Here is a 70,850-nt window from a genome sequence, read left to right as displayed (position 1 = left end):
ACCAACCTATGTTTGGCAGTTTGTCATTTTCAGGGAACCCTCGCAGGCATCATAGAAGCCTGCAGGTTAGAGAGTTACGGCTCAAAGAGGGGAAGGAACATGCCTACATTCACACAGCCAGGGTGGAAATGGTAGAGCTGGGGTTGATCCTGGATCTGCCTGACTCCTCAGCTCCACTTTTCTTGGGTTTAATTGAAAGGGGTAGTTGGAACTCTGGAAGCCTAGGAATGCTGGCGCTAGGGGGAGACGATTTCTGAAGGGTTTAGGGAGGGCAGTTTACCCGCAGGTGCTGGCTGGACAGGCATTCGTGGTCCTGCACTGCCCCCTGGTGGATTCCCCGTGCCTGGGCTCCCCCTGGTTTGGAGACTGGGAGTTGAAGGCTGCTGGCTATGGGCGGGTTGGAGACCTTCCTGGTGCAAGCAGCCCCTGCTTTGGGACAGCTGAATGTTTAAGCCTACGAGATCAGATGTTCATGTGTTTGCTTATTTGTGGGAAAAGTGTTCCTTAATTAATCCACTTCCCTGCATTCTGCAGGCCGAAATGCTGATGACTCCGCACTGCCCTGGTCCCCAGCCTCATGGGAGGATCAGATCCACAGAGAGACGCCCACTATGCAGGGAGATTGGACCACCCTAAGCTAAGCGCAGGGCGTCCTGGGGAAGGACCCAACTCGGGCAGGAGTGGGGAGCGGTGGGCGGGGCCCGGGAAAGGCTGCCCCGGGAAAGTAAGGGAGCGGAGCTGGGACCAGATGGGGGAGGGGAGGCAAATCTGCTTTAAGGCCAATGGCCCGAAGCTTCAGGGGACCCTCGTTTTCTAGGACTCTGGATTTCATTGTCCCATTTATCCTTTTGTACTATTTTTCTTCAGGGGATATACCCCAACTCATGTAAGCTTCAGGGCTCCACCAAGCCTGGCTCTGCCGCTGGACAGATGGGGATGCATGCGGAGGATGTGGAGCAGGCAGAGCCGCCAGGAGGACGGTGTGGCCGGAGCCCTGGGCGAGTGCCCCACGGAACCTGCAGGGAGCGGCAGAGGATCAAACGACAGAGGCAGAGGGACGGGCTGGCGCGGAGGAGACCGGTGAGGGCAGTGGGTCCCACTGGAAGGTTTTGAGCAGGGGAGTGGCCAGGCCCTGTGAGTGAGATAGGTCTCTATAGAACAGGAGCTCGCCTACAGGGGCCCCGGCCTTCCTCCGCCAAACAGTCGTCAGGTCTGATTCCAGGGTCTGCAGGGACCTTGCCTGGCTTCAGTCTGTAGAGTAGGGACCATGCTGGCGGTGTAGTGCCCGAGGATGGCTGATTTTGGGGGCTGTGCGAAAGGAGTGGAGGGGCCTAATGGAGGGCATAGGCAGTGTTGTCAGCTGGGGGCCTCCCCTTGTCCACCCTCGTCTTTTCCACCATTACTTAGGAGAACCTGAGCTGTGCACCTGTGCAGCTCACCCAGGTCCAGGCCAGGCTGAGCCTCCTGGGCCAGATGTGCTGGGGAGGCCCGGGAGCTGAGAGTGGGTGGGTCCTGTGGGCAGGTGGTGGGATCTAGAGGCTGGAAGTGAACATAGGAATGTAGGGGTGCTCTGAGAGGAGGACTGGCCAGTGAGGGGGACCCAGCCCCAGGGTGACAGTGCCTGGTGCAGAGGCAGTGCCTGGGGCAGGAGAGGGCAAGGAGAGGGCCAGGACCCAGATGCCAGGGCCTAGGAGCCCACGGCTCATAATGTCATAATTGTTGGCCCTTGGTAGCCCTGGAGTGAGCCAGGTGGCTTATGAGTCTAGGGCGGGGGTAGAAATCCAATGGGAGGGGCAGTTCTCAGAGCTGCGAAGCTTTATGGTCGGGTGGAGGACTGGTCTATCTCTGACAGTCTGGTCTCTGGGACACAGGCCAGACCTCTTGTTCTCTCAAGAATAGGATTCCTACCCTGTCTGCAGCCCCCAGGAGGCAGCAGGAGGCCCCCAAAAGGCGGAGAGGAAGCGCTTCTCTGGCCCAGCCTGGTAATTAGGTCCCTCAATTGCAATTACTTTTGCAATTAGCTCAGCTGGTAATTGGAGCTGGAGGTGGTAATTTCTGTCCTTCATGGAAGCTTCCTCTGAATTGGGCTCTGCTCATGTGTCCAGGATGCAGAGTTGTGATCCTGGAGCACTGTCTCAGTGGGAGCTCTGAGTGCACGGCCCTGGGCTTGGCAGGTGATGCATTTGGATTCTGCTACAGCCCCTGAGGTGGCACATTTTATGTATGGCAAGGAGGTGCTTTGTGGGCTTCACAGTGAAGAGCAGGGTTGCTCTTAAGATTTTTGGAGCTTGGGAGGACTGTATCTCACATATCTAAATACTTACAAGTCAAAAATCAAGCAAGCTGTGGCAGGCAGCCCCTAAGATGGTCCTAGTGATTTCCGCCTCCTGATGTTCCTGCCCTTGTATGACCACCTCCCCTTGAGGGTGGGCTGGCTGGAGACTTGCTTCTAACCAGTAGAATATGACAAAAGTGATGAGGTGTCACTTCCATGAGTAGGTTATACAAAATGGTAACTTCTGTTACAATCTTATGATGCCTCTTGGCATACATGCCTTGATGAAGCAAGATTCTTTCTGGCAAGGAGCTGAGGCCAGCCTGGCTGACAGGCAGCCACTGACTGAGCTCAGCCGCCAACCCTGCCCTAGTTGGGCCTTCAGATAAGACTGTAGACCCTGGGCTGAGAATTGATTGCAGCCTCCCAAGACACTGTGAAGCAGAAAACCCAGCTAAGAAGTTTCCGGATTCCTGATCACGCAAATTGTGAGGTAATGCATGTGTGTCATTTTAAGCTACTAAGTTTTAGGGTCATTTGTTACACAGCAATAGGTAACTGGTACATAGATGCATTATTAAATTAAATAGCTTCTATTTTTGATCTTGAGAAAGTATACTTTTCAAACTACCTAGAAGGTCAGGTTCAAATCTGGAATCTTCAGACTCCTTGGAGTTCCACACCAGAACGTGGTATGGGGAGGAGAGCTGGACCTTGGCAGAAGGCCACCCTGCTCTGTCTCTTCCCACCTGGGTTCCATCCCATACACCCCACATCTTACACACGCCCAAGGGTCAAAACTCCATTCATATCCCCCCATAAGTAGCCGCCCTTGGGCCTAGTCATGTTCATGGTCCACTCCTGAGAGGTTGGACATGGGGACAGGCCTGCACAGGCCCAAGAATTGGGTTTTAGCACCATTTGGCCAAGAAAATCTAGGGCCCCAATTCCTGCAAGTGTGATGTAGAACGGGGCTGGGGTGCGCTCCAGGTGGCCACATCCTTTCCGCCCCATTGACCCTTGACCCTGTGGGGGCCACTGGAGTGACAGGGCCAGGTCTTCCAAAGCAGGGTCCCTCTTGCCTGAGTCTGAGGGTGGTCCTGGGAGGGCCCCCTGTTCTAATCTTCTCAGGCAGGGATGAGGTGTCTCCAGGGATATACCAGAAAAGAGGGGGATCCAACTCTCAGCCCAGGGGCAGGGCTGGGGCCCACATCTGCTCCCTCTTCCCTGTCTTCCATCTTCACTGGGGCCTGACCTGTGCTCAGCACTTGCTGGCAAAGCGTCTGATGGACAGAGCCTCCAGCTTCCCAGTTAGTAAGGAAGATATACCTTAGAGCAGAGCCAGTCCTTCTCCCCAAGCAGATTCATTTAATTAGAATTCATTGAACATATATTACAGGCCAGGAACTGGGTATTAAGCAGGGAGAAATTTATTAGTATAGAGGTTATTAGAAAGCTCATGGATTGACAGCAGAGCTGGCCTGGCGGGGAGCTGGGGCTGCCCTTGGAAGCCTGTGCACCAGGGCGAGCCAGTTACAGCCAGAGCCCACCACATTCTGTCCTGCACGGAGGAGCTTCTTCCTCCCTCCCTTTTTAAAATTGATTTATAATAGTTGTACACATTTATGGGGTACATGTGATATTTTGATACATGTGTACAATGTGTGATGATCAAATCAGGGTAACTGAGATATCTACCACCTCAAATATTTATCTTTTTTTATGTTGGGAATATTCAAATTCTTCTCTTTTAGCGATTTTGAAATATGCAATACATTATTGTTAACTCTAGCCACCTTACTAAGTTATCAGACACTAGATCTTCTTCCTCCTATCAGACTGTATTTTTGCACCCATTAATCAACTTATCTTCATCCTCTCTTCTCCTCCCCTTCCCAGCCTCCAGTAACCATCGTTCTACTCTCTGTCTCCATGAGATCCACTTTTTAAGCTCCCATGTATGAGTGAGAACATGTGATTTTTTGTCTTTCTGTGCCTGACTTGTTTCACTTGACATGATGACCTCTAGTTCCATTCATATTACAGCAATTTCACTCTTTTTTGTGGCTGAATAATATTCCATCATGTATTGATATGAGTTGGCTCTGTCCCCACCCAAATCTCATGTTGAACTGTAGCTCCCATAATCCCCACGTGTCATGGGAGGGATCCGGTGGGAGGTGATTGAACCATGGGGGCAGGTTTTTCCCATGCTGTTCTCGTGATAGTGAATAAGTCTAATGAGATCTGATGGTTTTACAAAGGGCAGTTCCCCCGCACACGCTCTCTTGCCTGCGACTGTGTAAGACATGACTTCACTCCTCCTTTGCCTTCTGCCATGATTGTGAGGCCTCCCCAGCCATGTGGAACTGTGAGTCCACTAAACCTCTTTTTCTTTATAAATTACCCAGTCTTCTGTATGTCTTCATAGCAGTATGAAAATTGACTTATATATATATATATAAAATATATATAATGTGTATATATATATATAACATTTTGTTTATCCATTATCTGTTGGTAGACTCAAACAAAAACTCAATAGCAAAAAGCCCAAATTATTTGTCTAAAATTGGGCAAAATATTTCTCAAAAGAATACATACAAATAACCAGCAGGTATATGAAAAAATGCTCAATGTCTATCATGAGGGAAATCCATGTCGGAACTGAGGAAAGTGGAAATCACCTGGTGAGCATTGGACAGTCCCAGAGGCAAAAACTCCTTATCTGAGGAGTTCAGAAAGAGCAAAGACCACCTGGTGACCATTAGACAGGTCCTCCGGAGGCAAAGCTCCCTAGATCTGGAGAAAATCAGAAGCAATTAGACTTCCCTGGTATCTAAAGTCGGCATCTGGTTCCAGGCATCTTTCAGTGTTTATAAGTAACTAAAATTTCTATACATCTCTGGAAGGCCATGCCAAAACTCATTTTACAACCCTCAGCTCCTGCCCTGAAGTCCATAGATACCCCTAAGGGAAAATTCACTGCAGCGAGCTGTCTTCTTGCTGAGGTGTCCCACTGCAGGCTTTTGCAGCATTCTTCCTTTCTAATAAACTTTTCCTTTTTCAAACTTATACTATTGTTGGTACTTTTTTTTTTTTTTTTTTTTTTAATGAACCCACGAGTCGACCACTTCCCGGTACTGGGACTCTGACCTTGCCTGGCAGAAACCACAATGAGATATCGTCTCATCCCAGTCTCAACAAAAAGACAAAAAATAACGGGTGCTGGCGAGGATGCAGAGAAAAGGGAATGCTTGCACGTTGTTGGTGAGACTGTAGATTAGTACAGCCACGGTGGAAAACAGTATGGAGGTTCCTCAAAGAACTAAAAATAGGACTATCATATGATCCTGCAATTCTACTGCTTGGAGGAGCTTATTTCTAAATCAGAGTTGCTCGAGCCTTTGATTGGGATATTCTGTCAGATGTCTGCACCCTAGGGGTAAAGAAGGCTGAGCAATGCAGAGGTTTGCAGTCTACACTGGGCAGGAGGGCTTTTCAGGATAGAGGAAAGGGTTTAAATGTGAGAGGGTGCTTCCCTATTGGGGCAGCCCTGATTGACAGCTGCTTGCCATGGCAATAAATACAGGGAATAACAAGGTAGCAGGAATCACCCAGCAGCAATGTACAAAAATGAAACATTTCCATTTTCTTCTAATAACATGTCACTTTCGTTTCCTGAGACCACTGGTTTGGAAGAATAATGATGGATCTGATCTTGCCAAATAAAGGATTTTTAATCCCTTCCATTTTTAAAAGTCACATTCTATTTCAATTTGAGGTAAATATTTAAACAATCCCCAGAGAGACCTCCACAGCCCTTGCTGCTGTTTATAATCTCCAGCCCAGGACTTCCTCCCCCTTCTCACTGGTTTGTCACCTTCCAGTCCTCTAGCTTGCTTTTTACAAAAAAAAAAAAAAAAAAAAAAAAAAGCTGATTCCAGAATATGAAAAGAGGACTGCAGGATCAAAGCCAATCAGTGTTTCTATGTAACCATATTCTGCACCATATTCTGCAGGCAGTAATGTTATGTCAGCTTCTGAATTGCAATTGAATTTAACACTTGGGAGAGTCATTTCAGGTGGTGTCTGGAAACATTTTAGTGTGTTGCTAAGATGTGGAATAACCCCCCCAGATTAGGGTGTCTCTATAAAAAGGACCTTCATCAAACATTAAACCACAGGAATTTTTTTTTTTTGACCTGGAAACCTTTACCATTTTGGTGACACGTAGGATAAATTAATTTTTATTTACTTCAAAATTATGGGACCTTGAAAACATATATTTACTAAATACTAAATAGGTGCTAGATGAGTTATATGCAATCCTGACTTGATCCTTGATCCCTTTTTACAGATGGGTAAACCAAGGTACAGATAAAGAAGTAACAGACCCCCTAAGGTTCCCTTAGAACTTGAACTGGAGCCAGAGCTCATATCTCAGGGTTTTGAGGCCCAGTGAGGAGTGCGGTTTCCCCTCAGCAAAGGGCCTGAGGCCTGCAGTTTGCATATCTGTGTTCTCCTCTTATCTGGGGTCAAAATAAAATTTGGTTTTGTAAACACTAATATGCTGGACCTGATTATGGTTTCAGACCTGGGAGGACAGGGGTCTTAATCCCCACCCCACGGCTCTAAGAGCAATTTTGGCGCGGTTGAAAGTTTCTTGTGCTCGAGATGTTCTCCATGGCTGGCCAAAATTGATACTTCTACATTATCAGAATCAGTATTAGGATCTTTCAAGAAATAGTTTGTGACCTGTGGATGTGGAGATATGAAAGCCTCAGTGAAACCTCTTCCTGGCCCCTTGGAGTGACCCATGATACCAGCTGGTCAAGGAACTGCTCGAGAGGCAGCTCAAAACCAGAACACAGGAGAGCAATTCTTTAAACCTAGAGTATTTTGTGTGTGTGTGTGTGTGTGTGTGTGTGCTCTACGTTCTTACAACCTGCAGCAAGGATTCAACAAAGCCAAGCTGATTGGCTGGCCGTTGTCTCCAGGATAGCAGAAGGGGATATCTATGAGCACACATCCTCGTGAAGATTGGTGGGTTGTGTAGAGAGGAAGCAGGTCTCTTGCTCTAGGTCTAATTGAGGCAAGGTGGCCTTGGCAGGTGGAGTGGGGTGTCTATAGTCCTAGATCAATCTCATCTTGGAAATAGGGCAGATGGAGCTGGTTTTACATTAAGTAAAAATGATGCACAGAACATGCCTTCTGCCTTTGTCCTGAAGAACTCCCATCAAACATTGTAACCACTCAGAATATCCCATGTTAAAGATAATTTTTATGTAATTATGAATTGAACTGAGCTATGGCTGACAAGCTATACTTTGTAGACATCTAAAATATTGCATTTTAGGCCCGGAGTGGTGGCTCAAGCCTGTAATCCTAGCACTCTGGGAGGCTGAGGCGGGCGGATCACTTGAGGTCAGGAGTTCGAGACCAGCCTGGCCAACATGGTGAAAGCCCATCTCTACTAAAAACACAAAAAAATTGGCCAGGCATGGTGGTGGGTACCTGTAATCCCAGCTACTCAGGAGACTGAGGCAGGAGAATTGCTTGAGCCAGGGAGGCGGAGGTTGCGGTGAGCCGAGATTGTGCCACTGCACTCCAGCCTGGGCTACAAAGCAAGACTCCGTCTCAAAATAAATAAATAAATAAATAAAAATAAAATATTGCATTTTGTAGATTTTAATCAAACGTAGACTCATTTTAAATTTGCATTTTTCTTTTCATACTTTAAAGGCTGTTTTCTTTCTTTTTTTCCTTTTTTTTTTTTTCCAAGTCCCAAGTATCTTTGGTAGCTTCTGAAAATCTTGTGCTTATAACGTGTAATGAATAAAATGGCCCTGCCAGCAGGGGGCGTCCCTGCCCACTGGCTGTGGTTAGAACCCAAGATTTCATCTAAGTGTAATGTTGAAAAGGTTAAACACACGACTCGTGCAAATAGATAGTCAACAGAAAACACAGAATAATTTAACTCATTAATGAGAGAACAAGGAGGATGGTAGGTGGAGCTAGTTCAAATAAGAATCTGAGAAACAGCCACAGACCATCACTGAAAGAATGTCTTGGGATAGGATTGCTGAATTAGACACAAACAGGGTAATGTCCTACAGGACAATAAACTATAACCTTTGGTGTAATCTCTGCCACTGTACAGAAATCATTTGCATTTCTAATGGGCCAAAAGGAAGCTATTTACAACTTAATCTTCTACAAGTTAACATGTAACTTTGCAGAGTCTGGGCCCTAATCAATAGTAAACAGTAAGTCAAACACAGGGACATTCCCCTGGAGAATCAGATAGTCCTGGGCGGGCCTGCTAGATAGGTCCCCCCGTGTGACACTCAAAGGACATGCTGTCACCTTTTAGCTTTATTCCTAAGTTTTGGGTAAAAGTCCTTAACAATGGAAAGGGGGAGAAAAGGGTTTTTCTAGGGCAAGTCTTTGCTAGGGTCAAGGTTCCCAGGGAGGTAAATGGTTTGGCATTTCTTCAGAGTGATGTCTTTCAATCTTTGTTCAATATTAAACTAGCTGGGTCAGGGAAAAACTGATTTTTCTGTTAACAAAAACTATATACAGAAACAAAGTCACTTACCTGTTTATTTCCATGGTCACAATGGAGTCAGTACTCAGAAAATACTCAGCAAAACATTTCCCAATTTTGTTTCGGTTTTTGTTCCTTCCTTAGTTTCGTTTGGGGAGTATCCAAAAATAAGTTACTGGAAGCACAGGAAAGAGTTTTAACTCTAGACAAGGCATTATTTTTTACTGGTAAGCAGCCCGAAGGCATGAACTACTGGGTTCCTGCATTTCAGCAGAGGACACTGTGGACCCCACGCTCGCTCTGATAGCCCGTGTGTGGCACAATGTCCAGAGTGGGCAAATTCACAGAGACAGAAAGTAGATTCTTGGTTGTTGGGGGCTGGAGAGTCATTGCTAATGGGTGTGGGGTTTCTTTTAGGGAAAAGAAAAAATTTTGCAAAGTTGCAAAATTTAGCAGTGATGGTTGCACAATTTTGTGAATATACTAAATACATTAAGTTGTACATTTTTAAAGGCAAATTTTATGGTATGTGAATTATATCTCAATCAAAAAACACTCCAGAAAAGGGTCAACACAACAAGGGATTTTGGAAAATTCCCTAAAGGGCCAAGTGTGGGGATCAATGCACATTTCTCCAGCTATGAGAGAAGAATGATCTTGGAAACTGGAGTTAGCATGTTTGTGGTTTATGTCCATGATGTTTCAGGGCTCCCTGCCATCTGGCTGGCTCACACTCTAACTCAGCTTGGGCCCGTCCTGTCTTTAGTGACATGTTTCAAAGGAGACAGTTTCCAAGAACTAAGAGGGTCCTCTCCCCTCTACCTCTTGTACCCAATACAAGTCTAAAAGATTTAAAATCATTTGAACACCTGCTTAGATCCACCCAGTGCTTTAGCATTTTATGCTGCCTGGGACCTAAATCTTCAAACTGGACATTTCTTTTTTTTTTTTTTTTTTTTTTTTTGAGACGGAGTCTGGCTCTGTCGCCCGGGCTGGAGTGCAGTGGCCGGATCTCAGCTCACTGCAAGCTCCACCCCCCGGGTTTACGCCATTCTCCTGCCTCAGCCTCCCGAGTAGCTGGGACTACAGGCGCCCGCCGCCTCGCCCGGCTAGTTTTTTGTATTTTTTAGTAGAGACGGGGTTTCACCGTGTTCGCCAGGATGGTCTCGATCTCCTGACCTCGTGATCCGCCCGTCTCGGCCTCCCAAAGTGCTGGGATTACAGGCTTGAGCCACCGCGCCCGGCCCAAACTGGACATTTCTATAGTATTGTTTCTGGCATTGGAAGGAGTCACAACCACAAGGAAAATCCACCTTAAATAATGTTGTCATTATGTATCAAATGCTTTTATTCATCATCTCTTAATCCTCACCACAACCTGTAAGGTAGATTTTATTAAACTTGTGTAAACAAAATGGTATCTGTGGCCTCCTGATGCCTTGAGATCTGGACAAGGCTGGTTTGATCTCACTCATTCACTACCCTCTAGGAAGACCACAGCCTTCCCGAGATTCCAGTGACTTCCCAAAGGATCCAGAGTCTCCTGTTTTTTTCTGGCTCTGGAAACCTGCCTCCTCCAGGGTCCCTTCTGTTGTGGTCTGTGTGGGCCCAGATGCCAAACTCCACTCCCTCCCCAGATTCCACACCCACTACCAAAGCCAAAATACTCATGAGTGCAATGGTCTTTCCTGGAGATCTTTGTGCAGGAGGAGAGGTGGAGAAGGATTTACAGCATATCAGTGTGTACAACTATAAAACGAACATGAGGCATTCACTTTTCTTCCAAGTGTCATTTTGGGAATGTACATGGTTAACTTCATTCTGTCCCCATCTTAACGACTTTTTATCTCTTTTCTCTTTTCTCATCCCTCCTCCTCACCACCTGCCACCCCAGACTGTACCTCACGAACTCCAAATTATTCTCCCACTATTATGCAGATAAATGAATTTTCAGATTCATCCAGGTGCTCAGCAGAACAAAGGGGACCTAGTTAACATTAAGGGGTCTTCTTTGGAAAAGGCAGTTTGGGTTATAAATAGTATAAAGAAAATGTCCCCAGGACCACCATGTCATGGATGAGAGAATGAGACTCAGGGGCCTGTGTCAGTCACTTAGATTTCCCTCTCTGGCTCAGACTGTAGACCAGATGAATGCTGGGTCCCTGGGAGAAGATCCTGGAGTCAACTCAGAATGAGCTCTGTCCCTAAGTCTCTAAGAGAGGTTCAATTTCAATGCCCAGAGCAGCCCTGCCTTGGCACTCAAATCCTGGACTAAGCTCCCAGGTTGGTGGAGGACCTCCATTGCTTTTGGAAGGGGGCAGCCTGCAAAGTCTTGACATTTGGAAGGCTCAGAATTGACAAGTCAAGAATGTACCATTTAGAGTCAGGTGTGTACATCTCATGGCTGGCGACTGCATCCATGTGGGAGCAGGGAAGGCTACATGGGCTAGATCAGGCAGGGCTGTGAATGTCAAGCCCAGGAGCCAGCTCTGCATTCAAAGGTAATGAAAGCTACAAAGATGTTTAAGCAGAAGAGCACTCAATGACTTGCGCTTTGGCAGTCGCAGTAGCTGATGCTTATTGAGCGCATGACATTGTCTAAGCTCTTTGGTTGCATTGTGCCAAGCACTTTGCAGGCATGACATCCTTTGAAACCTTCCAACAACTCTGTAAGATACCACCAATTTTCCCCATTGGTGGATGAGGGAACTGGAGTGTGACTTGTTCCCTCAGCTGGAATTCAAAGCCAGTCAGATACCATGACCTGCTGGCTCTGAGATGCCCTTGGGGACACAGGGAGGTGTCCGTAGACATTGAACGAGGAGGGAATGAGGACTGGAAGCTAGTGGTGAGTCCAAGAAAGGTAAGGCGAGGCCTGACATAGGGCAATGGTGATGAAGATGGGAGGAGCAGGCTCACTAAAGAGCCTTTCTGAGGTCAGGAGGCTCTTGGGACCTCTCTTGAGCACTGTAGAGAAACCCTGGTCAAGACAGAGGCAATTCCCAATCTCTCTGTATTTCTTTTCCTCTGAGGTCTGCCTGCTCTCTCCAGTTCCCCTGGAGGGGCTGAGGGAAGTGTGTGTGTGGTGTTGTCAGGGCAGAGGGAAATGGAGGAGGCATCCTCAATGGTGTCTGCTCTGGGCAGGGGCCACACCCCACCCCTACTTTCTCCTCTAGGGGCTCCCCCAGAGTAACAGGGCAGTTCTGTTCCTGAGTCCACAAACTGGCAGCCTTCTGATCAAATGTGGCCTATAAAAAGGCTTGGTTGTTTCAGTATAGCATTTTTTAAAATTACCAACTTTTCAAAGAGAGATTTATCTAATTTATCCTCCTCCTCTCCCTTCTTTCCTCTCTCCCTCCCTTCCTTCCATCTATCCACTTACTTTAACAAGTATACAGCATTTACGATGCCCCCAGCATCCTTCTTAGAGCTTTACAAATATTAACCCATCTAATATTCCTAATAAATATCCAAATGTATGTCTTCTCCTGAAAAATAGACTCGGCCCACAGTCCCGGGTGGCAGCATCATCGTCCAGCAGAGTTGCTCTGGTCCGTTTTGGCCAAGGTCATATAAACATGTGTGCAATTAGCATGGCTGGGGTGGAGATCAACAGCAGGGACATTGGTTGTAAATTGCTAGGCACCCTCTTCTGTTTGTCTTAAGCCAGTGAGCTTTAGTGGCCCCTGAAGGCATCTGAGTCAGACCCTCTGGGATGTCTGTGATGTGTCTCTTGGACAGAGGGATGTGCCAAGGGAGGAAGTAAAATGAATTAGTCTGGAAACAGAGACAGGGATCACTTTGAAATGGAGGTGAGGCCCAAGCTGGGACTTGAATGATGCCTGGGAAGGGAATTCTGCAGCAGATGAGACCATGGAGTGAGAACATGCATGAGAGGTTGGGTCCTTGAGCAAGAGAGGAGAGTGCGGCAAAGGGGGAGGGCTGTGAGTGAGCCTGGACCGTTAGGCAGAGCCAGACCACGGGGGGTGGGTCAGTGGTGATGGAGGTAGAACACTGAGGGGCCCATAGCCAGGCAGTGCCAAGGCCCAGATTTGAGTCTTAGAGATCTCACTGTGGGGCAGGGTAGAAAAGCATTGTGGTATGTGTAGGAGATTGAAGACAACCTCAATAATGGGGAGTTGAGGATCTTTAAAGAACTAATTTCCAGACAGCTGGGGGACCCTGTCTCCATCCTGAGACCCTTGCTCTGCAGGGCTCTGGCGTCAGGCAGATTTCAGGTCATATCTGGCCTGGCTTCTGTGGCGGATTAGATAGTCATTCACCCCTCACCTCAGTTCCGCTGGAGAGTGAAGGGGTGGGTTTACTTGCTTCATCCACGGCTTGGCCATGGGACTTGCTCTGGCTCATGGTGTGTTTGCAGATGAGATGCCCGGAAACTTGAAATGCACATGTGTTGATGGGCTTGCTCTCTTATGTCCCTGCCATTTCCCGGAGAAGAACATGCCTGGGTGGCCCTGATGGTCCCAGGAGAGCCTGGGAGACACCGGAAGCAATGCTGAACCATCCCAGCAGAGCCAATCCTAGATTAGCTGCCTACAGATGAATGAGCTAAATAAATGTTTACTCTCACATGCCGAGAGATATTGTGGGTGTTTGTTACACAGCACTCCTGCAGCCATTCTTAGCTGATACAGCCTCTAATAGCTGGGTGACTCGGGCAGGACTGGCTTCCTCCACAGAGGTCCAAGGAGGAAGGCAGGACTTGGTAGAGCTCAGGGAGAGCCTGGGGTGAGCCTCAGGGGAAGTCTGAGTATTTCTTCTACCTACCTTTTCTGTCCTGCCCTGGAAGTAGGGCATCTCTAGGAGGACTAGAAGGACTAGAAGGCACAGGTGGGATGTTGAGGCTGTGAAGAGACAATTTCTTCCCAGTGTTGCTGGTGGGAGTGTGAACATGCTTTGCTTCTCTGGAGGGCTGTTTGGCAGCATGTATACTCCACATCCAGAAAGACATTTGCAGGTACCCTTATGCTAAACACACACACACATACACAACCAAAAAACCTGCACTTACACATGTGCATGAGATGATCAGCATATCACTGTTTAAACAGCCAAAAAAATAGAAATAACTCAAATGTCTGTGGCTAGGAAGACAGCTAAACTGTGGGGTACCTACCAATACCAATACCATAGAACACCTTCCCATGGCTAAAAATAATGAGGAAGATCTTTATGTGCTAGCATGGTTGAAACTTGAAGACATATTGTTGCATTTGGTTCCTTAGGAGCAGTATAACTTTCCTGTTAAAAAAACAAAATAAATAAGCTGAACCAAATACCATACAGCAAACTAGGATAACAGTGGTTGCATGGAAAGAAATTGCTAGGGAAAAAAGATGGTTGGCGGGGGTGTCAAATAAACTCTACTTTTCTTTGTAATGTTTCCATTTTAAAAAGAGATTGTATGTCTATTATCAGTTATGTCCTTCACAATTAATTTCGAGATAAAGGTATAAAGAAAAGACCTGGACTTTGGAGACAAGCGAATCTGGCTGGAGCCCCAGCTATGCTGCTTGTTCGGGTTGTTAATTTTGGAGTTGTTAACAGCTCGTGGGGATGCTAATCTCTACCTGGGATGGCTGGTCGCAGAAGAGACGAGCTGGTGCCTGCAGAAGGGCTGACATCATGTCTGGGTACAGGAAGGGGCTCGTAAAAGTCAGTGGAAAGTGACGGATGGGTTATCTGGGAGCCACGTGGCCCACACTGTGTGTCCTTTTGGGGCCCTATTTCCCTGGGAGTCCTGCCAGGCCCACCAGGTGCATGAGAACTCTGGTAATGCCCCAAATGGCCCAGGCAGTGAGGGCTAAGTTCAGGCCAGGTCAGTGCAGTGGCTCGCCCGGTGGCATCTCAGGACCTGAGAAGCACTTTGTGCTCTGTGACCTTGAATGAGGAGGTCAGGGATATGGCACTGACTTCTGCAAAGACCTCCAAAACATTGAGTTATGAGCCTAGGTCTGTTGACAGTTGGGGCAGTGGCAGGGTGGGGGTGGGGGACTCCTTCCATTTACCCTGCAGGCTCGGGGCTCCTGAATTCTCACTGGATGCTTGGAATTCCGGTGGGAAACGTATGTTCCCAGCAATGTTTTCCTGCTTGTGTGACATGGGGAGAGCCACCTGAACTCCCCGAGCTCGGTTGCCTCATCTGGACAATGAGGATGATGAACTCACCCTCGACAGTAGTCTTGAGGGCCACACCAAGCATGGTGAACTTCCGGGTGCTTTGCTGGGGCTCAGTCACTGTGAGTAGAATGGGATTCTCCATCCCACCCAGCTCAGTTGGGATTAGATTCCAAACCACCCCTCAATCTGGCTACCAGGCAACTCCCCGCCACCCACCTTGCATCTAAACCGGGTTTAAACACCCCCTGAACCAGGGTACTCAGGAGCCTTTTCCTCTAGAACCTCACAGCTGCTGGGTCCACTTCTTCCCACACTCAAGCACCGCGCCTCCCTCCCAGCCGCAGCCACCCCGCTCTCCACACAGCTGGTTTCTTCCCTCATTCCCTTGTATCGTTCAGGTGCATGCCCATCTTTCAGGCGGGCATGAGCTTTGATTCCCTTGGGTTCCCAGATGTAGCTTGAGTGAGCAGATGCTCATAGAATGTTCCTGTCCACCCCCACCTGCTGCAGGGGCCTCACGATCTGCCCCCGATCCTCCCCCTGATCTATTTTCTCCACCGGAGCCTGAATGCTCTTTTCATAACACACACTGCATCATTTTAGCCACCTCTGCTGAAAACCTTTCAAAGGCTTCCCGTGACTCATGGGAGGAGACACAATTCCTGATGTGGCCGCCAAGCCTCCCGTCTGCCCATGGGGCCTGTTTGGGCCTCACACGCCCTAGTCTTGGTAGTTTCCCAAAGACTCTCTGGTCTCCTTCCCCCTCTGCAACCCCATTCCCCTTTGCCTAGTTAGCGATCACAATTTTTGCTTCTCCGATTCCCACTGGCGGAATCTGAGCCTGCTGGCACAGGATTCCGGACCTTGTAGTTCCCAGGCCCCAGCCCTGGCTGCTTGCCTATAAAGAGCCTGGATATTCATCACACCCGTGGCTGTCGCTCAGGGGTTAACACTTCAGTTTAGGACTGCTTAGCAACATCTGCCAACCCAATTAACTACCTTCACCTGTCCCAAGTCTTCCAGCTTTGTCTTTTCTCCCCTGAAATATATATTAAAACTCATTTTCAGCAGAGTGGTTCCTGTACATTTTGATTAACACACAATCTCTTCTCTGCTTCTTGTGAAAATTTGTCAGGGTCTGTCTTAGCGGGCTCTTCCGGAGGGCTGGAAGCTCAGAATTCCACAACCTCTGGCCTCCTCCCTACCATGCCGGGGAGCACGGCTCACGGCTGACATTGCGGTGATCAAACATCATCCTCAACTCCGGCCTGCCCCCTTCCTTCCTCCTCACAACCCTTTTGTTGGTAGCTCTAGGATTCATTCTTTGCACAAAATCCATGCATTTTCCCTTGACCTGGTTTTTGCTTGTGCCTCATCCATCCACCCACTCTCTATTGTGGGCTTGTTTGATTGGCAAGTTTTCCATTTTAAAGATGCCTCTTTCTCCCACGTAAAAAAAAGGTGTCTCCGCATCTGACAACTCCGGGAAGACTTACCAAGCTCCTCCCAACTACCTGGCTCTCCAGGACCGTCTGATCAGCCCTTCCCTCCCTGCTGGTGTGGCCCTTTAAGATAAAACTCGCTTCTGGAAAATGTCTTTACTTTTTGAGGCAATTTTTAATTTGGCCTTTACCCCAGCATTTTATCATGACTCTTTTTCTAAATCAAGACACCGTATGATGAAGTTTGGGAAGCATTTCCTCACCAGGAAGTTAAAAAATAAAACCGTGAGGCAGCATCTGCTTCGATAGTTTTATTGGAACACGATGGTAACACAAACATGGATTTGGGGTCCCACCACAGATGTTCCTCCTCCAGGCAGCATGCACCCCACTTCTGCAGCCAGCAGAGGCTCCAGGAGGCCTGCAGAAGGCGGAGGCAGCCCAGAGACAGACGTGGAGGCGTCTTCTGCAGTGGCGGGTGGTGCGTCGGCCCCTCGGGCCAGAGCTCTGACCAGCTGAGTCTGTGAACAGCCAGACTGGTTTGTTTTCACTCGAGGTCATGTGGCCACGACTGGGAGACCTGCCTGCCTCAGACTCCTGGGAAAACTTCCAAGGAGGGGGTTCTGGGGATTCCAGAAGGAATTCAGCCAAGAGACTAAGCACCTCTGGGGGTCACCAGGGCAAATCATGCCTTTAGGTTTATTGGCAGACACACTCCTGAAAGCATCTGTTTTGTCCACTCTCTGCACTCTCTTTTCTCTGCTCATTCATCCAACACACATTTATTAAGCTCCTACCATGAGACAAACTCTCCTGCCGGGGTTAGACAGACAACGGGCACCAGAAACAGACAGGACCCACAGTCTCGTGAGGAGGACAGACAGACAGTGTTCAAGGAATCACACAAACAGCCGTGCCAGTGCCTTCCAAGGAGAGCTCTGAGGGGTGTGGCAGGGGCCTGGCCTGGTGCGAAGGGCCAAGGAAGACTTCCTCAAGGAAATGACATCTCGGGGCACTAAAATGGGCAGGAGGAGCCTTTTGTCGTGGAAACAGCTTTGAGCATGGAATGGGCAAAGCGAGTTAATCAAACTAAAAGGAAAAGAACAGCAGGGCCAGAGTGAAGTTGTAGAGGAGGCCTGGTGCAGGGGGAGGCTGGAGAGGGCCCAGCAGGGTCCAAGCACGCAGGGCCTGAGGGCTGGGCTGAAGATGATTTTATCCAGCTGTGTGGCATGACCTGGATTGTATCTGGCATGGCTCACTCTGGCTGTCGGGTGGAGGGTGGACTGGGTGGGGGCGAGAGTGCTAAGAGGTGTTCCAACTGTCCTGATGGAGACGGTGGTGGTCAGATGGAGTGACACAGAGTAGATGGGGAGAAGCCAGCAGATGGTGGAGCCAGGGCTCCATGAGGACCGAGGCAAAGGGAGGTGGCAAGGTGGACCCTCAGCCTGTGAAGCCCGGGCAGGCTTAGGTCTGAGAAAGGGACCTGGGGAGCAGGGCAGGTGCAGGGGAAGGCAGGCACGCAGCTGCAGACACGCTGAGGGAGAGCGCCTCTGAAACTCCCAGGTGGAGGTGTTGCGGAGGCGGCAGTGGGTCTCAAGCTCCCGGAAGGAGCCAAGCCTGCAGTTATAAATCTGTGAGGGATTTCGTAACCGAACCTCGTGCCTTGTAACTGGAGCTGTGGGTGCAGACAAGGTCACAGGGGGACAGATGCTGAGTGAGAAGAGAGGACTCCGGACTGAGCCTGGAGAACAGCCACATCTGATGGCAGGTAGAGGACAATGAGTTGCAAAGGGGACAGAAAAGGGAGGTCAGGGATGTTAGGGAGGGGGAAGACCACGAGGCATCTTGGAAACCAAGGAAGATTGAGTGTCAGGGGCCAGCCAGGAGATGCCACTGAGAAGCCCTGGGGGCAGATGTCCCTCCACAGCCCCCTCTCTCTGGGGCTGGCACTATCCTGTCTCTTTGAGACACTTTATGGATCCTGTGAATAGGAACAGGGGGCCTACCCTCTGGACGGGAGAATCAAAAGCTGCTTAGAGTGGTCAGGAGACGTGCCCAAGGTCATACGGCCACCAGAGAGTGCTGGGGGCCAACTCCATTCACAACCATTACAGTCCCTCAAGCTCCATTCCTCCCTCCATGAAGCCTGGCTGCAGACACTCTCCCCAGCAAGTCCACCACACACCACTTGTTGATGACAAGCACCAGAGAGGGTCATACTCTAGCAGGAAGGGACCCCCACGGCCTGGGGGTCTAAGCCTTGCTAGGAGGAAGGTGGCTGAGTCAAGGAAATATTTGCCCTCTCTCCTGAGAGGCGGTGTAGTGCAGTGTCAGCGGTGTGGGTTTGAGGTCTGGCTTTTCACCTGTCCTCTCATTCATTCACCCATTCAACAAATATTTTTGCATGCCTCCTATGTGCTAGGCACACTTTCTAGGTGCTGAGTGGCCTTGAGTAGGTCCCTTACTTCTCTGAGCCTCAGTTTCCATCTCTGTGAAGTTGGGGTGGTGATTCTTGCTGTAAACTCATGTTGCTGTAAGGGTTACAAGAGCTCATGCCAGGGAAGCACCTGGTACACAGTAGGTGCTCATGAAAAGCTATTTCCTTCCTGTCTCTATCTTTACCCTTCCTTTCCTTCATCCTGCAGAACCCAAGAGGGAGTGAGAGACCAAAGCTTTCTTGCAATACCCTCTGCCTTGCTCAGAGGACATGCACGTTCCTACACATACGCACCCATGCACACACAGGTGCACGCATCCCCGTCTGTCCAACCGTCTCTGCTCGTGACTCCCAGGGCCAGCACCAACATGGGCTTTGAATCCATGGGATTCAGCCCACTCGGGCCCAGAGGAGTCTTGTGTGCCTGTCTGGGAATGCTGAGCACAGAATAGGCTGTTCCGCCCTAGGCCTGAGGACCCCACACCCAACTGTGTGTTCCAGGAGCCCCCAGACTCAGTCCAGGGTGAGTCCTTGGTGGCTTTGGAGACTGGGTCCTTAGGAGCTCCAGGAGTCACATCTTGGGGACCAGGAGCAGTATCTTCAGTGTCCTGGGGCTAGGTCTAGACAGCCTCAGAGGGCAGCGTCCTCACCGCTTTCTGGGGAGGTCTCTTCTGTGGCTCCTCAGACAGTGGCTCCCCCGATGGCTCCTCCGAGGGGCCTCCCATGTGTCTCTGAAGGAACCTGAGCCCCCACAGGCTCTTGCAGCAGCTCAGGAGGTTGCTGGAGCACGTAGTGCAGGACAGTGCTGGCTTCCTGAGGAGACACAAGCACATGCCAGGCTGAGGTGGCCGCAGAGCAAGGCGGGGCAGCTCAGGTTTAGCCTCTTGATTTTGCTTCTACTAAGTCAGGGCCTGGGAAGGGTGGGATGGGGTGGGGGGAGGGGAACCGCCCTTTGCCACCCAGAGCAGCCTATAGGCAACAAGGACTTCTTCCCTCAACCCACAAGAAGGAGTATTCAGGAGACTTGCTTTCAAATCCCAGCTCTGCTTCTAACATGTTGTATGCCTGTGGTCAATTTACTTAGTGTCTCTGGACTTCAAATGAAGATAAAAATATCCAATTCAGGATTTTTGTTTTGTTTTTGTTTTTGTGTTTCTTGAGACAGGGTCTTGTTCTGTTGCCCAGGCTGGAGCGCAGTGGCGTGATCATAGCTCACTGCAACATCAAACTCCTGGGCTCAAGGGATCCTCCCGCCTCAGCCTCCCGAGTAGCAGACATTATAGGTGAGTGCCACTGTGCCTGGCTAGTTTTTTTAAATTGCCTTTTTGGCCGGGCGCGGTGGCTCATGCCTGTAATCCCAGCACTTTGGGAGGCCGAGATGGGCGGATCACGAGGTCAGGAGATCGAGACCATCCTGGCTAACACGGTGAAACCTCGTCTCTACTAAAAATACTAAAAATTAGCCAGGCGCAGTGGTGGGCACCTATAGTCCCAGCTACTCGGGAGGCTGAGGCAGTAGAATGGCGTGAACCTGAGAGGCAGAGCTTGCAGTGAGCCCAGATCGTGCCACCGCACTCTAGCCTGGGTGACAGAGTGAAACTCTGTCTCAAAAAAAAAAAAAAAAAAAAAGCCTTTTTTATAGAGGTGGGTTGTCACTCTGTTTCCTGGGCTGGTCTTGAACTCCTGGGTTCAAGTGATCCTCCTGCCTTGGCCTCCCAAAGTGCTGGGATGACAGGCGTGAGCCACTGCACCCAGCCCTCACTTTTCCTACTCCTGAAAGAATTCAGTGTTACAGAATACACATAAAAGTAAGCACACGTAGGCTGCCTGGCAGTAGGAGCCCCGTCAAAGTGTGCCAGTTCCGAATCTTAGTGAGATGATTCCTGAGCATCTGCAGCATGCCCCGAGTTGGGGAAGAAGTTTGGGAGAAGTCTGAGTTACTCCATCTGGCATTCAGATCAGCTGTGAACACCTCAGCCACCAAGGGAATCAAACGTACTCCTCCTTCTCCCTTCCACATAGAGGGAAAGGAACACTCGTGCCTTTAGTGTCCACCTGATGATAGCTGTGGGTTTGGAGGCCTGACTTTGTAAGGCTTTGTGAACAAAGACATAGCTGACATCTGCGCTTCCTTCCATGTGAGGGCATGTGCCGGCCAGGCCATTGCAGAAGGTCTGGGTGTGGCCCTTTCTCCCTGAACACCCCACCTGCACCTGGGCCTCAAGGTCATCCCTCTGGCATTTCAGAGCCTGCGGGCGTCCTTTACCGTGTTAGCAGTGTACATATTTGACCAAGCAGGCAGGTATTTGCCCTTGCATTAACATTCCAGATGCAGCCTGTGGCTCTGAGAAGGCAACTCTCATTGCACTCAGTGAAATTATCAAAGAATAGCTAGCTCTAGGCTAGGAAATAACCACCTCCCTTCTTCTAAAGGGCCTAAAAATCACTTAAAATAATGCTCTTTTGGAAATACCACATGTTCATAGTAACAAATTCAGACCATAAAGATGAACTAAAATGAAAATAAACATCTCAAGTCTTCCTCTATTCAGTCATATCTCTTTGTTACATGTCAATTCACTCATTAAATATTTTTAAATGAAATGCATTGAGCATCCAAAGAGATGCTATATAAAACACATATACATGGCTTAAGGAATATTGAAAAGATTACCAGTGGAACCACCTGTCAGATTAGGAAACTGAACTTTACCAGCCCCTGATTTGTTTCAGCAAATATTTCTGTATCCCTAAACAATCTATTATGTTGTTCTGCCTGTATTTCACTTGTATATACATAATATCGTGTTTTATGATCTTTTCTCTGTAGCTAACCTTTTGTTATCGTTTGACATTATATTTTTGATAGGTATAGCTGTAGCTCATTTTCACCATTGTAAAGTATTTCAGGGCCAGGCACAGTGGTTCATGCCTGTAATCCTAGCACTTTGGGAGGCCAAGGCAGGTAGATCGCTTGAGCTCAGGAGTTCGAGACCAGACTGGGCAACATGACAAAACCTGGGAAACATGGTGAAACCCTGTCTCTAAAAAAACATACAAAAATTAGCTGGGCCTGGTGGCATGCACCTGTAGTCCCAGCTACTTGGGAGGCTGAAGCAGGAGGATTGCTTGAACCTGGGAGGCTGAGGCTCCAGTGAGCTGAGATTGTGCCACTGCACTTCAGCCTGGGGGACAAAGTGAGACCCCATCTTAAAAAAAAAAAAGTCTACTCTGGGGGGTAGGTGGGCCTGTGTGTGGGGGGGGAGGGGGGTCCTGTGTGTGGGGGGGTAGGTGGTCCTGCTCCACAAGGAGCAGTTAAAAGCCAGCAAACAAAACAAAAGATTGGGCATAAGTTGGTAACTGTTTACATCTGTGTGATGGGTTCAGGGAGCCTTACTATGTATATGTTTAAAATGTGCTGTAATTTTTAAAAAATGGTATTTCATCGTATGAATAGACTTCAATTTATTTATGCATTTATCTGTTAAAGGACATCTGGATTGTTTCCAGTTTTTTACCATTACAAGAAATGCTGCTCGGGACTTCACTGAACCTGTCCCTGGTGCATAGGTGTTTGAGTGCTAGCTGAATTCTCTATCCTTTTCCACTAGTCTATTTGTCTATTCTTGCAGCATTACCACCAAGGACTTAATTGCTATATCTTATTTTTTTCCTCTTTAGAAAAGACTTGGCTATTCCTGACCCTATTCTCAACCGTACAGATTTTAGAATCGGCTTGTCCATTTCTATGAGAACACTGTTTGGATTAATGGGAATTGTTCTGAACATACAGATTAATTTGGCAAGGAGAAACATCTTTGTAAAATTGAGTCTTTTCCTGCAGAATCTATGAGTCATTTGAATTAATGTTAGGGTATAACAAGGGTATTGCACATAAGATCAGTATACAAAATTCAGTTGCCTATATGCAGTCCAATTCTCTATGTATCAGAAATAGGTAGCAAGACCACTTATAACAACCACCAAAATCACAAGGCACCCAGGTACTCATCTAACAAAAGACATACCAGGTTTTTATGAAGAAAAGTATGTAGTCATTGAAAGATTTATTTAGCTCTTCTTCAATGTCTAATTTTCTGATTGTTCTTATAAGTGGTAGTTTTCAAAAGTTGACAATGTACGTTGATTTTATGCCTGGCAATGCTGCTTAGCTTTCTTATTCATGACAACAATTTGTAGATACTTTCTGGTTTTTGTATAGAGGATGGTTATTAGCTGTGAATAATAATAGTTTTGTTTTTTCCCCCTTCTTATTTTTTAAATTTATTTTTCTTGTCTTACTGGACTGATCTCTGGTAATATGTTGAATAGAAGTGTGATGGCCATCACTGCTCCCTATTTTAGAAGTAGTTTATTAGTATTTCCTCAGGTTAAGGAAGTTTCCTTCTGTTCAGAATGTGCTCAGATATTTTGTTTTGTGTTTCAAATCGTGAATAAATGCTTAAACTTACCCAGTGTTTTTTTTTTTTTCTGCTTCTATTGATATAATATTCACAAAGACTTTTTTTCTTCTTTAATTTGTTGATGAGCGGAATTACATTAGTAACATTTCTAATATTAAAGCAACCTCTGTTTCTGTATAAATCTAACTTGGTCGTGAGGAATTATATTTTTCTTTAAAAATATTGCACTATTATGTTTTCTAATGCTCTGAAATTTTTGTTAACTATGTTCATGTTTCTGATTAGCTTGTAATTTCCTTTTTCATACTTATTTTTTAATCTGTTCTCATAAAATAAATAGGAGAGTTTCTCTTTTTTTCTCTCCTCCGAGAGAGTTTGTACAGGACTGCACAGTGATCTCTATTCTTTGAGTGTCTGGTAGAACTCATTTGGAAAACCAAATACTATTGGTGTTTTATTCATATCATGTATTTATTTTTAAAATATGGAATTCTCATGAATTTGCATGTCATACTTGCACAGGAACCATGCTAATCTTTTCTGTATGGCTCCAATTTTAGTATATGAGCTGCCAAAGTGAGCCTGTCATTTTATTTATTTTTAATGGTTATAGGGCCATTCAGGTTTTCTATTTCTTCCCAAGTCAGTTTTGGCAAGTTCTGTTTACTTATTCACTTCACCTTAGTTTTTTCTTGTTTTGGGCATAAAATTGATCATAATGTTCTTATTATCTTTTTTGATCTCTGCAACATCTATATTAATATCTCCCCATTATTATTCATAGTCTTTACTTATGTTGTTTATTCTGTTATCTTAACAAATTTTGCCAGAACTTTTCAAAGTACTAAAGTTTGGTTTTGCTGCTCTTCTCCTTATTAAATCTTTGTCTTTTGTTTCATTAATTTCTTCCTTTGTCTCTACTGTTTCCTTTCTTTAATTATCTTTGAGTTTATTTTGTTTTCTTTTTAACTTCCTAAATTGGCTGTTTAAATCATTACATTTCAAATTTGCTTTTAAAAATATGAGCCATTAAGGCCATATATTTCCTTTTGAGTGGCGTTTTAGTGGCATCCTATAAGCTTTGATGTACAGTATTTTCATTGTCATTTACTTTAAAATGTTTTCTAATATCCATAGTTATTTTTTCTTCATCCCATGATCTATTAAAAATGTTTACAACTATGTAAGAGTTTTGTTATTATTTAATTTTGTTGTAGTCAGATAATTATTCTGTATGAAGCATATTCAATGCCTTGAAATATGCTGATACATACTTCTTAGCCTAATACATGGTCAGCTTTTTAAATGTTCCATATGTGCTTGAAAGGAATATGTACTCTCTAGTTGTTAGATACAGTGTTCTAAGCGTTTTGTGTTTCCCAAATATTAATTACTATTTTATCATAGCTTAATCTGTAAATTTTGATAGAGGTATATTATACATTTTCTGCTCTAATGATTATTTATCAATTTTTCTTTGTAGTTCTGTCAACTTTACATATTTTTAAAGCAGGGTTATTTGGTACATACAAATGTAAAATGTATCTTTCTGGTGAACTGTTTAGCAAAATATGGTGACCATATTTATCTTTAAAGATGGTATACTTTGGCTGGGCGTGGTGGCTCATGGCTGTAATCCCAGCACTTTGGGAGGCTGAGGCGGGCGGATCTGAGGTCAGGAGATAGAGACAATCTTGGCTAACAAGGTAAAACCCTGTCTCTACTTAAAAAAAAAAAAAAAAATTAGCCAGCTGTGGTGGCAGGTGCCATCTACTCAGGAAGCTGAGGCAGGAGAATGACATGAACTCAGGAGGCAGAGCCTACAGTGAGCCGAGATCCCACCACTGCACTCCAGGCTGGGCAACAGAGTGAGACTCCATCTCAAAAAAAAAAAAAAAAAAAAAAAGTTGGTATACTTTTGCTTATAGCTACTCAGATTTCTTTCAGTTAGTATTTGCTGGGTACATCTTTTTTTCCTTCCTATTCTTTCAAAAATTATGTTCTTAACATTTTAAGTCTCTTGTAAAAACATTTGTTTGGATTTAAAAAACCAAGCCTGACAATCTTTGTATTTTTTTAATTGGCCAATTTATTCCATTTATATTCACTGTAATTACTGATTTATTTTCATTCATTTCTTCCATCTGTTTTTCTGCTTTACATTTGTCCCATTTTTTTCTAAATTTTTCCCCCTCTCTTTTCTTGTTTTAAGTTGATTTCTTTTTCTCATTCTCTTTCCTCCATACCATATGGAATCTCTACCTTCTGTTTTTTAAGTGATTATCCGAGGCATTTTGACATGCATATTTAGCTTTAAAAAGCCCAGTGGCAGAAGTCCCTGTCTCTCTTACTTGACTTGCCCCCCATGCTGTGCATAAGCTGGGATGAAACACCAAACTGGGATTCCCATGCTGTGTAGACTCTAGTATAGATTACTTTTAATGGCAAAATCTGCAATTACTTTTGCACCAACCTACCACTTGCAAAGATTCTAGTAGGTTTAATCTTCTTCAACCCCCTTCACGGTCCCATGGCCCCTCTTTGCCCTGAGCCAGAACACTGGAAGCTAGTGGATGCTAATGGGGTTATAGGTGTGTATAACACGGTTTCTGCTGAACAGTAAGTGTTTGTGATAAACACCTCGTTTTCACATTTCCATCCTCCATTCCCCTTCTCATGCTAACAGCACCTTGATTCTTCTTTGGAATTCGACCTTCCCCACTTTTTGTCCTTGTAGATTAGGTGGAGTTGACCTATTTCCCTTTGCCCTGGCTTCAGGGTTGGGTACGTGACAGTTGGTTTCGGGGATAGACATATGACCCAATCCAGCTGATGAAACTGAAGCCTGGAGCTTTTTGTTGGAATAGTAGGAAAGGGATATACTTTTCCACTGGGTCTGCAAAGATGTTAAGATAGAAGCTTGCACCCACTGGTGGCTCTACGGGAAGACTCCACCTGAGGATGAAGTCAACACAGTGGAAAGCCGAGTTGAAAGCTGGAGAAAGACAAATTCCTGAGGACATTTGAGCCCTTGGGTCCAGCCACGCTTGAAGCTACTCTTAGTCTCTTCAGTTCTATGAGTCAGTTACCTATTTCCCAAACTCCATCCTCTTGTAACTGGGTTTCTGCTACTTGCAGTCAAGAGGGTTCAGACTAATCACATTCCTAAATAAATGTCATTTGAATCTGAATCTCGTGTTTTTACATGGACAGTGTTATAATATGTTCAGCCACCAGGGGACAGGACCCGGTTTCAGAGCTACTGGGCGTGGGTAGCTTTGCTCAGCCCCGCTCTGAGCCTCGGTTTTCTCATCTGTGAAATGAGTTAATAATAGCAGCCTCACAAGGCTAATGTGAGGACAATGGATGATGAATGCCAGTGCCCCTTCCCATTTCCCTCCACTGCTTATCATACAAATGATCAGACAGAACCACCATCTGTATGTGTTACCCTGCTATTTCTTGCATCTGTGCCTTTGCACAGATTTTGTTATTCACACTGCTTTAAATTCCTGCATTTTCTTCTTTGCTGGTCAATTTATCCTGTGTCTTTACTTTTTTTTTTTTTTTTTTTTGAGACAGAGTCTTGCTTTGTCGCCCAGGCTGGAGTGCAGTGGCACGACCTCAGGTCACTGCAACCTTCACCTCCTGGGTTCAAGCAATTGTCCTCCCTCAGTCTCCTGAGTAGCTGGGATTACAGGTGCATGCCACCATGTCCAGCTAATTTTTTTTTGTTATTTTTAGTAGAGACAGGGTTTCACCATGTTGGTCAGGCTGGTCTCAAACTGACCTCGTGATCTGTCTGCCTCTGCCTCCCAACGTGCTGGGATTACAGGTGTGAGCCACCATGCCTGGCCAATTTCTCCTGTTTCAATACTCTGCTCAGTATCATCTCCTCTAGGCAGCTGTCTCTGAGGTCTCCCAGAATTACTGGTTCCCTCCTGGCTCCTGCAGCCCCTTTGCCGAGGCACTTATGTCCCTGGGTTAGGTGTCAGCTTACTTGTCTGTCTCCTGGACTAAACAGGAGTGTCATAAAGGCAGGCATTGGATCTTTCATCATCTACCTTGTCCAAGTTTATAGTAGGTGTTCATGTGTGTTAACGAATGAATGAGAACCCCAATAAATCTCAGTTTGGATAGTGATTCTCCTGTCTTCTGACTTCCCAATTTCACAGATGGTCAGAAGCAGTTGAGCTTCTCCCCGGCTGTTTCCAGTAGCCGGTACCCACTTTCTGGCTTCATTTCACCATCTACCTTCTCACCACCAGCCTGTAAGAGTCTTGTGGGCAGGAGCCCCGGAGGGAGATAGTGAGGGAGGTTTACCACTTCAACAAACATCTGAGCAGCAACTGCGTGCTAGGAGTGAATGGGAGGAGGTGTGAGATTCGGAACCAGGAGTCCTGCATTCTGCCTGAGCCTTCCTCACCCACCGCTGCTGGGTCTCAGACAACTCCATCCCTCTCCGTTCCTCAGTCCCTCTCCACATCTGTACAACAGGAGCAGTCCTGAAGAAGAGGCTGTGAAAGCCATGAGATGAGATGGGAGAAGTGGAATGTTTTGAAATTTCAGGGAATCCTTCTCTTTCTCCGCCTTTGTAAATGTTTTGTCCCTGAGGGTCCCTAAAAACTGACAGTAGCTCACGCCTGGAATCCCAGCACTTTGGGAGGCTGAGGTGGGTGGATCACGAGGCCAGGAGATCAGATCGAGACCATCCTGGCTAACACAGTGAAACTCCGTCTCTACTAAAAATACAAAAAATTAGCCGGGCGTGGTGGTGGGCACCTGCGGTCCCAGCTACTCGGGAGGCTGAGGCAGCAGAATGGCGTGAACCCGGGAGGCAGAGCTTGCAGTGAGCCGAGATCGCGCCACTGCACTCCAGCCTGGGAGACAGAGAGAGACTCTGTCTCAAATAAAAAAAACAAAGCACAAACAAACAAACAAACAAACAAAAACCTGACAGTAGAGGGACTGTGTGCTGAGGCTCTGGGCTGATCCTGTACTGAACAACACACGGAAACCCAGACTGAGAGGGTCAGTTTCATCCTGGGAACTGGGTCACCAGGATGTCACTCCTTTAAGAGGAAATGGAAGTGCAGGAGGTTGGGGAGAAGAGGGGTTGGCTCCTATCCTTGGGGCCAGCCACAACCCACCTCCCGAGAGATCTTTCTTACTGCCTTAGGCTTTTGCAAAAATTGGGGGGGACCCTTTTCTCTAGACCATACCTATTTTTTGGTTGTTTTAAAATATGCCGTGGTGGAAATTTCAGGACACAAAGTCACCTGGAGACGAATCACGGTGTTCTTTTCATTCCCCCTTGTTTTCTGCCACAAACCAACATTACCCAATATGCCCAAATGCCCACACTGCAGCCCTCTGCTCATGAAAGGAATTCTTTTCTCAAGGCCTTCTCCTGGTTTTCTGGAAGTAAGCACAGAGGGTTTGCCCGCCCTCAGGGTCTGCTTTGAAGAAGTGGAGACTGAGGGGCGGTGGGAATGGCAGGGATCCCCCTTTAAGGCAGGGCTCACTTCTTCCTGCGTTAACAGGCAGCACGAGCAGGCAGCATGAGCAGGCCGCTGAGCAGGCCGGGGAGACTCCCAGCAAGAGCTTTGCAAACATCCTGGGTTTGCTTTTGCACCCAGTGAGGTGAAATGAACCCCGTGGGACTTACTTGAGATCAACAGTTGTCAGTCACAGGCCTTAACCCCTTTTTAATAGCTTCCATGATAAAGGGAAAGTGAGGGTCTGGGAGCTTTAGGCCCACAAAGGGAATTGTGATGAGGGAGCTCCTGGGACCCCTATCCCTGAACACTCCTGAGCTACAGCCTCAGACCTGACCTGGAGGCTGCCAGAGGGAGGGGTTGGCTGTGACTCTAGCAGGATCCCTGAATTTGCTGGTGAATGAATAAATGCCTGGCAAGAAGTAGCATTGACTGAGTGTTCCCGTTCTGGGGCCTGAGCTAGGTGTTTTGCATCTTTTTTCTGTTTAACTTTCTCAATGGTACGATAAAGCAAGAACAGGTGTGTGCATTTAACAGACCATGAACGTGAGGCTCCACATAAGTAAGAGCTGCCCCAGGTCACGCAGTAGCAACTCTCAAATCTGAACCCAGGGCTATCTGACTTCAAAGCATGCTTCCCTCCCACGATGACATGCTGCTTCCTGTGGGGCGGGCTAAATGGATCAGGCAGAACGGTACAGAGGGATGATACGAGGGACACGGAGATGATCTGGGCAGGGCTGCTGGTCTCCAGCAACTCAAGGGTGAGAAAACGTTTGGGTTAATTGTTGCAGTGTAAAAACAGAACTGCCTGTGTGATAACAGGAGCCTGTAAGCGAGCGTCTGCGGGTAGGTGTGCCAGTGTACGCACAGGTGTAAACTACACACAAGGGCAGGTCTGCTTGCACACAAGAGCGTGTGTGTGCTCCAGTGCCTGAGTGTGCATGGGTGTGTTGCCTGTGAGTGTGAGTGGGCGTGCACCAGCAAGACTGTGTGGCACAAAAGCCATTTCTGGCTCTGGAGTTCACGGGAGGCTACATGGAGCAGGTGGCGTTTGAGTTGGGCCTGTTGCCATGAGGGGTGTTTGGGAAGGTGGGTAAGGCTCTTCAGGCAGACAGCAGCCTGAGCTCTGGGGTATTCTCTGAGAACAGGGAATGGCCTATCTCAGCCGAAGAGGAAGAAGCATGGGGCGGAAGAAGATGAGAAGAGCAGAAAGGGATTCTGTAGTTGGAGCATGAAGGTCTTAATTGAGGAATTTGTGTGTGATCTGGCAGGCACTGGGGAGCCACTGAAGGCTGTAGAGCAGGGAGAGTGTCGTGAATTGAACAATGACTGGACTCAGTCTGTGACCGGGATGGCCCTTCTTCAAATTCTATGACTGCATGGGGCGGTGAATACCCCAGTGGGGGAATGGGGAAGGGAGCTTGCCTCTCTGGCAAAGCATATTCACTCACTGCTGGGAGAGATGAGGCTGCAGGGGAGTGGGTCTGGGCAATTTTCATGGGCATCCTCTTTAAAGGTAAAACTTTAGGCAAAATGTGTGACTCAGCACGGTCTTTGAGCATGCACTGGGTGCTCAGCCTGGGATCCCCCACCCCACCAGCAGTCATGCTAGCGGGAACTTTACAGAAGAGAGGACTGGCCTTCCCTGGGGTTGAACGCCCTGACCAAAGTCACACAGCTGGTGAGCAGAGGAACCGGGCTCCTGCCACCTCCGCTAGGCGCAAAGCCTGGGCTGAGCCCTAAGAACTACCACTCAAGGCCACCGTCCGCTGAGCTCCTGCTGCACTGTGGCCCGTCTCTAGCATTTTCTATGTCTTAACTCAGTTCCTTCTCACTCCAACCCCATGGGGCAGGTGCTGAGATTCTCCCCGTCTTATAGAAGAGGAAGTTAAGGCACAGAGAGGTTAGAAGACCTGGCAAGGGGGTCACACAGCCAGTAGGCGGCGCTGAGTGTGTTGCAGACCCTCCGGTGGAAGAAGTGAAGGCGTGGGAACCCTACTTCCTGCGAAGTCCCTCCCCCACCTCCCTGCCATCCACTTCCTGCTACTGACCTAGGATTGCTGGTAATAAAACCACAAGAGTATGCATGGAGGAGGCCCTTAACATCCACACTGTCGCTTAACTTTTACAACATCCACGTGATCGATATGATAGATATTTATCCTGTTCTTATCTCTAACAGATGAGGGTGTCTTGGCCCAAAGAACTTCAGTCACTTGCCCAGGACTCACAGTGAGTGGCGGAGTCTTGCGAAGTCCAGGTCGGCCCCACGGCAAAGTGGGGGGCTCCCCGCCTTATAATGCACACGGCCGAACTCAGAGGGGGTTGAAAGTTGGCCCACGCTGCTCCAGAATCGGGGTCACACTCAGGTCTCCCAAGTCCTGGACTGTGTTTGCCCTGCCCAGCTGCTTGAACTTTTCAATAACTGCCACTTTCAGATGGGCTGACTTCACGCGCCCTCTCCTCAAAACCGTGAAATGTTTTTTTCAAACTGAGGGAAACCCCCAGGCTCCTGCCCACTCATGCCAACGGCGGCTCACACACAGGCAGTTCTCAGTATCAGTCACGATCCCTCATTACATCAGAGCTCTGAGACGCAGGCGAAGTGTCACGCCCATTTTGTAGATGGGGAAACTGAGGTTCAGAGAGGCCTACTGTTTGCCCCTGGGCCTTGAGCAGTGCCTGGCAGAGCTGGGAATTGCCTGGGCCTGTTGAGCGCTGTGTCCTGCGTGTAGGCCCTGAATCGCCGTGCCAGTTTCTTTGGTTTGAGACGTTTACTGGCTCTGTAGCCTCTGAATGGCTCAGGCCTTGGACCTGGGGACCTCTCAGACGGTTCCTTCTCAGCCCCTTTGAGGATTCCTCTCCCCTCTTCCCTGTCCCCTCGCCTATCCTTAAATGCTGGTGACTCCTTCTCCGTGTGGTCTATGCCCTCTGCCTTAGTCTGCCGCCCCCACAGCACTTCTAGGGCCCTCTTGCTGATGTGGCTTCGAGGAAGTAATAACCTGATGGGGCTGGCAGCAGGGAGGCCCCCACAGCCTGTCTAGAAAACAGCGAGGCGAAGTGTGGCAAAAGGCTTCAAATACCCTCCCCTTTAGCCAGTAATTGTTTCCAGAAATTCCGTTTCTAGGGAAATAATCTGAAAGAAACAAAGTGTTCCCTGCATGAAGATGTTTATCATAGAGTGAAGAAGAGACAACAGCCAGATGCAACAATAGGGAAGGGTTTTCTCGCACCTACTCCCGCGCGAGCTGGTGTACCCCCTGGGGCTCACCGTGTGCTGGACACTGTTCTCCAGCCTCTATATTATTATTTCCTTTAATCCTTGTAACAACTTTTTGAAACAGGTACTAGTAACATCCCCTTTGACAAGTGAAGAAACCGAGGCTTGGAAAGGTTAATCGGCATGCCCAAGGTCAGCCAGCTCGCTAAAGTCTGACTCCACCAGCCTCAACTGTTACCAGGGTAGCGATGGTTAGTAGTCACCATTACCAGGTAATTGTTGGGAGAGGGTCAATGTGCTGGGCAGCGTGAGATGCTTGTCAGGTGGGGCAGGCTGGGCTGGACTTTGCAATGCAGGGAGACGGCACGGCTCCTGGCCCTGGCTTGTCTGTGTCATCGGCACTGGCCCTGCCACTCAGGCAGCAATGGCAGGTGAAGGCAGAGACAATTTCTTAAGTCCCAAACAGAAACGGTGGAGAGAGAGCCAATGGCTTTAGGTTTGCAGGAGCCCCTGCGAGCCGTTCCTCACCAGCCAGGGTGAAGGGGCCACCACCTGGGGAGTGGGGTGGTGGGCTGAGTTCAGTGCTAGGCTAGGCCCTGCTTCCTACTCCCAACACTCTCCTGTTGGGTCAAAACCTGGATGGCAGGGGAGCGGGAGTCACTAGAAGGCGAGTTTGGGGAGGTCTGAAAGCACAGAGGCTGTGCTTCACTTCCCATCTAGAAGCTCAGAACAAGGCTGTCTCAGAGGAAGGGGCCCCTGCAGGGGAACAGAAATAGCAGCTAGGAGGCCTCAAGCTGTACCCCAGTTCCTCCTTCCTCTCCTCCACAGGGGCTGCAGGAGATCGTTAAAATCTCCCAGATCCCACAGTGAGCCTCAGCACATGGCTGAGCCTTGGGGACTGCCTGCTAGGGTGTCCTGGCCCTTCTTCAAATTCTATGACTGCATGGGGCGGTGAATACCCCAGTGGGGGAATGGGGAAGGGAGCTTGCCTCTCTGGCAAAGCATATTCACTCACTGCTGGGAGAGATGAGGCTGCAGGGGAGTGGGTCTGGGCAATTTTCATGGGCATCCTCTTTAAAGGTAAAACTTTAGGCAAAATGTGTGACTCAGCATGGTCTTTGAGCATGCACTGGGTGCTCAGCCTGGGATCCCCCACGCCACCAGCAGTCATGCTAGCGGGGACTTTACAGAAGAGAGGACTGGCCTTCCCTGGGGTTGAACGCCCTGACCAAAGTCACACAGCTGGTGAGCAGAGGAACCGGGCTCCTGCCACCTCCGCTAGGCGCAAAGCCTGGGCTGAGCCCTAAGAACTACCATGCAAGGTCACCCATAGCAGAGGCAAAGGCCTGCAGGGGGATGTAGCTGGCTTTGGACAGTGCCAGGGAGAGCCCAGGAGCCGGCCAACTATGTCCACGCGGCTGCCATGGATAGAGAAGCTGACAAGACAGGTCTGGAGTGGCCCAGAGAATGCCACTGGGGCCAGACAGCCTCTGGGGACTTACACTGGGGGGATGCAGGTGGGGAGGGGAGAGAAGCCTGCATGGACTGCGTGCCATTTCCAAAGCCACCATGTTTACTACTGGAAGTGGCTGAGCTCCCTGACCTGGAAAATTTAAGTTTTTCCATCATCTGTGAAGGGGTGGCCTATAAGGTCCCCGAGCAGAATAAAACAAAGTATCTTACGCCTGGGCACGTCCAGGTGTGCGTGCCAAGCTCCACTACTGGGGCAAGGGCGCTCACTCAACTGTTCCTTCCCCAGCCCTGGGAGGGAAGCGCTGGAATGATCAGCTCCATTTTTCAGATGAAGAAGACACAGAGTTTGAGAGAGAGGAAGTCACTTGCCCCATGTCAGCCAGCCAGCCAACTGGGGAGGTCAGCCTTCAGAGCTCTGGCAACAGACCGCTGCCATGTCATAGATGGCTTCCCAGTTTGTGAGAGTGTCTCATAAGGGACGAGTGAATGGGGGAGACAGCAGGAAACTCAGCAGCCACAAAAGGGAGAGACTTGCTGCCTGCTCAGGAACGAAGACCAGGTGGAACGAAAGCAGGGCAGAACAAGAGCGTATGCATCCTCTTACCACTGTGATACTAAGGCCATGTCTGCACCCACACCAAGATGGGAAGGGAGCGTCGAGCTGGGACTTCAGGGGACTAGGAAGGATGGCAACAAACATGGGGTTCTCTATGACTTTCCATTTTATCTTCCATTTTCACAGTAAGTTTTAAAACTCTGTGTCTCCAGATTCAGCATGAGAAGGAGAAGTTCCCTGAATCCTCTAGGCATTGGGGACAGCCCTGCCACCCACCCTGACAGTGTCCCTGGGTGACAAAGGGATGTGGTCAGTCCTCACATGAGGAGGGACTGAGTGTCCTCCATGGACCTGCGACCTCCCGTCTGTGAGGCCCTCGCTACCTTCTGCAGCTTTCTGCATGGATCAGAGACAGGAGAAGCAGGCACACTGATGGCTGTGTAGCACCACTTGCCAGTTTGGGGCAGTTGGGACCACCTCGACTTCCTATCTCCAGGCAGGGCGGGGAGGGAACGGTCCTCCTACCCCAGGAGAGCCTCAAGGGCTGTGTACGCCCTGCAATGCAGGCACACCCCCTTCCACTCTCTGAATGCTCTGCCACAAACAGCCACTGTGAGTGTAATGAACACCCCAAAACAGGGAGCCCTGTGACTCACCACTGCTGCTTCAGGGACAGGGACAGCTGCCAGAATTCTTAGCTCTCTTTTACAGATGGGGAAATTGGGACTCAAGAGGGGGATGCGATCTCTCCAAGCTCACACAGCCAATCTGTGGCAGGGAATGAGGAAGTCTGGTCTGGTCTCCTGTCCCCATGGCTGGGGCTCTCTCAGCAGTCCCGCCCTGGGCCCAGCCTGCACCCTCACCTGCCCCTGACTCCCGGACCGGCAACTCAAGTCGTGACAAGGACACGCTTTACTGAATTTGAGAGACTCATTAGTATGAAAAACACGTTCCTCACCACCCTTGCCAGAAGATTCTTGACACAACACAGTTGGGGGGTTGGCATGCGCTCTCCGTTGTTAAGTATTTATATATAGTTAGTGTTGGAATGGTCCCCAGACACCGATCCAAGTCTCCCGTTTTCAGATGGGGGGCACCAGGCTTAGGGTCAGGACCCCCCTGGAACAATTCAGTAGCACAGCTGAGACATGCATCCACAGAGCCTGCCCTGAACTTTCCAGCTGCTCCTTGGCAAATGGGCCATGGGGAAAATAAATAAATAAATAAAGGCTGCCACTTACTAAGCATTTGCTGTGTGCCAGGCACTTTGCATAAATCGGTGCTAAATCTTATCCTAGTTCTCTCAGGGAGGCATTTTTATCCCCATTTTGCAGATGAGCATGCTGAGGCTCAGAGGGCAAGCCACCTGCCCAAGGTCACACAGCCAGGGGCTGGAAATGGCACACATTTCTTCCCCCACGCCAGGGTTGGCAAATGATAGCCCACAGGCAAATTGAGCCCACCACCTGTTTTTGTCGAAATGGTTGAAAAATAATAGAATAACATTTTGTGACCCTGTGAAAATGATATGCAGCTCAAATTTTTGTGTTCACAAATACAGTTTTATGAGAACACAGCCATCTCCATCCATTTATGTACGGTCTGTGGCTGCTTTCACCCTACAAGGGCAGAGCTGCGGCACTGCAACAGGGATCAAATGGGCTGCACAGCCTAAAATATTTGCTATCTGGCCCTTTGCAGGAAAAGCTTTCTGACCCCTGCCTTTTGCTGGGCTGTCTCCTGAAGGGTCTGGAAAGTACGCAGCCCCCATACGGCTGTGCAGGCCGTTCTCTGCACAAAGGCATCAGGTGAAGGGGGCAGGGGCCTGCCGTGAGCCCTTCCTCTGCTTGCCAGGCTGTGCACCCCGGGCCGGGTCCCCTGGAGGAAGGGCCTTTTCCTCATTTGTTCACCTTTCTGTGCTTTTTTTTTTTTTTTTTTTTGAGATGGAGTCTGGCTCTGTCACCCAGGCTGGAGTGCACTGCAACCTCTGCCTCCCAGGTTCAAGTAATTCTCCTGCTTCAGCCTCCCGAGCAGCTGGGATTACAGACATGCACCACCACTCCCAGCTAATTTTTGTATTTTTAGTAGAGATGGGGTTTCACCATGTTGGCCAGGCTGGTCTCAAACTCCTGACCTTAGGTGGTCCACCGCTTCAGCCTCCCAAAGCGCCAGTATTACAGGCGTGAGCCACCACGCCCAGCCGCCATGCTCCTTCTTAAGGGTACAAATGTACTAGCAGTGGCCCCGAAGGCATGGTGCCCCTTCCCGCCCCATCTCGGTCCCTGGGAAGGTAGCACCTTCAGACCCGCTCAGAGGGAGCCAGGAGGTGTAGATCAGGGCAAAGGCAGGGCAGGGGAGGGGAAGGAGGGGTTCACAGGTAGAAGCCAGAGTCTCCAGATGGCTTCCAGTCACCATCCCCAGACCCATGTAGGAAGGTTCTCTACCTTTCAGTGACTCCTGGGGGGCCACGATTTATTCTCCTTGACTTTTGAGGCTGTAAAGGGCTTCCCACCTCCTCTCTGCTCTCCTTCCCCTGACTTCCTCTCCAGGAGTGGGAGGGGCTCTCACTCCCCAAACTCTCTGAAGAGACAGAAGAGGAAGAGGATTAACTGTGTGCTGGCGCCGTTGCTCCGCGTGGCTGCTGTGCAGAAGTGCAGGCCCTGAGAAGCTGGGCGGGCAGGGATTGGGGCCCCGGTGGCCCAGGGTGCAGCCTCGAGCTCTCCACCAGGGCCTGCAGAGGCCACGAGCCGCCCTAAAGCCCAAACACTTGGGGAAGGAAAAAATGGGCCCTTGGAGGGAAGAAAGGGAAGGAAAGAAGAAACAGGGGAAGGAAAAATCACAGCAAAAAGGATGGAAGAAAGAGGTGAAGGAAAAAAAGGCGGAAAATAAAGATAGCACCATGGCAATGTTATGCTACGTGAGGGAGCCAGGCACAGAAGAGCACCTGTTCCATGAAATGTCACACAGGCAGGTCCAGAGAGGCCGAAAGCAGACGCGTGGCCACCTCGGTGTGAAGGTGCAGGGAGTGGAGCGCAGGGAGCGTGGGGGTCAGCTCACAGGTGCAGGGCTTCTTTCAGGGGGTGGTGAAATGTTCTAAAATGGATTGTGATTGTAGATGCACAACTCCATGCACATACTAGAAACCACTGAACTGTCCACTTCAAACAGGTGACCTCTATAATATGTCAAATGTAGCTTGAAAAAAACTTACAATAAAATGGAAAGAAAGAAAAAGGAAGGCAGGCAGGCAGACAGACAGGAACAAGAAAACGAAATGGATGGTGAAGAATGAAAATTCTCATTTGCTGAAATACCTGTCCCATGCCAGGAATTATGCTCAATGTCTGTGCCCTTTACGCCTTTTCTGACTTTTCCAAGTAAGTCTGATGATTATCACCATTTTACAGTAAAGAAGCTGCAGCTCAGACTGGAGAGTGACTTGCCCGAGGTTGTCAAACCAGTAAGTGGTGGGGCCATGACTCATGCCAGGCAGGCCCACCCTCCAGCAGCCCAGGAGAGCACCCCCAGCAGCTGTGAGACAGGGCTCCAGCTTCACAAGGCAGCCAGAAGGTTCCTGAGTGGCGGGGCCAGCCGGGGCCCCTGACTGTGGGGTGAGCTGCCCTGGGCGTAATGCAAAGGGCACTCATAGAGGCCGGGCAGGAACACTGAAACCACGTGCTAAAGGGAGCATTTCAGTAAAGCTGAATGTATAAGTGAACAAGCTGGGGCTCTTGAAGGGGGTGAACACATTCAAGCCCTTAAGGAAACTTATCTTCTGGGCAACAGCTCTTCTTGAGAAGCGTGTGTATCAGACACGTGGCTGCAGCCTCATCTTCTGAGATTGGATTTGGAGCAAAAGATAAAGTCAGTCTTGCTCCTCAAGCTGTGCCCCTGACTTCTGGCCAAACCAGGACATGCCGTGGCGATGCTGTGGACACAGCCCAGGTTGTTGGGAACTCCGGATTCCAATCCTGACTCAGAAGCTTGCTGTCTATGCTATTGGCCAGAAGTCGCACCACCTTCCCGGGTTCATCTGTGCTAGAGCTGGAGAGGGGTTAGGCTGTTCCCACCCTGCGGTTCTGTGATTCAGAGCTGGTGCTGGGTTCTGCCAGGAAACCTGCCCCGATGCCAGTATTTGCAGGGAGGCTTATCATGCCATCCAAGCTAAAAACGGGAACCAGGAATCTCTGAGTTCTTATGAGGTTTCTGGAACTTCTCTCTTAGAGACGTGGTTTCCTGATCTCTACAGTGGGGGTGGGTTCACTTCTCAGGGTTCTTGGGGGCCTAGAACAAGACATTCACTCATTCATTTATTCAACCAGCAATATTCCTGGGCCTGTTCTGTGCCAGGCACAGTGCCACGTGTTAGGGTCTAGTAGTGAACAACACAGACAGGGGCCTGTCCTATGGAGCTTACGGTCTAGGGGGAGCAGACGTTAAACCAATAGGGTAAGTCAAGAGGGGGAAGAAGAGGGCCTGGGCTGAGGGGAGCCTGCGTGGGGTTAGACACCATGTGGGCTGAGGGGAGCCAGAGGAGCAGGAGAGGAGGTCGTGGCAGGGCAGGGCCTTGGAGATGGGAATAAGAATTTGCTGTTTTACTCTAAGCAATAGGAGAAGTGGAGTATAATCCAACTTATGCCTGAAAACCTCACAGAGGGAAGGAAAGCAAATTCAGGGAGCCAGTCAGGGGCCAGTTGGGATGCTGAGCTGATGGGGGCACAGAAGAAAAGCTGGAAGGAGTGGGGAGGCACCAGCTGTGACTTCAGCCCTGCAGACATCAGGAGTAGTGAAGCCACAGGCACAGGCCCAGGCCCAGGGAGTGTATAGGCATGAGGAAGAGCCACGCCCGGAGACTGTGATAGCCCAGGTGCTAATGAATATTATCTCCCGCCTTGGGAGATTACCATGAACAAGTGAATGGGTGGGGAAAGGGCTCAAAGAGACCTAGGCAGGGGTCCAGAAACACAGGGTTCTCCTCCCAGCCTTTCTTGAGTTTGCTTCACACCTCAGACAGGTCACTTGCCTCCCTGGTCCTCATTTTCCCCATCTGGTATGTGTAGGGCTAGCACTGAGGTGACAGTCAAAAACAGGGCCAAGTTCAAATCCAGAGAGCATTTCACCCTAGAGTCTAGGCTTTGGGATCAGAGAGACTCAGGCTCAAATTCTAGCTCTGCCACTCATTAAGGCTGGCGGCCCAGGCCAGCTCCTCTGTTTCTGGGAGTCCCCTGCGGGTGGGGGCCACACTGTGAGAATGCCTGCTGCAGAGTCACATTCCTATGAGAAGAGGGCCTCAGACTTGCTCACTGCTCTATCGCAAACAGTGCTGGCAGGTGGCAAGTCCTTGGTAAATGCTTCTCACTGGGCTCTGGGTGGTTTATTCTGGCTGGGGCAGAGGGTGGTGGATGGGGCTGGGGAGGTGGCAGGAAAGGCAGCAAGACGGTGGGCAGGGACCAAATCAGGTGGGCCAGAGGGTTGGGACTTGTGGGAGGCTGAATAATGGCCCCCAAATGTGTCCACATCCTAATCCCTTGAGAATGTTACCTTACGCGGCAAAATGGACTTTGCAGATTCGATGACGTTACAAAATTTGAGCTGGGGCTCTAGAGTAGCATGGGTTACCCAGGCGGGCCTCAGTGCAATTGCAAGTGTCTTTCTAACAAGGAGGTAGAGGGAGAGAGCTGGCTACAGCAGAGCAGAAGGTGACGTGACCTTGGAAGCAAAAGGCTGGAGTGATATGAGAGGGGCCCTAAGCCAAGGCATGCAGGCTAACTACAAGTGGGGCAAGGTAAGGAAAGGGAGGCTCTCTGGAAGCCTTCAGAAGGAACCAGCCCTGCTAACACCTTGATCTCAGACATTTGGCCTTCTGAATTACAACAGAATAACGTGTGTTATGTTTGGCCACTAGGCTGGTAGGGATTTGTTATGGCAGCCACAGGAAATGGACACAGGGCTACCTATGTGCAGGCGGCCGTGGGAGGCAGAGGAGAGTCCTGAGCAGGGCACTACACTGAGATTCATGATTTAGGGAGCTCACTGTGAGTGACGGAGCAGACAGGGAGAGGCTGGGAGCAGGGGTATCTGAGAGCAGACAGGGGAGAGGTGATGAGGGGTGATGAGGGGCAGATGGTGTCTGCCCACAAGGCAGACAGCAGGTTCTCGAATGGTGGGACCAGCCGGGGCCCCTGACTGTGGGGTGAGCTGCCCTGGGTGTGCTGCAAAGAGCACTCATAGAGGCTGGGCAGGAACGTTGTGGGGGGGCTGCTAGTTGGCCACAGGGAAGGGAGGACCAGCCAGCTTGGCCACTCTATCTTCTGGAGTCACCCCTTGGCCGATGGTGCCCCCACCCCACCCAGGGCAGGCTGGCTCAGTTCCCTTTGGAATTCTTGGCTCAGGCAGACAGCCCAATCTTGGCAGTGATAAGGGCTCTGGGTCAGTGCGGGTTTGACCCCAGACGGAGAGCTGGAAGGACATGCTATCAGCCAGCAGGGAAACTGGGAGCCGAGCTTATCAAGGGACACACGAGGCCCTGATCGCCCTGGCAGTCTTGGTGGGAATATCAACCTCTGGCTGTTCTTGGCTACCTCCGCCCTCCATGCCCTCAACCACGGTGTGGGGCCCTCTGACTGGCTCCCCAACCCTTCTCTGCCAAAGCCCTCTGCCCCTGCACCACTGGAGGACAGACCACAGCTGTGCTCTCCAGGAGCATGGGCCCTGGACTCGGCTCTGGCCCTGCCTCCATGGCTGCATGCATGACCCTGGCAGGCACCGCCTCTCTGCTGGCCTTTGTTTCTTCACAGCCCCTCACCCAGGGTGCCCGCAAGGATCAGAACAGGAGATGGACACTCATACCCTGCAGCATGCCGGGCACCCAGAGGACAGTCTATGACAGGCGCTGCTATTTCTGTTGTTGCTCAGATCACAATTTTGGGTTGTGTCCCTTGGGGCAGTTTACTTGACTTCTGTGAGCCTCAGTTTTCCCATCTGTAAAGTGGAGATTAAGCAAGTCCCTGCTTCACGGGGTTGTGTGGAGGATGAAGTGAGGCCCTGAGTCTCAAGGGTCCAGTCCTGCCTTGGATGAAAGGGTCTTCTCATTTGCATTTAAAAGCTCAGAGGTCTACTCTCCGGGGTGGGCTCCTGGGCCCACATGCCAGCTCCATCCGGGCTTCAATCCTTGGCATGTGTGGCTCTGAATCTGACCAGTCAGATTCTTAACTAGACCATGAGCAATTGCAGGTGGCCGAGGGTGGCAGGGGGTGGGAGATGCTCTATCTCACTTTGTGCCCTTAGCACTGGGTGCAGGGGTGGGAGTAGGATGCCCCCAAGGAACAATTAATGCCTAGAAACAATGTCAGGCATGAAAACAGGCCAGTAGTGGGTGCTCAATGAATGTTAGCTATTGTTAAGTGCTTATTGAATGAAGAAGTTCCCTTAAGGACTCAGCTGAAAAGGCGGCTTATTAACCCAGGACTCAAACAGGTAACGGCAAATACAAAGGGATATACAAGACTAAACCCAGGAGTGGCAACCACCTTCTAGCTGAACCACATCCCTGTATTTTTTTCTTTTTTAAGCTTTGTGAACTGAGTAGGCTTTGCACTCCAGCTGCCTCCTGAATAAGAGATTGTGCAAGGATATGGTAGGTGGGCGTTTTGCCCATCAGGACTGGAAGCGGAAGTTTCCAGGTGTGCACTTGGAGGGTGGATTTGAGGGACCGGGTCCAGGGCCTGAGGCCACAGTTCAATGCAGGAGCAACAGGCTTGCTTCAGATGGACAGTGGTGAGGGAGCAGAGGGCCCCAGATCCAAGTCTATGGAGGGACACTCCACCCCTGGGAATGGGGGTGGTAGCTACAAGGACCAGAGGGAATATGCAGGGGTCTCACTAGGCAGTTTTGTCCCCACAACTCCAGAACCTGGAAACCTTGTTGGTGTGTCTGCAGCATCCACACAAGCTTTTCTTGAGTCTGACTTATGTCCTGTTGGGAGACGGCAGAGCATGTTTGTGTCCTTTCGCTCATGTGAGCTTCAGGCAACTCTGGACGGCAAGTAGGAAGCCCGGTGGATAGATCAACTCTCTATGAGATGAGCAAACCGAGGCCTGAGATGGGGAGGAACTTGCTCAGGATACAAGGTGAGTGCCGGCAGAGCTGAGACCAGGGCTATGCCACTGATTTTCCATAACGTCATCACCATAAACCCCAAAAAATCTCATTTCTACACCCCCAGTATTCATCATGATTCCTGGCATGTGGTGGGAATTGGATGAATGTTTGCAAATGAATGAATGAACAAATGAACAAACAGATGAATGAAAGGGTCAGTTCCACAGACCAGCATCCTGGAAGGCAAAGCCATGGTCTGTGGGAAGAGAAAGGAAAGCAACATTTATTGAGCAACTTCTATGTGCCAGGTATCCTCTGAGCATTCTTTCATTTGCTCCTCTCAGCAGTGAAAGCCCAGACCAGTAAGCTGCTTCTCCCCACAGGGAGCTTCCTCGGCGCCACTCAGGTCTTTGGTGTGGTTTCCCTTAAGATCCTGCATTGGCTTTGTCACCAGCGAATTTATCCAAATCTCATTCTGATTCTGCGCATCTTTTCTGCCTGGTGCCCTCAGGAGGGGGAATCCTGTTGTCCTCACTTGCATCTCCCGCACTCTGAACATCCGAGAGTCTGCAAGCTTTTAAGATCTATGGCCTCCTTGATTTTGCTTTCTTCTCTTTCCTCTTATGAGTCAGTGCCACAACCCCCTCGTTTACAGTCTCATCCTCTGGTCCACATCTTAGGGGTACCCAGAGCCCTCTTTCCAAAGCATAGATCTGCTGAAGGTACCCTTACCCTTGCTTCTAACTCTTTCACCTTTCCTAAAATATACAGTATCATGCCCAAACTCAGCCACCTTCAAGGCCCCACCTTTCTGACTCCACTGGCCTCTTTCCCCACCGACTTACACACCCCCACGGTAAGAGCTGATGCATAGTAGGTGCTCAATAAATGCTGAACTGAGCTGAGTTTCTCATTTAACCCCACAACAGCCCCATCAAGTGGCAGCATTGGTGACATGGTTATTTGAGTGCTATCCTGGAGGGGTTCGTTGAACACTTACGACTCCTTAGTGGCAGTCAGGCTTCAAACATAAGACTCCTAATTGTAAGGACAATGTAGCTAGGAAAAAGGGCTCGCGAGTTCCAAAGTCAGGTGGCCACTCCTCAGGCCCCAGCTGTGCGGTCCTTGCCAAGTCCTCTGAGAATTTTAATATGCTCCTTTTAAAATGGAGCTAATAAGTTCTCCCTTTGGGGGCCGTTGGGAGGATTAAGCACGAGGGTGTTTACAAAGTGCTCATGAAGAGTGCCTAGAACAGAAACCAGCACCATCTAAACAGCAGCTCCTTAAATCATTCCCATCAGTAGCCTCCCCTCCCGGTGCCCCCATCCTGTGCACCAACGGCTAGGGCTATTACCTGTCTGTGGCTCCCTGGGGGGCTGTGACTTCTGTCCCACTCCACACCTGGAGCTTCAGGGGTTTCTCTTCCTGTTGCCTGGGTTCTCGGCTTTGGGTCCTGGACAGCTGAGAGGCGTTGGACCTCACAGAAGTTTTGTGGGAGTTGCGGTTGGCAAGCCTGCAGCAGAAGAGCTGTTGGTACCCGGTGCGGAAGTCTCTGTTCAGCGCAGCATACAGGATGGGGTTCAGGGCTGAGTTGGCATAGCCCAGCCACAGAACGATGGCTTCTAACACCTCATTGATGGCATCATCCCCTCTCAGCCCACGGTACACAAATGCGGTGAAGTAGGGAAACCAGCAGATGATGAAGGCCCCCATGACGGCGGCCAGTGTCACTGTGGCTTTGTGCTCCCTGATGGTGGCTGCCTTCCAGGAGCTAATGTGATTGATCCTCTTGGCCTGGTCCCGGGCGACCTTGAAGATACGGTAGTAGGTGATGCACATGATCAGTAGTGGTAGGTAGAAGGTGACCAGCCCATCCACCAGCCCGTACACTTCATTGACCTGGACTTTGCACTTAGAGGTGGTATGATTGCCCTTGCTGGTCTCGTTCCTGCTGTTCCACCCCAGGTGGATAGACAGGAAGGACAGGGTAATGGAGATGACCCAAATTAAGACCAGAGAGATGGCGACCCGAACTGGGGTGACCAGCACAGGGTACCGCAGTGGGTCCATGACAGCGCAGTACCGGTCGAGGCTGATCATGAAGAGGTTGAGAATGGAGGCTGTGCAAAGCATCACATCCAGGCTGGTGTAGATATTGCAGAAGACCTTGCCAAAGCTCCACTTGCAGGACAGCTGGTAGATGGCAGAGAAGGGCAGCACCAGGAGGCCGAGGAGCAGGTCAGTGACAGCCAACGACACGATGAAGCAATTGGTCAGGTTGCGGAGCCGGCGGTTCAAGCCCACGGCCAGACAGACGACCACGTTGCCAGCAATGGTGATGAGGATGAGGACCGCAAGGACCACGGTGATGGTGATCTTGCAGGCAGTAGAGTCCAGGCAAAAGGAAGAGGCTGTGCCATTGGGTGCCATGCTGGGACCCTATGGCTCGGTCCCCTGACCAGGGCCCCTGGCTGCTGCTTCTCCACTCCCAATGTGACAATTACGCCAACCACTGGATTCCAGGCTCCCAACAGAGCCAAAATGTGTCCAATTTTTTTTTTTTTTTTTTTTGGCCAGGGGGTGGGGAAGGCTTCAATGACTGACTCTGGGCTGCTTTTCTAGAAATAAATTAAGCAACACCTTCTAAGGTGTTGAGAATGAATATGAATGAAGAATAGAGAAAAGCAAAGCCTTGAAGCCAGGTTCATGTATCAAACTCCAGTCCTCAGATGATCCCCTGAAGAGCTAGCTTCCTCCCGGGACTGGGGTAGGTCTCCGCTCCCCAGGTTTTGCATAGAATCCGAGGCACTGTCTGGCGGTGGCTTTGGTGTCATGCAGGATGGGTCACGTGGAGACACAGCTGTATCCCTCTCCATAGCTGGTGCCTGCTCCCATCTGCGTGATGGAGTCAAGTATTGGGGATCTCCCTCTCTGCAGTCAGTGGAGGGCAGGAGCTAAAAAGGCAAAGGTTGGATGTTAAGCACCTTGAAACCAGATAGAAAGCATGACCCGATTCAAGATGTATCCTTCTACTAGATCTCAACCTCTTAGCAAGACCCCAGGAAGTATGGGGCCAGTCTGGATACCTCTCTTTGGGAGGGACTCGGGCAATCAGGATACATAATGGGGAGGCAGAAGGGAGGCAGGATGCAAGGGGTTGGATACTGAGACTTGTGAGAAGAGTTGGAAAAGCTGGAAGTGCTTGTACTGAGAAAAGAAGGATCTAGACACAGACTTTCAGCTCCACTAGAAGAGGGCCTGCATCTGTTTGCTCCTGGTGCCTGGCCCCACAGACAGACATTAAGCGTCTGATGAATAAAGGATAAAATGAATGAATGAATAAACAAATGTAACGAATCTACTCCTCTGAAGTGCTGAGAACAGTATCTGGTGCTGCTGTTGGGCAAAATGTCATCATACTCTAAGGTGGTGGCCGACAAACTTTTTCAGAAAAGGGTCAGGTAATAAACACGTTCTGCCCAGCAGCCTGTGACGGCTCGGCTCTGCCTTTGCAGTGAGAATGCAGCTATGCAGATGACGTGCAGACAGAAGAGCGTGGCTGCACTCCAACAAAACTTCAGTAATGAACACTGAAATTTAAATTTCATATCATTTTCACGTGTCACAAAAATCTCCTTTTGATCTTTTTCCAAAATTTAAAAATGTAAAAAACATTCTTAGCCACGGGCTGTACAAAGCCAGGCAGAGGGCCAGATTTAGTCTGCAGTTCGTCACCTGTCATCCACGCCACCCCTGCTCTGAACACATCTCTAAATCTTACTGGTCTTACTTGGCAGAACACGTGATCCCACATCCAGGTCAGCAGGGACAGAACTCACTCAATCCTTCTAATGGTTGCATAACAGTCTGTGGGGAGGCTCACCATGAATAGGTTTATCCTATCTTCCCCATATCACCCTCTCACGGGCATTTGGGTGGTTTCTCCTTCCTCCCTTCCTCCCTTTGCACTATTGAAGTAGTGCAAACACTACTTCAATAAAGTAACTGCATGTGCAATGCCTCTTGGTTAAATAAGAGCCCCTGGTCACCAGATAATCTCCAAGGCGCCCTCCCAGTGGTGGCTGTATATGATTCCAGCTGGCGAGAAACAAGCGGAGGCCCTGCTCCACGCCCCGGTCCTTCTCTACCAGCTTCTCCTGGTTTTTCAGAGAGCAGGCAATCTCCTGAGCTCTGAGAGTGTGCAGAAATCGAGTTGACGGCGGAACCTCCTCTCAGAAGCAAGCTAATCTCCATAAAACATAAATTAAGCCTCTCCCAGGCTCCTGCCTGGAGCGGTTTGCAACCTGAATACGAGAAGCATCATTTAATCATAACGATTGTGTTCGTGCAGGGATCAGGGTTCCCGATCACCTTCTGCCACCCTCCCTGGCTCAGCCACCAGTACTGGCAGCTGAACCTCCGGGTATTATTTTTAGCAGATCTTTTCATTATATAAATAGCCCAAACAGCATGGGTCTCACTGCCACACTTAATTAACTTTGGAGGGGGTAGCAATCAGGGTATTTTTTTGAGAATCCCTATTTCTCATCAAAATTTTTTCTGACTTACCCCAATAGCCGGGTATAGGTATTTTGGCATCAGGCTGACATTTGAGTTATGTTTGGATGAGGGGTCTTCAAATCTGAGTGAACCAGCCTCTCCTATAATTAGAAAATTCTTTCCTTCTCTCCCCTCCCACCCCTCCTTCTCTTCCTCAGTCCTTTTCAACACACATTTCTCTGAAAACCCAGAATGTGTCAGATGCTTCTCCAGGTGCTGGGAGGACAATGATGACCAAAACAGCTGTGAGTCCTTTCTTCATGGAGTTTTCAAAGAAGAACCACTTCTGCTGCATTCCTATTTAAAGCCCAGCTCCCGTAAATTCTGGTCACCTTTTTCGAGGGCAGGTGATTTTGTACAGCGCTCTGTCTCCCTCCCATCCTCTCCTGTCCCATGTGGGCAGAAGGATTGCCTTAGAGGGCCATGTCATCCCCTTATGGAGCAACCTTCAATGGCTTCTCTTTGCCTGTGAGGAAGAATCATGTCATCCTTGTCACCATCATTGTCACCATCATAGCTAACAAAAAATAGTCTCTCAAACTGTCCTTTCAAACTTCTCAAGTGATGACAGGCTTATTCCAGTAAGCCAAGTACCCCTGAGGTGTACAGAAAGGGCCAAAAATCAGGGCCACCACACACCTGAGCCCCTGCACCAGGCAGTGACTGCTGCTGACCATTTGGTATGTGGGGGCCTCCTGCGTTTCTCATGCCTCTGCATGCACATGGACACACCCCGGGCACTGTCCATACACAGCATACACGCTACTGAGCAACTGCTTCTCCTTCACTTCTTTTAACATTTCCAATATATAATGGATGGCCCTCTAGGTCGCTTAGATCTAAGCCATCCTTCAGGGAGCCCAGCCCACGGCAGTGCAACTGCTGTCATGAGGATATGTGCACAAGGATGTCCACTGGCAGATGTGCAATGGCAAGAATGGAAAACAATCTGAGCTGCCATCTGCAGGGGGAAGAAGTTTCAACGAATCACGGCACAACTGTCCTGCAGGATCGTCCTGGGCAAAGCGACACCACACATAGTAAATAAAATATTACTGAATCCTCACAACCCCACGAGTGAGGAAAATCATTGTCTCTGTTTAACGGTTGAGGAGACTGAGGCTCAAAGAGGCCAGGTGATGTCATGCCCCTAGAGAGTGGCAGAGCCTGGATTCGAATTCAGCTCAAACTCCTTTGGCCTGTATTTAATGCCCATTCTTCGATCAGACTTCAACCTGTCTTTCCAACAGGGTCTCACCCAGCACACCAGCATCTGCCTGTTAATTTCACAGACTCTCGGGCAACCGAGCATGTTCCCAGATGCAGCATGCCTTCTCCCTCCTGTCTCTGCGTTTGCGTCCCCTATGTCTGGTGCTTCACTCTTCCTTGTATTTACTTCAACCACTCTCCTTTCAAGGCCCAGCTCAGGTACCTGTCTCCTTGAGTCCTCCTAGATGCCTAAAAGCAGGAGTAACCTCTCTGCACTTTGTACCGAGTTAGATTGTACAGCACCTGCTGCCTTGTAGCGTTGATCTGGCTCTGCGGTATTTAATTCTGGAAAGTGCCAGGCCCATTCTGATTCTGTGCCTTTGCACATGCTGTTTTCACTGCCTGGAAGGCCTTTCCTTACCTAGAGAGCTCTTACCCTTTTGTCAAGCCCTGGCCTCCTCTGTCACCTCCTCCAGGAAGTCTTCCAGAGGTAACTTCTCCATCCTCTCTCACTTCTACCTCCCTCGTACTCACCTCAGGCAGAGGCTTGTGCTTTCTGAGGTGGACAGAAAGGGGGTGTTTTTTTAATCCCATTGGGCAGAGTGTTGAGTTTTCAAGGCCTTGGGAGCACTCTCTTCTTAGTGGAGTCCTTGGTGATTCACCATGAGAATGTGTCTTCCCAGGAATTGAGTTGTGGTGAAACACAAAATACCACTCTTCTCTTCTATCCTTCCACCTGGTGGTGAAGAGGACCAGGGCTTGGAGGGTGAAGCTCTCCACAGAAAGAGGTAGAACTTGGCAGACTGCCCCAGGGGTTCAGGTCTGCCTGATGCCACAGCCTCCCTCTCACTACCCACAACCCATGAAACCCCAGAAGAAATGCCGCTGGTGTGCACTCAGTTTGAAAACCAGAGGGACGAGGCCATCTAGAAAAGCAACCAAGCTGGGGACTGGGATGTGCTCCCCCTCCAAATTTGCCAAATCAAGTCCAATACTTTCTTTTCCCTTTTCAGCGGGAAGTGAAACCCCTTTTGTGGTTTAAGTACTTAAACCCCAGACACAGCCCTGGCAATTGCACCCAAGCGGCAATTGCACCCAAGCGGCCAGCAATTTGGGGGAATCAGTTAAGGCCTGATTGGCCTTCTCACTCAGCCTGAAAGATAAATCTGATTTTCCAGGCAATAATGTACAACGGGAAAAGAAAATGGCACCCATGCAGCGACCACTGTGCCTGACGCCCCTGCTGGGCGAGCATCACGGCAACCCTGTGAAACAGGTGGTTTGATCCTTACTCTACAGAACGGACACCATGAGGAGTGAAGGGGAGCCCCTGCGCTGAGAGCAAGGACTTGGACATTGGACAGATCTGGGTTCCAATTCCAGCGCTGTTGCTGAAATAGCTTTGTGACCCTGGGCACGTGACTTCCAACTCTCTGAGCCTGTTTTCTCATTTGTAAAATAGTGATGCTACTACCTTCTCCTTCACTTGATGGCTGTGAAAGGAAGACAGTAAAGGGATGGAAAACCCTTAGTGCCTGGTACGTGGTAGGTTCTTCCCAATAACATTTTTGTCATTGGCTGAAGCTGCATGGCCAGCAAACAGCATTCATGAGCATGACACATACCAAGCGGCTTACAGGTGAAGACGCTGTGCTGAGGACTGGGCTACAGCAGTGAGCACAGTAGACACATCTGGAGCGCCCAGCACAGGGGTGGGAGGAGACACAATCCGGGACCTACGGTGGAGCTGCTTATTGATGGCAGCTGTGCTAAGGGTTATCTAAAAGGAAATAGCACCGCCAGAATGTATCATGGTGTCGGTATGGAAGGCTTCCCCAAGGAAGCGACATTCGAGTTGAGATCAGTACAGATGGGAATGAGGTAACTGAGTGAACATGGGACAAGCAGATTCCAGAGAGAAAACTGCTGTGAACGTTTGGAGGAGAAAGATGGTGGGTTGTATCCCAAGAGCCCTGAGACGCCTCCGGCAGGTGGAGGGGAAGTTCGAGCAGAGGGTGATGTGATTGGAAGGTGGGAAAAGGGGCACACAGTCCCTGACCTCCTGCTGCGTATCAGGATTCGGCGGTGTGGCAGCTGGGGGTGGGCTGGAGCAGGTGGCTGCCCGGCACCGCCCAGTTCCTCATTCTCATGAGCTATTCATTCTCAGAACTTTTCCCCTGTAATCGACCACTTCAAATGTTCCAGGTGCCTGTTGAGGGTATTGGAAAGTGGCTCCAGCATCAGTCCCCAAGGAGCCGCTCAAAACGGGCTGGGAGGGGTTATTTTGGGGTTGCAAGGAAGTAGAGAGTTATTTTAGTGTTGCAAGGAAGACAAGCCTCTCCAAGCCTAGAGTGGCTGCCCCCATACGAGCTGCTGACCAACCTGGCTTCGGTCCAGATGGTCAGAGCTGAAATGATCCCTGGCCTTCCCAGGGAGCCCTTTCTTTCCACTTAACATGGCAGGACAGCTTCATTTAAGAAATGCTGGTCAATATATCGAAAAGATATCTGAGCTTTTCGAGCATTATCCACAGTAGCTAAGATATGGAATCAACCTACATGTCCATCAGTGAATGACTGCATAAAGAAAAGGCAACAGGGCGCAGTGATTCACACCTGTAGTTCCAGCATTTTAGGAGGCTGAGGTGGGGAGGTGGGAGGATTGGCCAGGAATTTGAGACCAGCCTGGGTAACGTAGGGAGACCCTGTATCTACAAAAAGTTTAAAAATTAGCTGGGCATGGTGGTGCACGCCTGTAGTGCAGGCTACTCGGGAGGCCTAGGCGGGAAGATGACTTGAGCCCAGGGGTTCAAGGCTGCAGTGAGCCGAGATCATGCCACTGCACTCCAGCCTGGGCAACTGAGTGAGAACCTGAAAACAAAACAAAACAAAACAAAAAACAAAGAAAGAAAAAAAGAAAAGAAAAGACGGAAAAAAGAAACAGAAGCAGTGGTATACAGACACACACACACACAAAATGGAATGCCATTCAGCTATAAAAAAGAATGAAATCCTGTCTTTTGCAGTATTTGACTTTCTGTGTCTGCCTTGTTTTAGTTAAAATAATATCCTCCAGCGCAACTGGAGTCAAATATTGCATGTTCTCACTCAGAAGATGGTAAAAAATGTGTACACATGGACTTAGCACATAGAATGCTACACAATGGAGCCTCTGAATGGTGAGGAGGTGGGTGATAAGAAATTACTTAATAAGTACAATATACATTACTTGGGTGATGGAGATGATAAGTTTTGACTTGACCAGTATGCAATCTACATATGTTACGTAATTGCACTTGTACTCCATAAATTTATATGAATTAAAAAAAAAAACCTGGGAAAAAAAGTGTTGATGACCCATTATGTGCTAGGAGTTCGGGCTCCTTCTTGCCTTTGCCCAGGAGCCCAAGGCAAGCTCTGGGGCAGGGGCTGGGGATACGTGTGAACAGGTGTGGTAGTCCCAATCCTCTAGAAGTTCAGATACAGCAAGAAATGGCTAATAAGAGCTGTGGGTGGAGGCCACACAGGCGTGGGAACTGGGACACTGGAGCTTTGGCTCTGAGGGCAGTAGCAGGCAACAGCTCCGTGTGTGCGCAAGTGCGGGCGCGGATGTGTGTGGGCCAGAGTGTGTACTCCAGCACACACACATGCATTTGTGGAAGGAAGCATTTTCTTGGGTCTGGAAACCCCATTAATGTTAAAATCACTCAGACTACTGACCTGGTAGTTGCACTTCTAGGAATCTGTCCTGTGATTCCCAAAGCACTGCTTGTGTTGGCAAAGTCTGGAAAGTGTAAACGTACACATGACAGAATGCGGTGAAGCTGTACAAAAGACTTAGCTGGGCTGATGGGAGGGCCTCCAAAAGTGTGCCGATACTGAGTGTGATATGCACAAGGGGAACACATGTGTGCATACCCACGCATCTACATGTTAATGTCGGTCAAGGACTGGCTCAGGCGGGCAGCAGTGAAAGGGTAGGGATGGCTGCCTCCAGGGAGGAAATGGGAGCTGGGAAAGAATGGGAGAAAGGCTTCTTTTCCACCATGTATCTCTTGGGACCTTTTCAATCTTTTCACCTTGTATATGTATCACCTACTCAAAACCTAATAGACATATAGTTTGACTGGTGGAGAATAGAAGGAGAAGGGTATGCTGAGCAGAGGGAACAACATGCAAAGGAATGGAAGCTGGAGGACTAGCTCATGCTTAGGACTGGGACAGGGCCATACGGTTGAGATGGGCTCCAGGCTAGGATTGGGCGAGGGTTGATGCTTGGTCCACTCAGTCCAGACGCCCCCTTATAAAAAGTCCTCTACTTCCAAGCTCATAGCCCTCAGGGCTCATCCTCTCCTCTCAATCATTGCACAGGTTTTGCAGTCCAACTGTCCTGGTCTTTGAGCACGCCGTGGCTTTCTAATTCCCCTCTTGTTGTTAGGGTAAAAATAGCAACGCCTGCTATGTCCTGTGTGATTGGCCCCCACCAACCTCTCCAGCTAGTTCTCAAGAGGAAAGTGTAGCTGGGGATGGAGTGCTTGGGATTTTGGACTTAGTTCTGAAGGTAATAAGGAGTCACTGAAGGTTCAATCCTCAGCCCTAAGATCTCCCAGGGAACTGGCAGCAGATATGGGACCCCATATCTCTAGATCTCAGCCAGTTAACAACCTATGAAAATACTACTACAAATTGGCATATAAGGAATGCTTACTTCATGACAGGCCTGGCTTTATCTCATTTAATCTTCACCACAACAATGTGAGGAAAGAGATTTTTCTTTTTCCCATTTACAAACACAGACACTGAGGCTCAGCAAAATTAAGGAAATTGTCCAAAGTTTCAAAAACAGTAAGTGGCAAAATCAGGACTTGAACCCAGGTCTGTCAGCCTCCAGAGTCCCTGTTCTCGGCCTCCACATATCTGGCTTTGTCGGTAGAGAAAGGGCTTGGGCTTTTAAAAGAGATGGTGTTATTGCAGTTGTATCAACAGCACAAGACACTTCCTCCCTTGTGGTAACATCCACACGTCTTTCATCTTTGTGGTTGCAGGTGTCTAACTCCTTCCTGGCAGGACATTTGGTCAGAGTCCACAGGCAGGAAAAGACTCCTGGTTGAGGCTGTTCATTGGAAAGAAAGTCTGGAGCCTCCCAGGAGCTCTGGTCCTGCCCCTTTCTTTCCTCTGAGTCAGGAGGGGTGCAAAGGCAGAGCTTGTTCTTGCTTCTGTCTTCAAGCACGTCTTGTCCCAAGCTCTGCAGCCCCCAGCGGGACTCCTCTGCACAGGCTGAAAAGTGAATGGATCTGAATGTTGTCTGGAATTTGGAATTGGGGGCGGGTTCTGTAACTGGTGGTGTTGGCACAGACGGGGAAGAGTCTCACTACCCCCGAGACGTGTATCCTCCAGCTCAGCGCTAGATGGCAGGGTCAGAGCAGACACTTGATGATGATGAGTGTCATCCCCTAGGCATCATAGTGAGGGAGAGGGGGACCTGGACTTGACGCAAAGACCCTGGCCACTTCCATTTCCCGAGCACCTGCCACGTGCTGGGCACCTGACAGATGATAATAATAGTATCTGGATAGCAGAGGTTTTCATGTTCCCATCTGATAGATGGTAAAACTGAGGTTTGGAAAGCTCACTTGTCTGGGCCCACATAGCCACAGTAAAGACGCAGGCAGGGCTTTGAACATCCATATCCCCCGGCCCACCCTCCCGCAGAAGGCATGAAACCAGCCTGGGCACTGATTTGTGTGACCAGTTCTTGTGTGATGTTTCCTTATCAGTGACAGACTCACACCATTTGCTCGGCCTCTGCCAACAGCAGATATGGGAACCTGAAGCTGCATCCAATGACAAAATTCCTTAGTTTTTGTTTGGGAAAGTCTTTATTTCTCTTTCACATTAAAAAAAGAAAACTGAGGTGGCCGGGTGTGGTGGTTCACGTCTGTAATCCTAGCACTTTAGGAGGCTGAGGCAGGTGGATCACCTGAGGTCAGGAGTTCGAGACCAGCCTGGCCAACATGGCAAAACTCTGTCTCTACTAAATACAAAAATTAGCCAGGCATGGTGGCGGGCATCTGTAATCCGAGCTACTCGGGAGGCGGAGGCAAGAGAATGGCTTAAACCCAAGAGGGCAGAGGTTGCAGTGAGCAGAGATCACGGGCCACTGCACTCCAGCCCGGGCGACACAGTGAGACTCCATCAAACAAATAAATAAACAAACAAACAAAAAACAACCGAGGTGAAATTCAGATAACATACAATGTACCATGTTAAATTGTGCAGTGTTGGGGAGCATTCAGTACCTTCACCATGTTGTGCAACCACCACCTCTCTCTGGTTCCAAAACATTTTCATCACCCCAGAAGCAAGCCTTGCTCCGGTTATCAGTCGCTCCCGCTTCCTCCCTTTCCCTAGCCCGTGGCAGCCGCCAACCTGCTTTCTGTCTCTGTAGACTTGTCTATTCTGCATATTGTGGGCACAAAGTGCATATAAATCATGAGGTGAGGGGCTGGAAAAGGACCCCTGATTCTTTTTTCTAACCTGCGTCTCCCCAGCCTCCAAACACCTGGTTGCTCAGGTTATACACTTAGGCATTCTTCTTCTTTTTTTTTTTTTTTTTGAGGCGGAGTCTCTCTCTGTCGCCCAGGCTGGAGTGCAGTGGCGCGATCTCGGCTCACTGCAAGCTCCGCCTCCCGGGCTCACGCCATTCTCCTGCCTCAGTCTCCTTAGTAGCTGGGACTACAAGCGCCCGCCACCACGCCCGGCTAATTTTTTGTATTTTTAGTAGAGACGGGGTTTCACCGTGTTAGCCAGGATGGTCTCCATCTCCTGACCTCGTGATCCACCCGCCTCAGCCTCCCAAAGTGCTGGGATTACAGGTGTGAGCCACCGCGCCCGGCCGGCATTCTTCTTGATTCCCATCTCTCCTTCACCTCTGACTTCCAACCCATCAGCAAACCCTGTGGTTTCTGCCTGTGAAATGCGCTCATGCACAGACACACACACACACACACACCCCTACTCTCCTTTGCAGCTGGCCCCATCCTAGTCCTAGTTCGAGCCATCGCCCTCTCTTGCCTGAAGTTTTGAGACAGGTCCTCACCAGCCTCCCTGCTGCTGGCGCTTGAATCACGAGCACCTGCCTGCTTCTGCCTCGCCAGTTCTGTCCTGTTCCGCACTCTTACCGCCGGCTCAGAAGGCCCCTTGTGATCGGCATCCCCGGCAACCTGTTCCATCTCCTCTTTTACCACCTGAGGCCTCAGTGGGTGCACACTGGCTCCCCTAACCTTGCTCTTATTCCTCGGATACTACACACCTGCTCCTCCCCAGAGCTTGGTCTGTGACCTGCTGATGACCTGGACATTCCCGTCTTGGTACACACATCAGCTCTGCAGAGGGGCCTCCTGGACCCCTCCAAGGCAGCTCAATTCACCCTCTTTAACATCCCCCCCATGTGGCCCTCCTAGCATTTCGTGTGTTTCTCTATTGGTTCACTATTTGTCTCTCCCTACCGGAATGAGAGCTTGGCGAGGGTCAGGATCCAGGATCCAGGATCCACTCCGCCTTGCTCCCTAACAGGCACTTAATGGGGAATCCACTAATACTCAATTGGCTAAATGCATTTGAAAATAACCGTCATAACAATGCAATATCCCATTTATTGGGCACTTTGAAAGTATCAAGTAATGTATGAAATATTTTAAATACATTATCCCATTTAAGCTCTTCAACAACCCTATTATGTGGGTACCACTATCCATCTCTATTTTATAGATAAGAAAATTAAGGTTTATGATGTTTTGTGACTTGGCCAAAGTCCTCCATCCGCAGTGGGCTGGCGAGTGTGGCAAAGGCCTGGGGAGGGAGTTTTCAGGGCAGGGGTGAGATGGGATAGCTGAATAGTCTGCCTTGGTTCTTGGGGAGGTAAGATGTGGATCGCCAATGTTTTCAGGGAAGCCCACATCCCTGCCACCCAGGGGCAAAACTGCTCAGGGGCAGCAGCTGGGGTGGGAAGAATGTTGGGCTGGGAATACGGATCCTGAGTTTGTGTCTCTGGTGTGACTCTGACTTGCTATGTTACCTCAAGCAAGTTTCATACCCTCAGTTTCCTCAGCAGAAAAATGTGGAGATGGGCTTAGAATATTTCAAAGGTCTCTTCCAGCAACTGTATGTGTGTATGTGGAGGGGAGAAGACAAGGAATCGTGAACCCTCCATAGTGAAATAGAGCTCTGGGTGGAAATAAAACACAGTGCTCCTCGTGTTCAGGAACCTCTTCTGTAGCACCCCAGAGAGGCAGTCATCCTGGCTGTCCTTGCACACCTCCATCGATGGGGGGCTTACTATCTTACAAAGTGTTTGCCAATGAGCCACAGCTATTTAAGGACATTTACAGAGCTCTACACCCTCTTTCTTTGGGAGGTCATACCTCACTGCATAACAAATACATTGCAATGTATGCGCTTTGCAAAGAAAATATAATTTGTATATGGCTATTTGACTTAGGCAGCTGACTTTGACCAGCTGGCATAGTGTTACATTTGCAGATGTTCAACTGGACATTTAATACTGGCAATTTTATCGTTTTCTTTTTGTATTTTATACCTGGCACTTTGGGTGTATGTGTGTGTGTTTGCAAACTTTTTTGTGCGTCTCTGAAAAGCTTTGAGGTTCAGAGAAGAAGTCCAAGTTCCTTTTTCCAGGCTTGCTGTCACCACCATCATCACCATCACCTCCACCGCTGGTAGCAGCTGTGGCCACATGAGCTGGATACCAGCGCTGCCGCTGACGAAACGTCTCTCCCTCCCTCTCTGTTCTCTCCCCCAACCCCCTTCCTTGCAGGTTTTGCCCTTCTGCCAAGGTACAACTTTCTCTTACAGGCAGAAGTCCTGCAACCAGCTGGGTCACCTTAAAGATAGCAGCAGCACACAGATAACCCTTGCCAGGAACATTTATACCCGTTGATTATCTTACGCAACCTCCGCTCTGCTGAGGAAAACCAAGCCCATGCAGTGCCCCACAAAGCCTTGGGCAATCCATCTGGCTCCAGGGAACTTTCTAATATGGGTCCCCAACTTTTCTTTTCCTCACTCAGAGGCTTCTGTGCACAGAACTATCCTCCAGTTCCCCAAAGCACGGCCCCATCCCCACGCAGCACTCTCAGCGGACATTAGACATCTGGTTATACATTCTTGGCATCATTGTATACACTTAGCATACCTTGTCCTTAACCCCATGTGTGCCATTCTTTCTTTCTCTGTTGGCCCCTACCAGGTGAGTGTAAGTGCCACAGGGCAGGCCCCATGTCTGTTTGCCCACCACTGCATTCAAATGGTAAGCATTGCTACAGGCCCAAATCTGGACACGGCCTGGCAAAGCAAATCAAGAACCAGCCCAGGCAGCTGTCTGCCTGGAAGAGATTGTTGTCATCCTCATGTGGCCAGTCTTTGGACAACAATGAGGGTGGGGATTAGGCTTAATCATGTAGACTCTCCACGGGTCTCTGGTGGGCTCAAGGGTCTTGAGGGTTCTGCTCCAGGCAGGTGGTTGCATTTGCAGCCTGGCTGTGGCAGTGCTCTCAGGCACACTGCTGGCCCAAGGGGAAGTTGTGGGATTTCTGAATGATCTATTAGTAGGACCGAGGACAGGAAATAGCCTAGTGGTCACTGTGAGTGGAAGAGTCCCTGTCCAGCATTTCTGATGGATGGCCAGGTTGCCTCTCCTTGATTACCTCCAAAGATGGGGAGGTCATTTCCTTCAAACAACATGTGTCTCTCCTAGTTTTCAAATTTTTGGACAGCAAAGATGGAATCAATGGCCACAGGCTGAATTCAGTCTACTGAGGAGTGCTGTTGGGTTCAAACAATGTTTATCAATTTTTTTTGAGAGGCAACCTTTAAAAATCAGGAGATTTCATGTAAGAAGTCTAGGTTTCCAGTTACTTTTTAAAAAAATAATAATTTTGTTTGAGGCAAGGTCTCACTATGTTGCCCAGGCTGGTCTTGGACTGCTGGGCTCAAGAGATCCTTTTGCTTTGGCCTCCCGAGTAGCTGGGACTACAGGCCTGGCTCCAATTACTCTTGAAACAGCCCTGGCCCTCATTCCCACCTGTCCCCTTTGGATTGGAGCCTGGTGCTAGGAGCCTGTTTGGCCAGACACAAGCCCACAGGGAGTGACGCGGAGCAGAGCAGTGACACCACCTGCCTGGCCTCGGAAGCATCAGAGTTTGTCACCCCGAGGGAGCTGCTCCTGTGGTTAGTGAATCTGGGCTCCTTGGAAAAGCGGCATCAAGTTACAGAAGTATCGGGTCTCCCTGGTTCTGCTCAGTCCATGAACGGTGAGGGCAAGATTCCTCTAGTGGAGCTCTAGTGCTTTTTGAAAGCATTAAAAGGGACATTGCTTGGATCCTGATGTGAACAGAATCATGGTACAAAGGCATCTTGAGGCAATCAGGGAAACTTGAACGCGAATCAGGCATTGGGTTATGTTAAGGAATTGTGTTCGTTCTGTCGTTCTGCTAGCTGCAGCAATGGGGAGGTGCCGTGCGCTCGCCAGTTAGAAATAAACCCAAACACTGAAGCTAGGCACGGTGGCCCACGCCTATAATCCCAGCACTCTGGGAGGCCAAGGTGTGTGGATCACTTGAGGTCAGGAGTTTGAGACCAGCCTGGCCAACACAGTGAAACCCCATCTCTACTAAAACTACAAGAATTAGCCGGGCGTGGTGGTGGGTGCCTGTAATTCCAGCTACTCAGGAGGCTGAGGCAAGAGAATCACCTGAACCTGGCAGGCAGAGTGTGCAGTGAGCTGAGATGATTGCACCACTGCACTCCAGCCGCACTCCAGCCTGGGCGACAGAGCGAGACTGTCTGGAAAAAAAAAAAAAAAAAAGAAATTCTTACAAGCACAGTGCTATGATGCCTTGGATTTTCTTTAAAATATTCACATGAACAAACAAAAAATATTATGTGGTGGCAGGGATGAAAGACAACTGGCAAAATGCTGAAAATAGTGAGACTGGGAAAGGGCGATGTAGGGTTCATCATTCTCTCCTCTCTACTGCTGTGTCTCTTTGGAATCTCAAAAACAAATGCATTCAACAAAGCACGGGCCAGGCGCTGTGGCTCATGCCTGTAATCCAGCACTTTGGAAGGCCGAGGCGGGAGGATGGCCTGAGCCCGCGAGGTGGAGGCTGCATCGAGTTTTGATTGTGCCACTGCACTCCAGCCTGAGCTGGAGGAGACCCTACCTTACAAAACAAAACAAAAACCAAAGCAGGGACCTCCTGGGGAACTGTGCAATCGGCTCTTTGTGGACATTGTTGCACTTTGCTCCCTGATTCTGCACTGAGTGAGTCCTGCCCTCAACATTCCTTCCATGCTGGGGAGCTCCCCTCTCCCCTGCTTCTCCCACCTTCTTTCTGGATTTGGACAACTCTGCCCTGACCTTGCTGCCCTTCCCTAGGAGTCTTTGAGTGCCCGTCACCCTCGCTCTGCTTCTGGGAGCACGCGGTTCTTCCTGGACAGCTGGCAGAATGGCTGGCGTCCTCCTCACTGACCACCCCGGGCCCTTCCTCCTAGCCGGCCCCTCACCGCGACTCCCATCTCAGTCTCCAGCACCTCATGAAAAAAGGCATTGTTCACAGCAGCTGCAGTGAGTTCTAGTCCAGCTCTGCTGCTACCAGTTAGTCAATTTTGGCCAGATGACTTTGCTTTGAGCCCCAATTTCCCTTCTTGTAAAATGGGGCTAATAACCCAGCCTCACAAGGGAGTTAACAGGTGTGTGGGGTCAAGATCAAGACCCTTCTGGAGCCAACTTCCTGAGTGACATTCCCCTGTGCCCCTACCCTGCGAGCAATGGCTGGCAGCGGGGGTCTCTGCCTCAGACTTCTCAACTGGAGGAAGGAAATCCCTGCAGTTCGCCACTGTCTGACTGCTGTGCAGTCAGTGGGCAAATGTGTGTCAAGCCCCAGCACTCAATTCTTTGTTCACACACCGTGAGCGTGAATACTGCACATGCGTGATGCACAAGCCCACAGCACAGTGCTTGGCCCACACTGGCACCTACCTCCCTCCAGCTTCCCAGGTGCCTGTGTCCCAGCCATCCTTCCCCTTCCAGAACCTCATTCCCACACAGTCCCAGCCCTGGGGCACCAAACCATGGCTTTTCAGCTCCTGGCCTAGGTGGCCCACTTTCTAGGGATGCTCACTCTGCCCAATTACAAATATTTGAAACAACTGTAGATATGACCATATTCTCGACAATGGGCAATATTGGGAATGACCTATATGTTCAAAACTAGAATAATGGTTAAATTATGTCATAACGAAATTACTATAGCTATTACTATCATTTCTTAGAAACTATGAAATAATGAGGGGAAATGCTTATATTTAAGTCAAAAAAATAGCAGGATTCAAATTGTAAGGAGACAATGATTATAACTATGAACTCCTAATCTGTCAACTTCCAGGAGATGTGGGGGGACAGCAAAAAAAAATTTATGCCTACTAGGACAGACTGGATGGTATTAGTGGTTTTATTTTGGATGGTCATACTGGTTATTCTGTTTTCTTTGCACGTTTCTTTTTCTTTTCTTTTCTTTTCTTCTTTCTTTTTTTTTTTTTTTTTTTTTTGAGATGGAGTTTTGCTCTTGTCACCCAGGCTGGAGTGCAGTGGCGCAGTCTTGGCTCACTGCAACCTCTGCCTCCAAGGTTCAAGCGATTCTCCTGCCTCAGCCTCCCGAGTAGCTGGGATTACAGGCACCTGCCACCACACCTGGCTAATTTTTGTATTTTTAGTACAGATGAGGTTTCACCACATTGGCCAGGCTGGTCTTGAACTCCTGATCTCAGGTGATCTGCCTACCTCGGCCTCCCAAAGTGCTGGAATTACAGACATGAACCACCTCGCTCGGCCCGCACATTTCTTTATTCAAAGTTTTCTACGTTGAGAGTGAAGTCTACAGTGACTAAAAAACAACATGTAAGGTGCAAAATAGTATGTATAATATATTCCCCTTTGGGCCAAAAATAAGACTATACATTACATATATATATATGCCTTTACTTGAAAAAAGAAAATCTGGGAGAATAAACCACAACAAATTAACAAAAGAGACCTCTTTTTTTGAGCAGGGACTGGGCAGATGGCGGCCAGGGTGCAATGAGGCCTTTTGTTGTGCACCTTGTATATTGTACTTTTGAACCACATGAAGGTCTTATCTACTCAAAAAGTGAAAAGAAGAAACACAACTATCTAATCAGTCTTTAGAAGAGGCAGCAGGGTCCCGAATGAGCTCTGTGGATATTTGTTAAAGGTGCTACTTCAAAAAAAGGGATCTGGAGCCTGGGTGCAGTGGCTCATGTCTGTAATCCCAGCGCTTTGGGAGGCAAGGCGGGTGGATTGCTTGAGCCCAGGAGTTCAAGACCAGCCTGAGCAATATGGTGAAACCTCGTCTCTACAAAAAATAATAATAATAATACAAAAAATTAGCAGGGTGAGGTGGTGCATGTCTGTAGTCCCAGCAACTTGGGAGGCTGAGGTGAGGAGGATCCCCTGAGCTGGAGAGGTTGAGGCTGCCGTGAGCTGAGATTGCACCACTGCACCCCAGCCTCGGTGACAGAGTGAGACTCTATCTCAAAAAACAAAAAAAGGAATCTCTGCCTTAGTGCAAGGGTCATGTCAACTGGGGTCTCTGTTGAGGACTTGACTGAACTCGCCAACCTGTACTGTGACTGAGAGGGGCTGGGGGTAGCAGGGCTTCCAGACAGCCAAATGAGGCCCCAGATCCCACCTCCACAAAGCCTTCTCTGAGACTGATGCTTCGAGGAACACAGTTTGGGGGCTGCAGGGCAAGGAACTCCTACTGGCCCAGCCTCTAGGTAGCAGGGCAGAGACAGGGATGAGGCTGGTCCTGGGGTCCCAGATCCCAGGGCCTCAGGGCTCAGGCAGGCAGGTGAAACATGGCAGGCTGCACCCACAGTGGGGGTGTAGCGCCCAGCTGGAGGGGCAGCCACTTCGCAGCTGTGGCCACTATGGGCTCAGTGCCATCAGAGCTGCACATTCTCCAGAAGCTGGAAATCCGGATGTTAAGTAAAATCTTCTGGGTTTGAAATAAAATGTCCTAACTTTTCAATGAAATCTCATTTAAAACTGTTGGCTCATTTTTTTTTTCCTAAACAAAAATATCTTGTGGTCTCTGCAAAAGTCCTCTGCCAGCTGCCATCTATGATCTTGGTGTGTTCCTGGTGTTCTTGGAGAGCTAGGTCAGTTTCCAGGATTTCCTTCTTCCTTTTCTAACCAATCTTTCCTATTTTATAATTGCTTTGAGAGCTTGGCCTCCGTTGACATCACATTCACTGGTCAATAGTTTGGGGGAATCTGCCTTCCGCCTGTTTGACAGTCAGACTGACAGGCACCCAGATCTGGCCCTGGGAGTGCGGTAAGGTGTTCAGAACTTTCTAGCTCTAGCAACGGGCTTTCTTAGGGCAGCGAGTGTTCTGTGCCTGGAAGCAACAGTCAGTGTTCCTGTAGCCAGGACCCCTGCTCTGGGTTCTAACAGTCCTCTGATGCCAAGCAGGGATGCCCCTCCTGCCCACTGCAGCCTCAGTTTCCCCTCCCATCTTGCCATCACACCCTCTGTGCTTGAGGCATCCAGGGCCTCTCACTGTTTAACTCTCTTTAATTCTCACCCTTCTGCGCTTGTGCATATCCAGATCCCTGGGTCTGGACCTCCCTCTCCCGCTGCCTCTACTCCCCCTCTCCAGCCACCTGGAAAATGCCATGCTCAAATGCCAGCTCCCGCAGCTCCTGTGCCTCCTCGGTCGTAGCAGGAACCCCAGGAGGCTGGCATCAGCTGTTCCCATGTCATTCATTACTTAGATTCCTTCCTTTCCTTCAACCCATAGCCCCTTCAGATGATTTCACCTCTCAGCTTTGAAGCTGTCCCTTCCTCTCCAGCTGCAGAATACTGGCCTTCATCCCTACACAAGATGAAGAGAAAGAGCCAGGGCATCCTGATTAGGTTCCTGGCCTCCTGCTCTCTCCTCAGCCCCACCCTCCTCCGCACTGTCTGGAGAAAAGGCATTTTAGAAAATGCAAACCGGATCGCCTCTATCCTCAGCTGAAAATCCTTTTGTGCAGGCTGTGTGCGGTGGCTCATGCCTGTAATCCCAGCACGTTAAGAGGCCATGGCAAGAGGATCTCTTGAGCCCAGGAGTTTGAGACCAGCCTGGGCAACACAGCGAGCCCCCGCCTCTATGAAGAAAAAAATAAAGCAGCCATGCATGGTGGGGCTCTCCTGTAGCCTCAGCTACTTGGGAGGCTAAGGTGGGAGGATGGCTTGAGCCCAGGAGGTCAAGGCTGCAGTGAGCCGTGATTTCACCACTGCACTCCAGTTTGGGTGACAGGAAAAAAAAAAAAAAAATCCTTCTGTGGCTCCCACTGCCTACAGGACAAAATCGAAACACCTCAGCTTGACACTGAGGACTTTTCAAGGTCTGTGCCCTTGATTCCTCTATGACCTGCCCCCACTGCCCTGGGGTCTCAGGTCAAGCCTAATCATTCTGAATGCTCTGAACAGCCCTGGACGTTTTACCGCTGTTTCCTTGTGCACGCCCTTTCTACACCTGGAATACCCAGACGCTCTGTGTCTACCTGCTGCATTCCCATGCACCTGTCTGTCTTCCCCACGATGCTGGAATCTTTTCTCAGGTGTCAGACGTATCCATTGCTGAATCTTCAGTGCACTGCCCAGGACTGACTGAGCACAAGCAGGGCCCCAGGAAGCATTTGGTGAGTGAGCGAATGAGTGAATGAGTGGCCCTCATGTTCACAGAGGCTTTGGCTGTTAGATCATTCTCCCAGGAAAAACGGGCAATTCTAGAGCCCAAAGTGGCCAAAGTGTCCAGTCCTTGCTGGAGCTGGAGGTGTTTGCAATCCTTCCTCCTGTTATTGGAGGTTGGGTGCCAGGTCAAAGCTGCCACAAGCTCTTGCAGACTGTCCCCAAGGGGCTGGCAATAACCAGCCGAGCTGCCTGCTCCAGTCCATGACCAACTTGGCTCCAGCCACGCTTCTCTCACAGCAATAGCGCCAGGCCCGCACCCTCCTGGCAGTGCCGTCACACAGCATCAGATAAGGGCAGAGCTGGAAAGGCCCTTTGCAATCAGCCAGTTCCACTTCCTCTGGTTTTCAAATGGGGCAGCTGAGGCTCAGAGTGGGGAGGTGGTTTGCCCAGGGTCACACAGTGAGTCAAAGGTGTAGTCACACCTGGAGTTCTTCAAGATCTTATCAAACAGGAAAATACGATCAAAGGAAACTTGAAGTGCGCTAGAGGGGGGCTGAAGAAGTGTCCTTGAGACTGGGAGGACAAGGAGGGCCTCTCTGAGGCTGATCCTTGAGCTGCTGTGCAAAGGGCAAGCTGGGCAGAGGAACCGGCGAGTACAAAGGGCTGGTGGGGAATGAGCTGGCCCTTTTGAGGCTTTGGCCAGAGCTGAGTGAGGAGAAAGGCAGACAGGGCACGGGCAGGGCCTGATGGAGGGCACCTGATAGACTTCTATGGAGATTGTCTTTCAGTCCAAGTAAGGAATGACTCAATGAAGTTTAAATGGTGACTCTGATCTGAATAGACAGTTTTCCAAAGAAGATACACAAATGGCCAACAAGCACACCGAAGGATGCTCAAATTCATTGGCCCTCAGGGAAATGTAAACCAAAACCAGAATGATACCACTTCACACCCACAAGGATGGCTAGAATCCAAAAGACCTGAGAAGCTTTGGAAAGGACTGGGACCTCCATGCACTGCTGGTGGGAATGTAAGAGGGTGCCACCTCTTTGGAAACAGTTTGGCAATTCCTCAAACAGGCACCAAGTCAAAGCTTCATTACCGTGTGACCTAGCCTTTGTACTCCTAGGCATATATTCCAGAAAAAAGAAAATATATGTCTTCCCAAAAGCCTCTATGCAAATGTTCACAGCAACGTTATTCATTATAGCCCCAAAGCAGAAACAACCCAAATGCCCATCAACTGGTGAATGAAGAAAATGTGGTCTATCCATACCGTGGAACATTATTTAGCCATAACAAGGCATGAAGTGCCGATACATGCAACAACATGGATGAACTGTAACAACATGCCAGGTGTAAGAAATTGGTCACAAAACCTATTGTGTGATTCAATTTTTGTGAAATGTCCAGAATCTGGAACAGGCGAATCTACAGAGAGGGAAAGTAGACCTGTGGCTGCTGAGCCTTGAGTGGGAGTGGGGAGTGGATAGAGGGTGAGTGCTAATGAGGACAGGTTTCTTTTGGAAATAGCGAAAGTGGTCTGAAATCAGGTAGTGGTGACGGCTGCACAACTCTGTGTGAATATCCTAAAAATTATGGACTTGTCACTTGAATTGGTGACTTTTATAGTATATGAATTATATCTCTATAACGCTCTTATGTTAAAAAAGACCACCCTTGTTGCTTGAGGTCAGTGGAGGCAGAAGGGAAGCAGGGAGGCCAGGTGACCAATAGAGCAACCTCAGGCTCAAAGGACCAGTGCTTTGAAGGCACTTGGTGAACACCTGTGGGTACCTGAACCAGCTGATCCCTGGTCAGGAATGCTCTTCTCTTCCAACCCAGGGTTTCTTAACCTCCGCACTATTGACATTTGGGACAGGATAATTTTTGGTGATGAGGGCTGTCCCGTGTATTGTGGGAAGTTTAGCAGCATCTCTGGCATCTACCCACTAGACGCCAGCACTCCCCCTCCCCAAGTTGTGACAATCAAAAATAGCTCCAGACGTTGACAAATGTCTTCCAAGGGGCAAAAACGTCCCCACTTGAGAACCATCGTTCCAACCTCCCTGGCTCACCTGGTGAATTCCTACTTATTCTTCCTGATCTATTTCAAATATCATCCTCTCTGGGCAGCCTTCACCTGCATCCCCTGAGGCCTCACAGTTTCCTAAACACCCCTGTCAAAGCCCTGAGGACCCTGCTTACACACCACTCTCCCCACACCCCACTGTCTGTAAGCTCCGTGTAGCAATGGCTTTTTTTTTTTTTTTTTTTTGAGACAGAGTCTCACTCTGTCGCCCAGACTGGAGTACAGTGGCACAATCTTGGCTCACTGCAACCTCTGCCTCCCGAGTTCAAGCGATTCTCCTGCCTCAGCCACCCGAGTAGCTGGGACTGCAAGCACCTGCCACCACGCCCGGCTAATTTTTGTGTATTTTTATTGCAGACGGGGTTTTACCATGTTAGCCAGGCTGGTCTTGAACTCCTGAACTTGTGATCCTCCTGCCTTGACCTCCCAAAGTGCTGAGATTACAGGTGTGAGCCACTGTGTCCAGCCTGCAATGACATCTTATATATGCCTGGGTTCCCAGTATCTGGCACAAACCCTTACACTTTGGAGGTCATTGTTGTGCCATTTCTTCACCTCTACAGTGCAGGGACACATTGCTTTTTACAGCATCTCTGTGATCCCTGCTTAAATGTTGGTTGATTGAATCTGTCAACCCTTCCTGACCCTGATTAGGAGTGTAGGCTGTGGATTTAGATGGCCAGTGTTCGAATTCTGTTAGACATTGAGCAAGTGGCTGAACGCATGTTACTCTTAGTTTCCAGTCTGAAAGTGAGACCCATAGGGTTGTCATGAGAACATAGTAAGAATACAACAAATAACAGATATTATTGATATTAATAATTTTGCATTTCTTCTAAGGGGCCTGCCAGGCCTCGACATAGTTGCCCCTATTACTGACAAGCCTTCATGTGCCAGCTGCATCCTGGGTGCTGGCAAGGAGAAGAGAGGTTACATCGTCCCCATCTTTAAGGAGTCCTGGGGGAGGAACATACCTGTAAACTGTGGGGTCCTAAAAGATCTGGTTTGAATGGAATCTTGCAGGAAGAGTAGGATGGGGTTGCTAAGCAAAGGAGGGCATTGCAGGCAAGAGAAATTCCAACTGGGAAGTTTGGAGGTGGGCAAGAACACAGTTCATTCTGCCAGCTGGATGTGGATTGTTGTAGGTGGACCAGCAGAGGGTGGGTGGGTGGGGTAGCTGGAGGCGAGAAGGCTGGCCAGAGACTAGACCATCATGAGCCATGTATGCCAGTCTGAGGACTTTGGTCTTGATCCATTTGGTAATGAGGAGTCTTGGAATATTTCTGAGCAGGGGAGCAGTAGCCTCAGCTCTGTATTACCAAATTGACAATAGGATAAAAGGATGTATCAGAATTGGAAGGGACAAGATAGGAGACAAGAAGATGGTGAAAATTTCAACCTGGAAAACACTACTTGAACCCTTTTAGAGACAATTCAGTCTTTATTGTAGGCCTGAGACAGGGCACCCTCAGATACAGTGCACCCTTACTGAACCATAAGTTACCTTTTTTTCAATCAGGCACCCTCCTCCCTGCTCTCAGAACTCGAAGCCAGGTAGTCCACTAATTATTAAAGAACATGCTCATTGCATAAAATCTGGAAAGTCAAGAAAAAGTAGTCAGGGAACACATCTCCCACAACCCCACCATCCATGAGCAAACACTGTTAACACTCTTTAGCCTATTTCCTTCCAGTCTTTTTTCTAAGCTCTTGCCACATTTTTGGGACCCTGCCATCTGCATGCCGATGCAAAACATGTTTCCATTTACTAAAAACTCTCAACTTTTGGTGGTCACATGTGCGTCCCATAATTTTATTGATTCCCTACTGTTGGACATTTAGGCACTTTCTGATTGTTGATGAATATCTCTGCACATGAAAGAGGCTTTGTTCATATCTCCATGCTTTCATTTGGATGTACTCCTCTTCTTTAAAACATTTTTTGGCAAAGGAACCTCCCTAGCCTGCTGGGACACCCTTTTCCCCATCATCAGGGATTTCTTCCTCAAGTCTGAATTAAATCTTTGGGATTGGAACTTAATCCTGTTTCCCTTACTATGGGGTGTTGGCGGAGAGGGACCACAGCTGGTCTTGTTTTTCCCATGGAATGTCGCCTGGGAGGGTCAGCAGTTAATCATCAGCCTAGAATGGAGAGTGGGATGTGCCTGTGAGCTCAGGAGAATTAGCCTAGACTGAGATAAATAAAGACAAGGTTAACCAGGACAAGGTGATGGAGGAAGCAAAGAAATTGGTGGACTGGGGTGAGTCAGTCTGACATCGGCATCCTATGTAGTACTGAGTAGTGACCTTCCTTCCTTCCAGACCCTGAGAGAAATCTCTTGGAAAGAGTACCCCAACCCTGCTGCCAGCCTTCAGGCTCACGTTCTCCAGTGCTTTGTAGCAGCCCTTCCTATGACACATGGAACAAGAAGCCAGTGCTGATCGCGCACGTGCCATGTGCCAGGCCCTGTGCTATGCCACAACTTATACAGTCATATTTTGGGGCCAGCACGATACAACCAGAAGCACCCTGGAGGCGGGCAGACCTGGTTCCAGTCTCTGCACAGGCATTTCCTACCGATGTGACCACATGGCAATCATTTACCTCTGAGAACCTCAGTTTCCTCATCTGTAAATTGGGATTTGATGGCACCAGTTTCCCAGGATTGCTGTGGTGACTCTAACCAATGCCATACTTGTAATGCACCAAGTACCCAGCCTGCAAGGAGCAGGTTCTCGAGATAAGTTATTTTCTCATGATATTGAATTCTCCTTATATCCCAGCTCAGATATAAGGAGAAAATGCCACCATCCAGACCCAGAGATGTCAAAAAATGTAATCTATCCAATTGCCTTGGATAACCTCCAGGGACAGGAAACTCATTAGTAGGGAGGAATTTATAACTTCCTTTTATAAATAAGGAAACTGAGGTGCTGAGAGATTATGCCAGGAGTCTTCACAGGACAAAAACTGCCATCTGAGAGACGTCATGTCTAGAGGAGCATCAGCCTCAGGATAGGTGTGGAGTGGAGGCTGAAGCTTCTGGGCCCCCCACATTCCCTAGGCCCTGCCCTGCTTCAAGTCCAGCTTGGTCACCACCCAGCTTCACCGACTTACCCTCTCTGGCAAAGGACAAAAAGGGGACCTAGAACGTAGAAATGACTTCCCAAGAGGCAACCACCTCCAGGACTGGGCCCACCTGAGCTAGGGCATGACAGCTGCCACTGGGGGCCACCACAGCACACAGGCACTTTCCTGCCCCACCTCGTTCACCTCACAACACCTCATGGACGGGGTGGGGGGATTAGCATGGCCCTCAGGAGGAAACTGAGGCTCTCAAGCTCAAGGTCAATGCGCAAACTGGGATTCCTATCAAAAGAGGCCACTTGCTCCGCTCATCCCACAGGAGAATCCACGTCCAGATGTCCCCAGCAAGGACTCCCACCCGCTGAGCGCTGCCTGTCGTGGCTCCAGTCAACGGTCGTCGGGCAGCAAGCCGCAGCCCAGCAGGACGAAGGCAGGTCGTTCTCGTTCCCTGAGACATAGAAGCCCCCTCCCCACCAGCCCTCGCCCTCCGCTGGCTTCCCTTTAGCAGAAAGTTGCTCCATGCTCCGACAGACACATCGCCGCGAGAAAATGCCACCACCCAGACCCAGGGACAAAACGGGGACTGTTTCGGCGCAAGTGGACTTTCCAAATCCACCCCTCGCGGGCAAAGAGGACATAAAGCCGAACCGCGTCCCGAGCACCGCCGCGGACTGGGACTGCATCCCGAGCTCTCAACGCCCCCTTGGGGAAGGCACAACCCCGGCGGTCACAGAGAAGGAAACTGAGGCTCACAGGCCAAGCGGAGGCACCTGCCCAAGGTCAGGCACAGCCAGGGAGCGGTGGGGCCGGGTCTCGAACCCGGGTTCGGGGCCACGACCGCCGCCGGGGATCCCGGAGCAGCCCCTCAGGCGGCTCCGCCAGCCCACGACGGGTCCCCAAGCCCGCCCGGGACCCCACCCCGCGCCGAGGCCCCGCGGGGAGGCGGCGGCCGCGTTACCTGGTGCTGCTGCCGCGGGCGTTGGCTCCGCACCCGGTTCGCCTCGGTCCCGCGCCCGCGCCGGCTGCGCTCCGGGCAGGGATGGAGCGGGCGGCGCGCGCACGGCCTGCGCCCCGCGCCTCGCACCCACTTCCTCGTCTCCGCCCCCAACTCGCTCCTCCTTGCTCTCAACGCTCCTTCCCTTCCTTCCCTCTCCAAGTCTCTCTCTCTCTCATTCTCTCTCTCTCTCTCTCTCTCTCAGCGCGCACACACCCACATTTTCTCCCCCAGTCTCCCTCTCCCACGGTCTCACCCACTTTCTATTTTCCGTTCTCCTTCACCCTCCCTCCTCATCTCGCCGACTCTGACACTTGCCCCTTCCTCTTCCTTTCTGACACACTGCCCCCTCTTTCTCTCCCTTTTCTCCCTGGCTCTTTCCCTCTCCCCGCCCCGCTGATTGCGAGCCCGCCCTTGACCGGACAACCGCCTGTTCCTGAGCCCCATGGTTCACCTGCGCAGATACTGGCTGAGTGGCCACAGCTGGAGACCTGCCCCGGGTGGGCGCTGGACCCAGGGGGTCAGGTGGCAGCCCTCACGTTGGGCGCCCAGGGCCCAGCTAGAGTCAGGCTAGAAGGGGGAAATAACTAGTTTTGAGGAAAAGCTTGAATAATTCTGGAATCTGAAATCTAGAAACACAAATGCAGAAATTAATTAGTTCAGGGGTTATTAATTACCAAAAAAAAAAAAAATCAGGAAACTTCAAAAACCCTAGAGTGGCTTTGTTTTGGTTGAAAGAAGGGATGAAGAGAGAGAGAAGTAAGGAAGTGGACTTTGGGAAAAGGGGTTTTGGGGTAAGGAGAATAATGCCCGCCTTCCAGATGAGAAAACGAAGGCTCAGATGGGAAAACCCGTCTCCTGAATATCAAGATATCAAGGCCACTGTGCTAACCACACAGATTTCCGTGGAGGGAGCCTGGGTGGGCAGGATGGTAAGAGATTTTCGCCAGGCCTGGACAGCAGCCCAGTGCCGGGGAGGCAGGCGGTCAGCTGGGCTGACCGGGTTT

At 49.5% G+C, this 70,850-nt stretch overlaps 1 protein-coding gene and 1 non-coding gene across 3 annotated transcripts; both read right to left on the bottom strand.

The window, feature by feature from the left end:
- Positions 1-18,130: 18,130 nt before the first annotated feature.
- HRH2 (histamine receptor H2) lies at positions 18,131-69,933 on the bottom strand. 2 transcript variants are annotated; one of them, XM_025388688.1, is made up of 3 exons: positions 69,808-69,910; positions 43,474-45,073; positions 18,131-19,658 (listed from the first exon to the last, which is right to left on the bottom strand). In XM_025388688.1, the coding sequence occupies exons 2-3, from the start codon at positions 44,547-44,549 to the stop codon at positions 19,466-19,468; spliced, it is 1,269 nt and encodes a 422-aa protein (XP_025244473.1). In that variant the 5' UTR covers positions 44,550-45,073; positions 69,808-69,910; the 3' UTR covers positions 18,131-19,465. The 2 variants fall into 2 exon arrangements, with proteins under 2 accessions (XP_025244473.1, XP_025244475.1); XM_025388690.1 differs by lacking the exon at positions 18,131-19,658 and adding an exon at positions 41,550-42,375 and having other exon boundaries at positions 69,808-69,933.
- LOC112627193 lies at positions 23,747-23,853 on the bottom strand. Its single transcript, XR_003120055.1, has one exon. It is a non-coding gene; the product is annotated as a U6 spliceosomal RNA (small nuclear RNA).
- Positions 69,934-70,850: the final 917 nt, after the last annotated feature.

Source organism: Theropithecus gelada, chromosome 6 (assembly GCF_003255815.1).
Source record: "Theropithecus gelada isolate Dixy chromosome 6, Tgel_1.0, whole genome shotgun sequence".
Taxonomy (NCBI): domain Eukaryota; kingdom Metazoa; phylum Chordata; class Mammalia; order Primates; family Cercopithecidae; genus Theropithecus; species Theropithecus gelada.
This window is presented reverse-complemented; position numbering and strand designations above follow the sequence as displayed.

Excerpts from the sequence above, each read along its gene's own strand:
- HRH2 (XM_025388688.1), bottom strand. The coding sequence starts at position 44,549 with ATGGCACCCAATGGCACAGCCTCTTCCTTTTGCCTGGACTCTACTGCC. Across the intron at positions 19,659-43,473 it reads CCCCAGGGAGCCACAGACAG|GAAGCCAGCACTGTCCTGCA; the intron begins GTAATAGCCCTA and ends GTGTCTCCTCAG.